The sequence below is a fragment of the Heptranchias perlo genome, chromosome 5, assembly GCF_035084215.1.
Source record: "Heptranchias perlo isolate sHepPer1 chromosome 5, sHepPer1.hap1, whole genome shotgun sequence".
NCBI classification, from domain to species: domain Eukaryota; kingdom Metazoa; phylum Chordata; class Chondrichthyes; order Hexanchiformes; family Hexanchidae; genus Heptranchias; species Heptranchias perlo.
Window position 1 is genome coordinate 41,733,674 of NC_090329.1, and position 72,089 is coordinate 41,805,762.

Sequence of the window (72,089 nt, forward strand, 5' to 3'; positions counted from 1 at the left end):
GGGGTGGCTATGTTAATAAAGGAAGGAATCACTGTAATACAGAGAAATGATATTGGGACAAAGCATCAAGATAATGAAACAGTTTGGGTGGAGATAAGGAATAATAAGGGAAAAAAAACATTAGTGGGCGTAGTATATAGGCCTCCTAATAGTTGCAACTCTGCTGGAAGAAGTATTAATCAGGAGATAGTCGGGGCATGTAATAAGGGAACAGCCATAATTATGGGGGATTTTAATTATCATATTAACTGGACAAATCAAATTGGGCAGAGCAGCCTTGAGGACGAGTTCATTGAGTGCATCAGGGATGGATTTCTTGAGCAGTATGTAACTGATCCTACAAGGGGGCAGGCAACCTTGGACCTGGTCCTGTGTAATGAGTCAGGATTAATTAATAATGTCCTAGTTAAGGATCCCCTTGGAACGAGTGACCACAACATGGTTGAATTCCATATCCAATTAGAGGGTGAGAAGGTTGATTCTCAAACAAGCGTACTGAGCTTGAATAAAGGAGACTATGATGGTATGAGAGCGGAATTGATTAAAGTGGACTGGGAAAATAGATTAAAGGGTAAGACGGTACATGAGCAGTGGTGTTCATTTAGGGAGTTATTTTACAACTTTCAAAATAAATATATTCCACTGAGGAAAAAAGGGTGTAAAAGAAATGACAGCCATCCGTGGCTAAGTAAAGAAATCAAGGATAGTATCCGACTAAAAACAAGGACATATAAGGTAGCCAAACTTAGTGGGAGGATAGAAGATTGGGAATTCTTCAAAAGACAGCAAAAAGTAACTAAAGGATTGATTAAGAAAGGGAAGTTAGATTATGAAAAGAAATTAGCAAAAAATATAAAAACAGATAGCAAGAGTTTCTATAGTTATATAAAAAGAAAAAGGGTGGCTAAGGCAAACATAGGTCCCTTAGAGGATGAGACCGGGAAATTAATGGTGGGAAACATGGAGATGGCAAAAATGCTGAACAAATATTTTGTTTCAGTCTTTACAGTAGAGGACACTAAGAATATCCCAACACTGGACAAACAGGGGACTCTCGGGGGGGAGGAGCTAAATACGATTAAAATCACTCAGGAGATGGTACTCAGTAAAATAATGGGACTCAAGGCGGATAAATCCCCTGGACCTGATGGCTTCCATCCTAGGGTCTTGAGGGAAGTGGCAGTAGGGATTGTGGATGCTTTGGTGATAGTTTTCCAAAATTCCCTGGACTCAGGAGAGGTCCCGGCAGATTGGAAAACTGCTAATGTAACATCGTTATTTAAAAAGGGTAGTAGGCAGAAGGCTGGAAATTATAGGCCAGTTAGCTTAACATCTGTGGTGGGTAAAATTTTGGAGTCTATTATTAAGGAGACAGTAACGGAACATTTAGATAAGCATAATTTAATAGGACAAAGTCAGCATGGCTTTATGAAGGGGAAGTCATGTCTGACAAATTTGCTTGAGTTCTTCGAGGATATAACGTATAGGGTGGATAAAGGGGAACCAGTGGACATAGTGTATTTAGACTTCCAGAAGGCATTCGACAAGGTGCCACATAAAAGATTATTACTTAAGATAAAAAATCACGGGATTGGGGGTAATATTCTGGCATGGGTGGAGGATTGGTTATCGAACAGGAAGCAGAGAGTTGGGATAAATGGTTCATTTTCGGACTGGCAACCAGTAACCAGTGGTGTTCCACAGGGGTCGGTGCTGGGTCCCCAACTCTTTACAATCTATATTAACGATTTGGAGGAGGGGACCGAGTGCAACATATCAAAATTTGCAGATGATACAAAGATGGGAGGGAAAGTAGAGAGTGAGGAGGACATAAAAAACCTGCAAGGGGATATAGACAGGCTGGGTGAGTGGGCGGAGATTTGGCAGATGCAATATAATATTGGAAAATGTGAGGTTATGCACTTTGGCAGGAAAAATCAGAGAGCAAGTTATTTTCTTAATGGCGAGAGACTGGAAAGTACTGCAGTACAAAGGGATCTGGGGGTCCTAGTGCAAGAAAATCAAAAAGTTGGTATGCAGGTGCAGCAGGTGATCAAGAAAGCCAACGGAATGTTGTCTTTTATTGCTAGGGGGATAGAATATAAAAACAAGGAGGTATTGCTGCAGTTATATAAGGTATTGGTGAGACCGCACCTGGAATACTGCATACAGTTTTGGTCTCCATACTTAAGAAAAGACATACTTGCTCTCGAGGCAGTACAAAGAAGGTTCACTCGGTTAATCCCGGGGATGAGGGGGCGGACATATGAGGAGAGGTTGAGTAGATTGGGACTCTACTCATTGGAGTTCAGAAGAATGAGAGGCGATCTTATTGAGACATATAAGATTGTGAAGGGTCTTGATCGGGTGGATGCAGTAAGGATGTTCCCAAAGATGGGTGAAACTAGAACTAGGGGGCATAATCTTAGAATAAGGGGCTGCTCTTTCAAAACTGAGATGAGGAGAAACTTCTTCACTCAGAGGGTGGTAGGTCTGTGGAATTTGCTGCCCCAGGAAGCTGTGGAAGCTACATCATTAGATAAATTTAAAACAGAAATAGACAGTTTCCTAGAAGTAAAGGGAATTAGGGGTTATGGGGAGCGGGCAGGAAATTGGACATGAAGCTGAGTTCGGATCGGTCAATGCCCTGTGGGTGGCGGAGAGGGCCCAGGGGCCATGTGGCCGGGTCCTGCTCCGACTTCTTGTGTTCTTTAGATTTGTGGTTGGGATCAGATCAGCCATGATCTTATTGAATGGCGGAGCAGGCTCGAGGGGCCGATTGGCCTACTCCTGCTCCAATTTCTTATGTTCTTATGTTCTTATGTTCTTATCGAATGCTTTTTCAAAAATCCAAATATACTACATCCACCAGTTCCCCTTTATCTATCCTGCTAGTTATATCCTCAAAAAACTTTAGTAAATTTGTCAATCATGATTCCCCTTTCATAAAACCATGTTGACTCTGCCTAATCATATTATGATTTTCTAAGTGCCCTGTTACCACTTCCTTAATAATGGATTCCAGCATTTTCACAACGACTGATGTCAGGCTAACTGACTTGTAGTTCCCTGTTTTTTTTATTCAAGTTCCAAGTGATTATCATGCTAGAAAAGGCCTCTAAAGAAATAAAAGTCCCTAACTCACAGCAAGTCCTATTCACCCATCACCCCTTTGCTCGCTAACCTACATTGGCTCCCGGTCCACCAACGCCTTGAATTTAAAATTCTCATCCTTATGTTCAAACCCCTCCATGGACTCAACCCTCCCTATCTCTGCAGCCTCTTTTAGCCCTACAACCCTGCCAAGTGCAGGCAATTGGGACTAGCTTAGTGGTATAAACTGGGCGACATGGACATGTTGGGCCGAAGGGCCTGTTTCCATGTTGTAAACTTCTATGATTCTATGAACCCTCTGAGTACTCTGCGTTCCTCCAATCCTGACCTCTTGTGCATCCATGACATCCTTTGCCCCACCATTGGTGGCCATGCCTTCAGCTGTCCATGTCCTAAGCTCTGGAATTCTCACCCTAAACCTCTCCACCTCTCCACCTCTACCTCCTCCTTTAAGACACTCCTGAAAACTTACCTCTGACCAAGCTTTTGGTCACCTGTCCTGATGCCTCCTTCTTTGGCTCGATGTCAACATTTGTCTGATAATGATCCTGTGAATCGCCTTGGGATGTTTTACTACATTAAAGGTACTATATAAATGCAAGTTGTTGTTGTTTTCAGTTCTACTACACAGCAATTCACCTTGATGAAGTTGCCAAGATCATATTCTTATTTGCGTTGCATGACCATCTCAAAGAAGCTAGTTTCACGGTTTCAACATTGGAATAGCTCCAGGTTGCCTGCAAATGCTGTGAAAGAAACATTAAAAATGCATCAGCTGGGAAACGTCTTCAAATGTTATTTTTAAGTATTTTTAATGTTAGCAAGAAGCTGACTGGCCCATGGGCTCTTTTTTACCATTAAAAAAGTGTCACTTGGATGCAGTGAGTGGAGCTTTGTGCACATGTGCTTGCGTACATGAATAGAGTTCTCTTTATCCTGATCAGTGAGTGATGTGGAGCTGGTAGTATAACTCAGATCTGACAACTCTACAGTGCTGTAAGCAGCTTCAGATCTGAAACTCGTATCTGCAGTATTACAACGGAAATACAAAACTTACAGATGTATCTTCCTGCATTTGACGTTTTGGCTGAAAATTTTCCTCTCATTCATAAACCATAAGCAATAATTTCCCCTTCATTTTTTTTTCAAATTCACATTTTAGTATTCGGGACATTTCTTCTAAATTTATGTACACCATCATTTTATTCAGCTAAATGACTTCCAGTAACACAATCATCGTCAAAATACATGTGTGTGGACAGTGGGTAAAGATCAGATATGATGCCCCTGTAGTTAAATGTCCTGCTGACATTGGCTATCTCAGCTCACGTAATAAAGATTAATGACTTGGATGAGCCACTGGCAAGCTGTAGTACCCATGTAGTAATGCAGCAAATTACACCAGTGTCAGGGGAGGCGGACAGAAAACTATATATTGGGGAGGGGAAAAAGTGAAAAATTATCCTAAATTGAACCACCTTCCCTTTAAAATTCCAAATACCTGATGTTGTATTAATAAACAGTGGGGGGAGGGGCAGATTTTGGATGTTCTTGTCCCATAACTATCAAACTGTAGACGTTGTTTTAAAGAATGATTAATTTAACAATAAAAGTTTTAAATTAACAATAAAAATGTAAAATACTGGACTCAGACAGCTGAGAAAAACGAGAAAAAAAAAGCCTGACGTTTTGGGTTTAGACCTCTCATCGGGGTTTAGGAACACCTGCTAAATATTATTTACAAGATCTGAAAGTATCTTCTATCTGTAAAGGATCTGGTCAGCATAAGATAAAATAAAACCTCCTGTACAAAGTCTCAGTGGTGTACCTTTCACTTTGTAAAATGATTCTGACACATATCTCTTAGGTAAGAGAATAAGAAGTGGGGTGGCATGTTAAAAAGCTAACACTACAATTAAGTGTGCCCTTTTTTTCTATTATTAAATGTCAAGCTAGCAGCAAGGGTTGTTTTCAAACTGTGAATAGCTTCTCCAATTCTTCCCTTCTCCTACTGTGTACAATAAAGAGCTTCAGTTTTATGATCTCTGTTTCCTCAGGTAAAGTTAAAGTACTAACTGGAAAACCTGGAAAGCTGAACATTCTCAGGCAGCATTTGAAAGAAGCCTGAAATACAAATTCAAGATGATGACTACCTGCGGAGTGATCAGGAGAAGGGGTGACCAGAGCGAGGCATCGTTACACAGGACAGGAAATGGAAAAAAACAAGCTCTAGGATGTGGGTTACCACTCTCAATCCTTCAGTGAACCCTAAATGACCAATCTCAGTCCTGCCAATAGGTGCATTTCTAAAGGAAGAGAGAAAAAAAGTAAATCAGAGGGAGTACCATCTCATACCACTCTCCTACAGCTCCTCACAACTCAGTTTTAGAGCAGCAGTAGCATAGGCCTGGGAGCAGATTGTCTGCCCTACCCTATTGGTTAGATATGGTAGCCTAGACTTTCCTGTAGCTTGTTGGTGTTAATTTGGCAAAGTGGGTTTTGCGCTTGCCACTGTCGTGCCACTGACCCAGCAAATTTCCGGCGATTAGCCTAATGGAAGTTTTTATTGGTGGGCTTCTGGCGGGATTTACGCCCGCACCGGTGAACCTTCCACGAGGAGACCGGAAAATTGATGCTGCTGCAGGACTATGGTACGTGCAGCAGTTAAAGGGGCCATCTGCCAACTGTGGCCTCTAAACATCCTGACAAAAACTGCCAGTTGGGGGAGAGAGTGCATAGAGAGCCCCTCAATTGATTATACTCTCTGTAGTGGATCTTTTAATTTTTAAATTGCCTCTGCTGACCCTAGCAATGCTGGGCGTCTGTTGTATACAGGCACTGTTGGAATCCAGCGCTGCTTGGGTATTGGTGACAGAAAAGGTGACAGATGATCATTGTCACTTAGTTTGAGTATGTGTGCCCATTTTTGGGTGGGTGCTCCCAGGGGCTGCCGTCACTTCTGGCGGGAAATACTTCTGACTTTAAAATGGTCAGGGATTCGGTGGTTCGGGTCCCTGTCTGATTTTCCCACCCCCACCTGCCTCATTACTGCTGCCAAACGGAGGTACTATTCTGCCTGGTTTAAATTTCACCAAGGGAGTTAAAAGCCGAAAAAAAGAATTTGAACTTCAGTAATAAATAACAGGATGAGTGACTCCAGGAAACTCTCAGACTCTGGTTACAGTGTTATTGGAAGAGACCTAGTGGCAGATATTAACAGAAAAAGATGTGTTATATTGAGGGGGCTGGGCAGCTGGAGGAAGTTAGAGTAAAAAGAGAAAAACAACCAAAAAAAAGGGACGATAAAATAAAATGAAGGGTTCAAAAATGCAAATATATATAAAAAAAACCTCCTTCATGCAACAGTTGTCATGACTACTACAACTCACAGAAGGTGTTCCTGTTTTAATGATCACCACTGAAAATCCGATAATAGCTCACGCACTACCACATGAGCTCTCCACTGGAGGCAGTTTTGTAAGAATATTTACTCAGAGAATAATTGAACATCATGAGTGTCCAGTACTTGTCAGCAGCACTCTGGACTCCTGTTATTGTGATAAGTTAAGCAAATGCTTCCAACCAGCTGCCACCAACTGAATCAATAACAGCTCATCAGGAATTGGTACAGGAGAGATTCCCATATTTAGGAATGTGCCGATGGTTCAGAACAGAATTACTGAGTGGGGGGTTGGTTTGACGAGACATTCTTCCCACTATACATCACCATGCTCAGAGCAGCAAGTTTAAGCAAATACTCATTTCAGGCCATTTATATAAATATATACACAGTTTGGTTACCGTAAGTATATTTTTTAAAAAGGGGACACCAACTGGTTAAGTAATTATGATGAATTATTTATAAATGGAGATTTCTACATATGAACACTGATGGAATTAAACATTTAATGATGGCAATGCTAATGACACTATGTTTGAGCATGTGCCGGTTAGGCTGTACTCGCATAACACCACACACTGTCACAGACACGTTACAGCTTACATGCCAGTAATATTGTGCTTTAGCACTATGTGGCAGTGATTGGAACAATCTTAGCAGATCCAATAAAAGGAAGACTATGCATAGTGAGTAACACAAGCACCATCAATATGTAGCGGTAAGAAGAAAACCTGTGATGCCGAGATAAATGTAAAATGATTTTCCCATAGATATGTAGGAACTAAAGAAGGCTTTAAAAATAAAATTTCCCAGCCCCAGAAGTTATACAGATACCAACACTCATGCAGCAAATGCCAGCAGAGGGAACAGGTGGTTTATGTACTTTCACTCCCAACTGTTGGCTCCTGCCAATCACGTCATTAGGACTCGGAGTTGAAGCCAGAGAGGTCACATGGACCTCGTTCTTGTGAAAACTTTAACATCACCATAAAGGATGGCACTGGGAAGAAAGCTTCTAATTAGCATACAGAATAATCCAGCAACAACTGTGGAGCACTGAATCTTTAAAAGTTTACAAAAAGACAAATTTTAGGGCTTTATATCAAACATTAAGTCTGACATCAGTACAAGGTGCTTTCGCAGTAAGCTTGGCAGGTTGCTGCAGTGAATCTTGTAGCACATACTGCAGCCACAGTGTGCCAATGGTGGAAGGGATGATGATCACAACAGACTTCTTTGTCCTGGATGGTGTCAGTCTCCTTGAGTTTTGTTGCAACTGCAGCCATCCAGGAATGTATTCCATCACCTCCTGATCTGTAATCTATCAAACTAACTTGAACTGTGGAGACAATTATTTCTAGCATATATATCCCAAGATTGATAAATGTTGTGTTGACTTACGTGTAAAATGGCTTCAATTTAATTTTCATTTTTGAAGTAATTACCAAGTCTCAATGATCAAGTAGTAATCCCCAATTCAGTGCTGCATCTCCCATTGCACGGAGAAAGAATTATAGTCAGAGTTATCAAGTGTGTTACACGTTCTACAAGAGTTATTCTTGAGACAATGCACATTAAAAGTTGCACTTTCAATGCAGTGGGCACGATTTTCAAATCAAATTGCGGGTGCGTTGGGGACGGGGGGGGCTGCGAAAATTGTGAAAATCCCAAGCAGGTGAGGAAGCCGGCCCCCAACCTGCCATCCTCTGGGTTTCCCACAGAGGCGTCAGTGTGCGCACGCGCTTCCTGAATGCTGAAGTCCCGCCGGCTTTAACTGCTGACGGGATGATAGTAAAAGAACCAAACGTACCTCATTGAGGTACTTAAGGTACTTTATTTCTGACATAGTAGATAGTTAAACCGATTTTAAACTTACTTGGGCGGCTTTCCCACAGCTTCCGATTTATGCCTGGAGTTGAAAATAGTTGTATTTTGGATCGCGACCGCAACCCGGCTTTATTTCCAGGTTTAAAGTTGATGTGTAAAAGTACAGGCTTCCCACTGGGAATGCAAAGTCCGAAAATTTTGCAGTTATTGTGTTCTTGGGGGTTTAAAATCACCCCCTCTGTGTGGGACACAAGTAAATGAGCACAGGGTCATCAAATAACCCAATTACACTGGAAATTAAATCTAGTTCAGATCACATTGCTCTGAACTCAATTAATTCCCCTTAGCATGGGAACAGTACCCTCTTCCTAAATTAAAATTATGGGACCACTGCAAACTACAGTTTGACCCCTGCACTGTATTACATAATGTAACAGAAAACAAATGTAAATTCGAATCATGCCCAAGCCTAATTTTAAAAAATTGATGTAAGGAGTCTTACAACACCAGGTTATAGTCCAACAGTTTTATTTGAAATCACAAGCTTTCGGAGGCTTCCTCCTTCGTCAGGTGAGTGTGGGATTCCATAAATGTACAGCATATATAGTCAGAGAACAATGCCTGGTGATTACAGATAATCTTTCCAACTGCCCATTATCAAAGCAATCAAAGGACTTGAATGGTGTTCAGACAGGGAAACATTACATACAAGACTACCGAATACACAAACGGTCACAACACAAAGACAGAGAGAGAGAGAGAGACACACAGACCCGAAAGGCAGAGAAAGAGATAGAATGACCAGTTGTATTAAAAACAACTAACTTTTTTTTTCAAAGCATCCTACGTGCTCTCATCCCACGTACTCCCCGCGTGGGAGACTTCTACTGCCTCCCAAAGAAACACAAATCCAACACACCAGGACGTCCTATCGTATCAGGCAACGGAACCCTGTGTGAGAACCTCTCTGGATACGTCGAGGGCATCCTGAAACCCAACGTACAGGGAACCCCCAGCTTCTGTCGCGACACTACAGACTTCCTACAAAAACTCAGCACCCATGGACCAGTTGAACCAGGAACACTTCTCACCACGATGGACGTCGCGGCACTCTACACCAGTATCCCCCACGATGACGGCATCACTGCGACAGCCTCAGTACTCAACACCAACAACAGCCAATCTCCAGACGCCATCCTACAACTCATCCGCTTCATCCTGGATCACAATGTCTTCAACTTCGATAACCAGTTCTTTACCCAAACACATGGAACAGCCATGGGGACCAAATTCGCACCCCAATACGCCAACATTTTCATGCACAAGTTCGAGCACGACTTCTTCACTGCACAGGACCTCCAACCAACACTATACACCAGATACATCGACGACATTTTCTTCCTATGAACCCACGGTGAAGAATCATTGAAGAGACTACACGATAACATCAACAAGTTCCATCCCACCATCAAGCTCACCATGGACTACTCCTCAGAATCGGTTTCATTCTTGGACACACGAATCTCCATCAAAGACGGGCACCTCAGCACCTCACTCTACCGCAAGCCCACGGACAACCTCACGATGCTCCACTTTTCCAGCTTCCACCCTAACCATGTCAAAGAGGCCATCCCCTATGGACAGGCCCTGCGAATACACAGGATTTGCTCAGACGAGGAGGAACGCGATGGACACCTACAGACGCGGAAAGACACCCTCATAAGAACGGGATATGACGCTCGACTCATCGATCGACAGTTCCGACGGGCTACAGCGAAAAATCGCATAGACATCCTCAAAAGACAAACACGGGACACAACCAACAGAGTACCCTTCATCGTCCAGTACTTCCCCAGAGCGGAGAAACTACACCATGTTCATCGCAGCCTTCAACATGTCATCGATGACAACGAACACCTCGCTAAGGCCATCCCCACGCCTCCACTACTCGCCTTCAAACAGCCACCTAACCTCAAACGGACCATCGTTCGCAGCAAATTGCCCAGCTTTCAGGGGAACAGCATCCACGACACCACACAACCCTGCCACAGCAACCACTGCAAGACATGCCAGATCATCGACACAGATACCACCATCAGCGGGTACGGTAGCATAGTGGTTATGTTACTGTGCTAGTAATCCAGAGGCCTGGACTAAAATCCAGAGTCATGAGTTCAAATCCCGCCGCGGCAGCTGGCAAATTTAAATTCAATTAATTAAATAAAATCTGGAATTAAAAATACTAGTATCAGTAATGATGGCCATGAAACTACCGGATTGTCGTAAAAACCCATCTGGTTCACTAATGTCCTTTAGGGAAGGAAACCTGCCATCCTTACCCGGTCTGGCCTATATGTGACTCCAGACCCACAGCAATGTGGTTGATTCTTAATTGCCCTCTGAAATGGCCCCACCACCACCTTCTCGAGGGCAATTAGGGATGGGCAATAAATGCTGGCTTTGCCAGAGACGCCCACATCCCATGAACGAATAAAAAAAAAAATCACACAAGAGGACACCAGGTGCATGGTTCATACTCCTGTGACTTGGCCAACGTTGTCTACCTCATACGTTGCAGGAAAGGATGCCCCAGAGCATGGTACATTGGCGAAACCATGCAGACGTTGTGACAACAGATGAACGGACACCACGCAACAATCGCCAGACAGGAGGGTTCCCTCCCAATCGGGGAACACTTCAGCAGTCAAGGACATTCAGCCTCCGATCTTCGGGTAAGCGTTCTCCAAGGCGGCCTTCGAGACACACGACAATGCAAAATCGTCGAGCAGAAATTGAAAGCCAAGTTCTGCACCCATGATGACAACCTCAACCGGGATCTTGGGTTCATGTCACGCTACATGTAACCCCACCAGCGAAAAAAAAAAAAAAGTTATCTGTTTTTAATACAACTGGTCATTCTATCTCTCTGCGTTTCGGGTGTGTGTGTGTGTGTCTCTCTCTCTCTTCTTTTTGTTGTGACCGTTTGTGTATTCGGTAGTCTTGTATGTAATGTTTCCCTGTCTGAACACCATTCAAGTCCTTTGATTGCTTTGATAACGGGCAGTTGGAAAGATTATCTGTAATCACCAGGCATTGTTCACTGATTATATATGCTGTACTTTTATGGAATCCCACACTCACCTGACGAAGGAGGAAGCCTCCGAAAGCTTGTGATTTCAAATAAAACTGTTGGACTATAACCTGGTGTTGTAAGACTCCTTACATTTGTCCACCCCAGTCCATCACCGGCATCTCCACATCATGGCTACTTAAAAAATTGAGCGCTGGAAATCTTTAAAAAAAAGCAGAAAATGCTGGAAATGTACTGTAATAGTAGGTCAATTAGTATCTGAAACATTAACCCACCTTTCTCTTTTGGATTCTGAGTAGCCTGCTGTACATTTTCAGGATTTTCTGTTTTTATTTGCAGAAGTCTAACTTTGCCTGGTAGCCAATTAAAATTATTCGTCGGTGGTGGACATTTAAAATTCAAAGTAATGGAGAAAAACTTCTGCTGTTTACACTCTGCAATTTGTAGCAGCTGTAATCCCTAACCTGAGACACAGATAGGAGTGGTTCTCTTATAGTCTTCATTTCTGAATAATAATTATTTGTTCATTTATTTTGAAACTCTTCATCTCTCTTACAATCGCCAGTTAAAAATATTAGGGGTAATTCGCCACAAAACTAAAGTCGGTTTAAGCAATAAGTAAATAGGAAACTAGGGAGCTCTGTATAAAGTTAACATTTAAAAAAATTAAACTGCCATTATAAACCACCCAATTTAGTAAAAGAATTTTACTTCAACATTATATATAGAGTAAAATATGCTTCTTTTCAATGTGCAAATCTTATACTTTACTTTGACAATTGCTCAGTGCATTTATTAAAAAATATCAAAAGTTTGTATTGATAAAAAAATTAAGACAGGAAGTAATTGCTGGTAGGCCATGGTTATGTATTAATTGAAGGTCAACACAATGCTATGAACTAGATTTTATTTGCGTCAGCAATTCTAATGACACAAAGCAGTTCCGTGTGACATAGGACAAAAATTCATTTTTTATTTGGTAGCACTGAGCAAGGGGTCATGTCACTCCATTAATATTAATAGCTTAATTTACATTCATTTCCAGCATGGTTTTGACTTGATGCCAGAATTCTGACTGAATGGTAGGGATAAACAGTATAGTATGAGGCCTTACATTTTAAAGGGACCTTTCCTGTCCAGGTTCAGAACAAGGCACAAAAAAAAAGTAGAAAAGCTGATGCTGTTAGGAACCCCGGGATGTGAGATCCAATTTTTAAAATTTCATTTAGATTTAGTTTTAATTACACCACCTCACTTTCCTGTCTCTGGTATGGTGATATCAATGGTACACAGATGAGGCCAGTGCATCACCACAAGCTATTTTCCATTATGTTACCACTGCTTCTCGAATAGGTCTGTGGTCTCCAGCACGACTTATTCCAGGGAAGCCCTGAATCCTTACCAATTTGAGTCAAAGGCCTGGAATTTCCTGAAACTTGCACCGAAACAACGTCATAAGTATGCTGAAATGCCAATTTTCGGTGCAAAAGATCAAGGAATTCGGGCTGAAGTGACTTTTGTCAATTTTACGCGATGCCTGAATTTCCTCCCTCTTTTGCGCCGATCCAGTGAAATCTCTGCCAAACATAGGATCTGTACCTCAGCCCCATTTATCCACATTTACTCCATATCTATCGGTACCCTTACCAAAGTAAAATCTATTGAGCTCAGTCTTGAAAACCTCAGCCGCTCATTAACCTAGCTCCACCCCCATGCAAAAGATCAGAGAATGCGAGTTTCCTGCCTTCATGCCACTTCTGAATTGGTGTAAATTTACACCGGTGCAGCAGAATCCTTAGTGATTGCGTTTTATGCCAATTTTTTAAGGTTTTTTTTTAATTTCTCCTCGCTGAGACTTACACTGTACTTTCTGGACCTTTGAATTAATTTTTACAACATCAGAATGAGTTGAGTTAAGTTAAAAATTGAAAATCTTTCTCAATTGCATTTTCTTAAACATGTGTGCCTAATGTGCACAAAAGATGGTTTGATGCATAAAAGACGGAATAGGGTATAGCTTCCATGTTTTCCTTGGGCCCTGAATATTTACGCTGATTTCTGCTTGTTTTATGCCAGTTTTTACATTCTGGTGCATACTAATAAGATTCTCAGGAAATTTTAGCCTAAGTTGCCGCAGCAAAGTTGCCGCAAATTTTGGTGTAACTTGTCGCTTGTGCCATTTGAGGAAATTCTGGGCCTTTGGAACTTTGGACACATTTGGATGAAACAAAAGCAGTTTAATGAGATACTAAAAATCATCTTGTTCTCACCTCCAGCCATATGACATGCTGGTATGATACACAAGCTTGACACAATGCATAATCAGAGCTGTTTCAGTAACCTTAACTCCATAAAGAATTAATCAAGGTAATTTAAATCAAATAAAGGCTATGTTACAGAAGTCACTCAAAAGCCCATGGTTATATTACATAGTGTTACATAGTATTACATAGTATTACATAGTATTTACAGCACAGAAACAGGCCAATCGGCTCAACAGGTCTGTGCTGGTGTTTATGCTCCACACGAGCCTCCTCCCACTTTACTTCATCTAACTCTATCAGCATACCCTTCTATTCCTATCTCTCTCATGTACTTATCTAGCTTCCCCTTAAATGCATCTATGATTATAGGGCAGCATTTTAGCACCCGCTATCGGGTGCGTTCCTGGCGGGGGGGTCCCGAAAATCGGGAAATCCCGGAGCAGGACAGGAGCCCGCCTCGAACCCGCGCACTTCCGGGTTCCCCGCTGACGCGCCGGCGTGCGCGCGCAGCCCCCGCTGGTGGGAATTCCGCAGGCAATTAAAGCCAGCGGGATGCCACTTGAAGACATTTATTTCGCTTGTTCAGGTCATTAACTGACCTGATTAAGGGATTATGTGAGGAGGGGTGGGATTTTAGACTGTTTCCCACACTGGGGGAAACACTCTCAGTTGAAATGGACGTGTTGCAGCTGTCAGCCTGTGGCAGCTGCAAAGGTCCATTTGACAGGTGGTGGGGGGAAACCCTCACTCATTGCAGGAGGCCACTCTGTCACTTGGGACAAAGTTTGGCCTCCACCACCCTCCTCCTGACAATCAAAGTCACCAACTTGCACACTTAACCCGGGGTCCAGAGACATGTACCTACCTTGCGGACCCCCTCAGATGTACATCTTCCGGATGGGGGCCGCCGTAGCTGCAGTCATGACCTCCTTGGAGGGCGAACAGCATCACCAGCCTCACCAGCCTCGCCATCCACGCCGTCCACCACTAACACGTGGAGCTCCACAACAGAGTGCTGTGACACATCCACCTGTACAGCAGGAGGGAGGGCAACCACAGAGAGAGATGCGTCTCAGAGGGCACTACCCTCGCCACAGGGTCCACAGACCGAGGCTCAGCTTCCTGGACCTCTCTGAGCAGCAGTGCACACGCAGGCTCAGAGTCCCTCGACATGTAGTCGTGGACATCTGCAGCCTCCTTCATGCCAAGCTGCTCCTGGCTGGCCCGAGCACCATCTTCTTACCTGTCGCTGTCAAAGTCATCACTGCCCTCAGCAACTTCTCCGCCGCATCCTTCCAGGGTGCAACCGGGGACATCGCCGACGTCTCTCAGCTGTCTGCACAAAAGAGCCCTGCAAATACACCTACACCCACTCTGCAGTGACACAATGGGTGGCATCAGTTGTGGGTCTTCATAGTGATCCTCAGGAAAGGGCATTATTGCACAGACCAGATAAGATTCGCGAAGACATGGCAGTAGTGGTGACAATATAATATGTGATGTGAGTTGGTCAGAAATTCAATATAAGTAACAACCATGACAAAACCTCAAACACCCTTGTGCGTCCCATTCATGCTCACGGCACGTTTGCCTTACGCTGCCCACTGCACATGTGTGATGCATGCCCTGTGGCTGCAGCACAGGTAATGGCAGGTTGAGTGAGGCTGACTGTGAAAGAGATGCACGAGAGGGTGAGTATGAGAGAGAGCCATGAGATTGTATGAGGATTGTGTTGAGTGGTAGTGGCGGGATGAGTACTGGCGAGGTGAGTAGGTGCAGGTAAGATGAGGATGAGGTTTGAGTGGGTATGAGGGGTGATGTGACAGAGTAGTGTTGGCAGTGCAGAAGGAGATGTGGGGTGGGGATGTGGGGTGGGGGCGGTGATGTGGCAGACGGAGTGTAGGGGAAAGATTAAGTGTACTCACTTTGGCTGACCTACTGAGGTCATTGGAGCGCCTCCTGCACTGTATGCAGGTGGGCGATATGTTGGTGGTGCTGGTGACCTCCTCTGCCACCTCGAGCCAGGCCTTCCTGGTGGCAGAGGCAGGCCGCTTCCTCCCATCCACTGGGGGGAGGATCTCTGTCCTCCCCCTCCTCCTCACCCCATGTATTGATACCTGGAGTGAGGCATCATTAAACTGGGAGCAGCCTTCCCCCTGGGCTGCTCCATGCTCTAATCTTTTCTGTTTGTTGCAGCATCTGTCAGTGGAGGACTGCCCCTTTAAATAGAGCTCCTCCAGCTGACAGATCAGCAGTGGGGAACCCGGAAGGCCAGGTAAGTGGATCCAATTATGCTACGATCGCGCGGGGAGCTGACTGATTTCGCCGGGCCCCCGCCGAGAACCCGCAGCGCTGGTAACATCGGGCCCATAGTAACTGAATTCCCTGATGCCATGGTCAAATTGCTAGACCTAAGTTATAGGCCGTAGAAAGCTGGGTCAGCAAAACTCTGGACTTGCTCCTGACTACAGCACAAAAGGGATTGAGTTTAAAAGTGTAGCCTCAATTGGACTTGGGTTTTGCCCATAACATGGCATTTGGATTCAGAGCCCTCTCTCTCTCTCACACTTGCTCTTCGGATGACCAATACCCTTTTTTTTCAGACTTTTCCCCAATGATCAGCCTTTTAGGTTTTCGGCAGTCTACTACTATAGCAATGGGGGTGGGCTCAGGAGCAGACAAGCTCTTTCAGACATTCACTGCCAAGAACAAAAAGTACCTGGTTGATTTCTAAGCTCACATTGTTAGATTCTGTATCTAAGCCATCAATTTAATTTTTAAAAAGACTTGCATTTGTATGGCGCCTTTCATGATCTCAGGACGTCCCAAGCGCTTTCATGTCAATGACGTATTTTTGTAGTGCAGTCACTGCTGTAATATAGTAATAGGCTTTTTAACAGTCTTTTGGAGCAAGCAATTAGTGATGTCCCCAATTAAGTACTCTATATCGAAATAACCTGCTTCACAAATTTTAAAAATTGATTGTTTTATATATTATTACACTTCTGTTCCCCATTTTAATGATGCCCCATCCTTGTATAGTGATATGTTGCAGAATTCCTGCACTGCTCTTGAACTGGGAATCAAGATATGACACCTGACTGGCATGCCGTTAAATACACAGCACTAATGTTATTTAGCAGCAGCAAAACACTAATAATATTTAGCACAGTGTGGCTTCAAATATTCCCTCAGAGGTTTCCCTTGTACCTAGAACTGCTTTTACATTGTTCTTCAGCTGCCAGCTTCCATAGCATGGGTCTCATGCAGCTGATAGCTAAATGCAGATAAACTTTTTTTAAGACTGGGAACCCAGAAGCCCGTTTTATAACTGGGACTTCCCAACTGCTGGCAGTCTTCCTGGAGCCAGTTAACACTATGGGTGTAATTTTAACCTAACTCGCTGGAGAATAAAATCGGGTGGGATGTAAAACCAGCGTTGCACCCGATCCCGTCAGTTTCCTACCGGGCAGGTTAGGTTAAAATTGCTCCCAATGTCATGACGCCAGGACTTTGCGCATGTATTCTGGCCAAACCGTCACAGCCAGTCTGCACATTTATGAAATAACAAACTCTTTAGCGCAGCTGGCTTACGGGAGGACAGACCGCACTATCTACTGTTTTTTTTGAGTGTTTCTTCCTGGGTCAGCTCATGAAGGATGTTGGGAAAAAACTTCCCGTTTGATCCATCTTTCATTAAATAATTTACAAATCAGCAGAGTGAAAAATGCTGCCTGTGTCGACAGGAAACGTGAACTCCAGGGAAACAGACACATCTTATCAGCTCACTGCATTGCAGTCCACCTGCACAAAGCATAACAAAGGCTGCAGAACGTGTACTCACAGGTGGCGAGGCAGCGATAGTCAGAGGCTTACAGAGAAGATTACATTCAATATTTTGTCACTAAATATCAAATAAATCAGAACTAACGCACAAAAAAAAGTGAAACTACTGGTACTTTTAGAGATTATTTACACTGAAAAACTCCATGTTTTTTTTATTATTTCACTCTCCAGAATAACATTAAATGGAAAAAACAATCCAGCTGCTGTTTTGACTGGTTGCTGAGATTATAGAACTGAGTGGTGATTGCTTTTCTGTAGTCAATCAGGAGGTGACATTAGAATCATGGGCTACTGGCAGACTGCATTCAGGGGTTGATTGACAGCTCTGTAGGTAAATAAATATAACAAACTCTACAATACTGCAGCTCAGAAAAAAGAGCTCTATTCTGTACTGGTCTAAATAAAGCTTTCAAGCTAAATAGATGGAATCACTATCATTAACTTTTTCCAGCTGTGGATCTTCCTTTATAAAGAAAATCCTTGAATGATTTTCTTTTCTCTATTTCTTCCGCTCTCTCTTGAATGGGCACAGTTCCACAGGGGCTCGGAAACCTCAGCTACTTCAGTGAGCCAGCCAAATCTTCATGTGTGAGCCTAGACAGTGAGTGTTGACAAGCTATTCTATCATGGGAGATATCACAACTGAGTTGGATAATGTCCTCTTTGATTCCCCCATGTGGAGTTTTCAGGTCTGGGTCAATGAATAGCAGTCAGGAAACCGGAAGTAGATTGTTTTCTCCATTTAATATTATTCTTGGATGCGCTACGGAGTGAAATAATAAAACATCTGGAGTTTTGCAGCTTAAATAATCCATAAAAGTGCCAGTAATTTGATCTTTTCAAAAATGTGTCAAAATATTGACTTTAATTTTCTTTGTAAGCCCCTGAATATCACTGCCTTACCACATGTTAATGTACATTCTGTAGCCTTGGTTATGTTTTGTGCAGAATGTTTGGTTGTGTCTAGCCCAGAAGCACCAGTGCCACTTGTGGTGCCCCTCCTATTGACCTGACTGAACCCAGATAGTAGATTTTCCAACCAGCAGAAATGGTCCCAGGAAATAGGTGAACGAGGAACAGGGAGCCAGGGCTTACGGAACTCACCGGGTCTGCACTCGGAACTGACGCTGCACTCATCGCATCGCTCTCAGAGAATGTGTGAGTTTCATGCCAGATGCATAATCTAGTTAATGAAAGCACTGCAATGCATTACTTCAGTTTCCACATTTCAGGCAGAGGTCCCAACCACTGATAGTGGGTATTAAAGGCCAGCAACATTATTGCATCTTGGGAAGGTAACTGTTCAAGGAGAAACTAGATAAGTACACGAGGTTGAAAGGATTAGAGGGATGTGCTGATAGGGTTAGATGAAGTTGGGTGGGAGGAGGCTTATGTGGAGCATAAACACTGGCATCGACCAATTGGGCCGAATGGCCTGTTTCTGTGCTGTCAATTCTATGTAATTCTATGTAAATGAATGTACTTGCACCAAGTCCTCAAGACATCTCAAAGAGCATCACATCACATTGATTACTTTTTGAACTGTAGTGTCATGTAGACAATTGCAGCATTTGGTTTGCATACAGCAGAGTCCCACAAACAGGAATGAGATAAGTGACCAGTTAATCTGTTTTTGGTGGTGTTGGTTGAGGAATGAATGTTGACCAGGACACCGAGAGAACTCCCTGCTCTTCTTCAAATAGTGCCATGCGATCTTTTAACATCCAACAGATTGGTCCTCAGTTTAATGTATCATCAATAAGATGGGACCTACAACAGTGCATCACGCCCTCAGTACTGTACTGAAGCAACAGCCTAAATTATATGTTCAAGTCCTTCATGGGGGTGTGACCTACAACCTTTGTCTCAGGGACATTATTACTACCAACTGAGCCAAGCTGACACAGAGCCATTTTTTAAAAATGCATATTTTTCTGCAAATACAGGGTTTGCTTTCTAAGCTTGAAGACAAAGAAGGTTAAAGAAGGTATGCCAGGGAGATCAGCTGACATTAAAGCCAGATTGGCACCTGCCATTATGTCACCAGCTTCATCTGCAGGTTCTGGCATGCCAACTAACAATGACCAATGAAAGTTGCCTCTGCAGACTCTGAATAGGCACAGAGGCAGTTGCAAAGCTGTGTCATCTGCAAATAAGGACACCTTGCAGCCAATCTCCACCATAGGGATGGCACTGCCAATTGCAGTTAAGGTCACCTCTTCCCTCAACTGTTATGCCTCCATTTCCTTCCAAGTTAGCATTGGGATCATATACTGTATAAATCAATTGCTGCCCATTGATATATCAAACAGGTGACTGATGCACTTTCATCTCCTTTCACATCGAATAGCAACAGCACCATGATACAACAGCTCAAATTGACCGCACTGTTGTATTTCACAATATGCAAGGAGTCATGGATGATAACAATATGTGGCCATCCTGCAATCCATCCTGCATATCAGTAACCGAACATGTAACAGGGAAGCCAGGGTATACAGGATTTGCTGTGTGAAACTCCGTTAACATTTCAGCATGACAACAGTTTCAGAAATAAGCTGCAGACAGTATTTGTACCATGCTGCTGTAGGCCATACATGCTAAGCATTCAAAGGGCTGTAAAATTGGATGACAGCTTTGGAGGAGCATGTCGTAAAAGAGTAACAGGTTCTGAAGACGCATTTTGTGGCATGCTTACTTGGAACAGATACTTGCAATAGGAAGCTGCTGTGTACCTTAGTACCTTTCCTCAGTTCTGTCAAATTCTTCTGCATTTGCAGCCAGGTCACCAGCTGTTGCAGAGTGTAAATGCCCTGCCTGCTATCTCCTGCAAGGCATTTTGTATGATTCTTCTCTGGGCGGGGTGCCCTTAGTGCCAATTACCACAACCCTCCTTTGTCTCACTGCATGTATTCGCATTGCAAGAGAACCATCCATAAATTTGGCCGTACGTTTTCATGGCACTTCACCTCTCATACACAATTGTAGGACAAATTGGAAGTCGCAGCAGGAATGCTGTGCCCAGTGTATCGGGCAAAACAGGAGATTAAACCTGGAATCTTCTTGGTCTGTATGACACAGTTGTACAGCAGGTGATGCACTGACTTATTTGGGGATCTAGTAAATTTCTATCTGAATGAAATAAATGCAAGTCTTACATAGTGATTTACATAGACAGGGGGCTGATCGTGACTGGGAAACCAATTAGATTGCTAAATTTTTATCATTTGTTGTGGGATGCAGCTCTTGGGGTTTGGATGGTGCTTTTTAAAGTTAGGATTATTTTTCAAATTAGGGTTAGCCTAAGAGAAACATCAGGATGATTCAATGTGAAAGTGATATGGGTTTGTGAATATAAAGGAGCTACCGTACAGATTTAGGTTGCGCACACCTCTTCCAGGTGGTCCTATACTGAACCAAAAGTGTCTGCATTTAAAATATTTAAAGAGTACTGATGTACCACACAGCTACATGCACCAGTGTTACGATTCTTCAAGAGTTAGGTGCGAAAATAGAACTAATGAGGAAAATCATCAATTCCCATTTCGACCATGCCAGTCATGTCAGCAGTGGAGAGCTTAAATGCACCATTTTGGGTGGATCATTCAAAGAAAAGAGAAGCAGATGTCTATTGAAGTCAATGTTTGACCAAATCAAGCAGTGACTTTATCAAAAGATTTCAACTTGTAAAGTTTAGGGGTAATTTTCAGTGCCATTCTCTAGGTGGGGAGCCTCATCGGTCGGGAACCACACATCAACATACAGGCATGATTTCCTGACCATTGGTCTGATGTTGTGCACAGTGTGTGCTCAAATTTCCAATATGTGCTCCTGGTGGGCAACGCTTCAAACAACATCTCTGGAACCCATGTCAAATGAGACTAAATACAATCTCATCCAGACCTGCATAGCTCCAGCTTCTAATTCTCCTCGCTGGAGGGTGGATTGACAGACAGAATGTGCTATGTGAACAAAGAAAAAAATGACTGTAGCGTGGATTGCCATGGTTTTTTGAAGGCTTTAGCAAAATCTTGGGATTCCATGATTCAATGCCACAAAATAAATTGCTTTTGTCTTTATCTATGCAGCACCCCACTGCTCTTTAGGAAAGAAAAAGAATGAAAGGACAAATGGTGGTTATTTTCTAATATCTATTAAAATTAATTCTACTAAAGTCAAAACAAGGCAGAATGAATTCACACGTTAGGTTTAAAAGGATTATCTTCTTGACAAATGGCAAGAAAAGTAGACACTCTTACTTTGGAGGATGTGGATATTTAATGATCTCCTCATAGTATTAATTTTGTTCTGTAAATCAGCATTGACATCTTTCAGAAACTTTTGACAGAATTTGTTATTAAAAATGAACAATTCAATTTAAACGAAGCTTGCAATGGTAAAAGGGTTTCATGGCTGCCGTCAAAGTTTAATGTTATTCTCTCCAAGCTGTAGCTGCTTTTTAAATTGACATTTAAAAAAACCTTGCATCTAATGCCATGAGTCTATGTACATGAACATGCCCATTGTAATTAGCCTCCTGTATGATACCATTGTGCATAATGTATTTTATTGCACTGTGAAATCAAAAGAAAATAACTTCAATGTTCTCATACTAGGAATCTGAAAGCAGTTGAAGGAAAGTGGTATTTAAATAAATCTAATTGTAATACACAAACATCACTCAGATGTCAAAAGTTGCACGAAAATACGTCTTGAGATGGTGTCATTTATTCAGATATATGTCGCACACATACTTGTTATTATATTACAACATGATCTGACTTCTGCTTTAAGAAACAATGGCAGGCTTTATTCAATGCAGATACAGTAAAAGATTCACCATTTTGAAGGTCAGCGTGAAAGGCTTTTTCAGTTGCTATCTCTAAGTGAGCATATATATTTTGGAAAGTTCCAAGATGAAACACAGACCCTGCAGGTTTAAATGTTCCCTAACCCAGAGTCTCAGACCCTGCTAGTACTAGTGCTGTCTAAGCTAGAGTCCCGCTGACTGGTAAAACTTTCCATTTGGGACTTCACACATTTTCCGGCACTATCTAAGTGTTGTTTCTTTAAAGAAAACTTAGAAGTGACAGGATGTCGGACTGGACCCATAACTCTCTACAGTGCTAATCTCAGCCAAGTTGCACAAAGGAAGCAGTCAGTGAAGGTGAGATCCTTCATTCTTCAACTGCTTCCACTCCATGAGGATAGGGAAACATGAGGCAATGTTGCAACCCTTGTGAAGGCCTTGCTGGGGCAGTATTGGCAGGAATTTTGGAGCAAATTGCCTGCTCCCTTCTCAGATCACAAACAGCGTGTAGAATCGACAACCTAAAAGCAAGTGGAAGAAGTAAGTATTAATGGACAGGGACAGGAAGATTACAAGTTAAAATTAACTCGGTGAGGTGCAATGGTACAATGATAATCATAAAAGGACCTTCAGCTCTTTACTTTTTTTTTGGTCATTAATTCTTGTCACATCTGTTCTGCTGAGTGAATGAACAGCTGTAATATTCACCCCAGGCAATGTTCCAATGAAAATTGAATCCATTCAGTAGCAACCAGCATTGTATCATCTTACTGTAGTTATTATGAGATTATAGAAAACACGTTCACATACTGTGGTCTGGTACTTCACAGGAACTTCCTCTCCTCCAGATATGATTTCAATTTTTAGGAACTATTGCTAGGCTGCATAAACAGATATTATCTCAATGGTGGCCATAAATCTTTGTGTAGGACTGTCACATCATATATTCCTATAATAGCATCCAGGATAAACATTAGTACCCTTTTCTATGCTGGTAATTACATTAGCAAAACAATAAGAATAAAATTGCAATTTCCCTTTGAAAATATAATTTGAAAATATAAGTGTGAAATACAATGCTCAAGACAATTTTTAAAAGGACCCAAAAGTTACTTTGTCACTCTCCCGCACCCAAACCCTACTCCACTTCCCCAGTGCACCCCATCCCATTTCATAGACACACTATAACCCATTCAACTCCCCACTTTTCACAAAGACATGCTCTACTTTAATTCTCTCAATTCATACTGGCACTCGTCTCCCTCTCCTCCCTCAATTCAGCATGGCATTATTATTGACCCCTCTCAATTCAATCTGGCACTCTTTTCCATCTCCTCCAACGGGGTTCAAGCTGGAACTCTTCTTCCACCCTCCCCATTTAAACTAGTACTCTTCTTCCTGCTGCAACCACCTCTGTTCACATTGGCATGTCCCCCCCCCCCCCAACCCCTGGCCTTCAGTTTGAGCTGGCACTCTTTCCCCTTCTCAGTTATTACTGGCACTCTCTTTCCCCCAGCCCAAAGCACCACACTTAGCTTCTTCCCTCTCCCGTCCACAAAGAAGCATTCCCATCATTTTCCCTTTTCCCTCTACCCTTCTTTACCATTTATTTCAACGATTCTCTACCCTTCAATGCCATCCATGTTGCCCTCCCCTTTCCTCCGTCATTGTCAGTGATTTCCTCATTCCTGTTCAACAACTTGCATTTAAACAATCTTTTCTCCTTCATTGCCGTCCATTTCAATTTCCCTTAGCGCCGCTCCTACCTGAGTGCTGCTGCTTGAAGGGATTTCGGTTGCTGCATACTGTAGCTAGGAACTCCTGGGAATTCCTACCTACAGTATGCAGCAATTGGAATTGCTTTGATTAGTGGATGGGTTCTTATAGGAGCAGCACTGAGAGGAGAGCAGCTTGGTGCATTCTTGATCTTTTCAGCAAATGCTGATAGACAGACTGGGCCCCCAGAAACACTGCTGGTCAGTGTGAAATACTAGTTGGCATGTATGCTCCCCTCTTGCACACACTCAGTCTTTCTCTCTAACCTTCACTCATACCAGTGAATTAACCCAGAATTTCAGCAACTAAATTGAACATTTTCTACTCTAGACTATAACTAAAGCTGGAAGTGAGCACCCCTTGCAACCTGATACCATTTCAATAATCATTCTTTTGCTTGGCTGGCATTTTAATACACACAGAAACCATACTTAAGTATCTCCAAACCAAGCTGCTGAGCAATTCACACAGGTTGGGATTCTGATTATCTGATACGGCATGTGTACTCTCCTGTAAGGACACAGCCCACTTAACTAACTGCAGAGAGTTTAGACGCAGGTTGGCAAGAATCAATGATTAAGTACTCTGGGGTATTGATGAAGTACAATTATCTCAAACTGTACAGATTGCCAGCACAGAACGCTGTTAAGCTTCCCATTGCTTATCCAGCTAGGACCACCCTACCTGCGGGCCATTGGCTTGCAGAGTTATCTGGAGCCAAGTGGAAAGAGTCCTAGACCCCCATGGCAAGTCTACCCCTCCAGGTCCTATTAATGAACCATGACGGCTGATTAATCATCAACTGTGCCAAGGAGTGCTGCAGGCAATGGGGTGCTTGCCAACAGCTGCTTAATCTAGACCCTCGTGTGAAGGGATTTGGCAAAGAAACATGCCCACCGTGAAGCTGACTCATTTCTATAACAACACTTAAGGGGCAATTTTCCAGAAGCACAGATCAAAAATTCCAACGTACACTGTTCACAATTTTTATACCATTTAAATGAATGCTCAGAAAATCATGCGCAATGTGTGCAATACGTGCTCTCTGCAGGCGAGACTCCCCGACCGGGATTGCAAAGTCAGAAATAATCCTGCAGTATAAAGAAAAAGCAAATATTTAAATCTCATCTGAAGGGATGTTTGCATTCCAGTGAATGATCCTGTTCAAGTTTAAATATTTTGCAGTGGATAGACATACATGAGTTAAATAAATTTTCTTAAATGGAAATAAACTTCAACTTATTTAAATATTTGCATAACTAATTTAATTAATATTTTATCCACAGTGAGTCACATTGAGCGTGTGTTTTTCACCTTTAAATGTTTTACATGAAACCTTAACACCTGTTAACTGAAAGAATGATGGGCAATTGTGCAGTGCTTGGTAACCATATATGGGACTGCTATTTATACAATAGATCTACATGTTATTTTGACAGTCCCCAGAGATACTATTTCACACCAGTGAAAATAATCCAGAAATGGCATAAGAAGTAGCAGTTGATAAGTGGATCTACATCAATAGAATAGATCATTGCAGCAAAGTAGAATGGATCAACGGTTATCTGTATTCCTATTATCCACTTTCTTGCCTATCTGTGAAAATATTTGTGGAAATCAGGAGACCAGTGGATGCTTCTGCTGGGCACTCTGTAGCCCTCTGGTCTTAACACAGATTTTAGTAACTTCAGACCTTAGCTGCACCTTCCATTTTATTCATTGTAGTTGGTGCGTTTGATGTGGGGAGTGTCTGGCAGTGACCGGAGGAGAAGACATGAGTTAACATTTGGGTTAGAGAACCTGTATCAAAGCATAGTATTGGCAGGGGTGGGGGGTGCGGCGGGGGTGTCTGAGCTTATGACGTTGGTCTGCTGCTTTTCCTATCTTGCAATTGGCAGATCCATAGTGTTTCAATTGCATTTTCTGTTTTAATTTCATATTTGCTGCATCTATAGCTTTATTTTTCTTTATTTTTAAAATTTAGTTCTCAAGATGTTCTGTACATGAACCTCTCCCGTGTCTTTTCACTGCCCTTCCTCCACCGTGTGCATATTCTTTTGTCCTTTCTATATGTTTACCTTTCTTTGCACTGATGCTCTTTTATATCACCTGTTTTCTATTAAGCATGCCTCTTGTGATTGGTGTATCTGTTGATTCTCTCCCCCTTTTCCCTCCCCCTTTTTTTTCTATTTTGCCAACCTTTTTAAAATTCCAGTTTATCTCTCATCCTTCAGTTCAGATGAAGGGTGCACACCCGAAATGTCATAACCTGTCCTTTCTCTTTACAGATGCTGACTGACCGGCCATGCATTTCCAGCATTTTCTGCTTTTAGACCAGCGAATCATGTTCTAGACACAAAAGGCATCAAGGGGTATGGGGAGAGAGTGGGAATATTGAGATAGAGGATCAGCCATGATCATATTGAATGGCGGAGCAGGCTCGAAGGGCCGAATGGCCTACTCCTGCTCCTATTTTCTATGTTTCTATGTGTGGAACAGCATTAACAGCTTGCCTGGTTACTTTTGATTCTTAAGTGATTCAGAGATATTACTTCACCTGTATGTATCATCTCTGCTAACATTAATCTACACATACTAGTCCTGGTCAATATTTACCCCTCAACCAACATCATTGAAACAAGGTTATCTGGTCATTATCGGATTGCTGTTTGTGGGAGCTTGCTGTGTGCAAATTGACTGCCGCATTTCCTACATTACAACAGCGACTGCACTTCAAAAGTACTTCATTGGCTGTAAAGAGCTTTGGGACGTCCTGAGGTCGTGAAAGATTCAATATACATACAAGTCTTTCTTCTTTCTTTCTACTAGCTTGAGTGAAACAATGCTGTGCCACTGGGAGCAGTGAAATTTCTCACCCAGCTGAGAAAGTGAGTGTCAGCTGGCTATTTTTACCGTGGGGGGCATCACACCTACGCCCAATCCTATACTCACTAACAGGTCGCACCCATGAGGACGGCCTCAACCGGGATCTTGGGTTCATGTCACGCTACACGTAACCCCACCAGCGAATAAAAGTTATATGTTTTTAATACAACAGGTCATTTTCTGTCTTTCTCTTCCTTTAGAATATTTCTCCCTCTCTCTCTCTGTTTTGTGTTCTGGCCGTTTGTATATTCGGTGGTCCTGTAAGTAACACCTCTCTGTCTGAACACTTTGATTGCCTTGACAACGGGCAGTTGGAAAAATTATCTGTAATCACCAGGTATTGTTCTCTGAATATAAATGTGAAACGTTCAAGGATTTCATTTCCACATTCACCTGACGAAGGAGAAAGCCTCCGAAAGCTTGTGATTTTCAAATAAATTTGTTGGACTATAACCTGGTGTTGTAAGATTCTTTACATTCACTAACAGGTGACATGGTCACTAGTTTGCCAACCTGTTCTCCATATTTGAGCTTACACAGTGAGAACTATTCTACCATGAGACACCCACTCTCTAGCTCCCCCCTTCCCCGACTTAAGGAGTTGGGGGTTCTGGTAGGCTTCTTATTAGGTGCTTTTAAAGTTTGGCTCAGACTCTTTAATCTGTAATCCATCCACAGAAATCCCAGAGAAATGGCAGATGATAGGGAGAGTCCTTGCGGAAATATTAGGCGTTTTTAGTTTAGGTTTTAGAAAGGCTGTATGTCTGAGCAATTTCCAATCAATCTGTATAGATATCAATTTGCAGTAGCATTGAAATTGGATAGATGTTCAACTCTCTTCCTCAAAATGAAGAATAATATGCACTTTTATTCTGATAAGGACAGTAAAAACTGAGCTCCAAGCAGATAATGATCAGGGTGACTAATAGACGGTCAGATGCATGACATTTCAATGTATATCAAAACCGAGGAGGACGTTCAGTTCTCAAAGTCAAATTCATTGTCCTTATCAGGTATGATATGACCAAAGGAAATTAGCTAAAAGCATATTTAGAAGAGATATCAGGAAAAAACGCTTTATGCAAAAAAATGATAAATGTCTGGAACAATCTACCAAGTAAGATAATAGAGGCAAAAACACATTGGGGCTATTCAAAATTCAACTAAATGACACAATGGGACAGTTAATGCACCAGAGCAATGAGCTTCAAAACGCTGAATGGCCTTTCCTCATTCCTGACTTTTCATATGCTGTTATGTTCTTGTGACAGAAAATAGATGAACTCTGTAATATATAACAGTACAAGCCAACATTGACTTTTGTACTGAGTGCCCTATTCACTTTTCAGCAGGAGACTAATGTCACTCCAGTTCAATACTATCAACTGTGAATAGGAGGCAGAATGTATGGAAGTGTCAGCAGTCTGGGATTGCCCCTAACTTGTGAGATAAACACTGGCTTCAAAACAAACAGGCTAACTTTTCTTTTATATATTCATTCATGGGATGTGGGTGTCTCTGGCAAGGCCAGCATTTATTGCCCATCCCTAATTGCCCTGGAGAAGGTGGTGGTGAGCTGCCTTCTTGAACCCCGGCAGTCTGTGTGGTGAAGGTTCTCCCACAGTGCTGTTAGGTAGGGAGTTCCAGGATTTTGACCCAGCGACAATGAAGGAACGGTGATATATTTCCAAGTTGGGATGGTGTGTGACTTGAAGGGGAACGTGCAGGTGGTGTTGTTCCCATGCGCCTGTGGCCCTTGTCCTTCTAGGTGGTAGAGGTCGCGGGTTTGGGAGGTGCTGTCCCATATGCTTTTTTAACAGCCTTTAGTTTCTGCGAAATAGTTCTGCATTCATTACATTAAACCCATGCAAAAGACAAAAATTGACTGCGGCTACTAGCACTAAATTGATTAAAACTCTAGAAAAATTCAAAATCTGTTTCCAACTGAAATTGCATGTTCAATCCAAAAATTATGAACTGTAATTAAACATCAATAATTGAATAATGGAGGTAAAAATGGCAACTATCTAGTCATAATTTATTTCTTGTTAAACCCAGCTATCTTTAAATAGCTTGCACTAATATTTGCATCAATATATTTTCATAGTACTCCATGAAATAAGTATCTAAAATAATCAGTGGGATACCCCAATCAAACTCCCATAAGATCTTAACGGTATTCAAAACCACAATATCTGTTTAACATACCAGTGAGTTTAAAGCTGTTGCAGCATCTTTCATCCAATAGTTTGGTCCCTAATTGTCTGAACTATTCCAAATCATATGCAGGTGTTGCAGAGGATACAGTTGTTTAGAGTACATATTATATTATCATAGTAGGTACAGCACAGGAGGAGGCCATTCGGCCCATCGTGCCTATGCCAGCTCTTTAAAAGAGCTATCCAATTAATCCCATTCCTCTGCTCTTTCCACATAGTCCTGTAAATTTTTCCCCTTCAAGTATTTATCTAATTACCTTTTGAAAATTATTATTGAATCTGCTTCCACCACCCTTTCAGGCTGTGCTGGAATGCACAGTTAAGGGGAGATTTGATAAAGGTGTTCAAAATCATGAATGGTTTTGATAGAGTAAATAAGGAGAAACTGTTTCCAGTGGCACAAGGATCGGTAACCAGAGGACACAGATTTAAGGTGATCGGCAAAAGAGCCAGAGGCAACATGAGGAAACATTTTTTCACTCAGCGAGTTGTAATGATCTGGAATGATCATTACAACTCGCTGAGTGAAAAAATGTTTCCTCATGTTGCCTCTGGCTCTTTTGCCGATCACCTTAAATCTGTGTCCTCTGGTTACCGATCCTTGTGCCACTGGAAACAGTTTCTCCTTATTTACTCTATCAAAACCATTCATGATTTTGAACACCTTTATCAAATCTCCCCTTAACTTTCTCTGTTCTAAGGAGAACAACCCCAGCTTTCTCAACTTGTCCTGCCACCTTCAAAGATTTGTAGCCTTTTAGTGGGATACGTGTAACATTCTTTGCCTTTTTGTGGGATATGTGGAACATTCTTTGTTCCAGTCCTACTCAGGTCCCCTCCCTCACCTCTTTTTCCAGTACATTGATGACTGTATCGGTGCCATTTCCTGCTCTCACCCCGAATTGGAAAATGTTCTCAACTTTGCTCACAATCTCAATCCTTCCCGCACCTTCACATGGTCCACCTCCAACTCCTTCTTTCCCTTCCTCGACTTCCCTATCTTCATTTCTGGGGAGAGACTGTCAATCAATATTTATTATAAGCCCACCGACTCCCACAGCTACCTTGATTACACTTCCTCCCACCCTGCATCCTGTAAGGACTCTATTCCCTTCTGCCAGTTTCTCCTTCTCCATCACATCTGTTCTGATGATGCCACCTTCCACACCAGTGCTTCCAATATGTCTTCCTTTTTCCTCAACCGAGGATTCCCCTCCACTGTAGTTGACAGGGCCCTTGACCGTGTCCGTCCCATTTCCTGCACTTCTGCCCTCACCCCTTCCCTTCCCTCCCAGAACCATGATAGGGTCCCCATTGTCCTCACCTTCCACCCCACCAACCTCCACATTCAAAATATCATTCTCCACTATTTCTGCCACCTCCAGCGCGATCCCACCACCAAACACTTCTTCTCCTTGCGTTCCCTTTCAGCATTCTGAAGGGACCGTTCCCTCCGTGATACCCTGATCCACTCTTCCATCACCCCCAACACCCGCTCTCCTCCTCACGGCACCTTACCGTGCGAGCACAGGAGATGCAACACCTGCCCCTTCACCTCCTCCCTTCCCTCCGTCCAGGGCCCCAAACATTCCTTCCAGGTGAAACAGTGATTTACCTGTACTTCTTTCAATTTAGTATACTGTATCCGCTGCACACAATGCGGTCGCCTCGAAATTGGGAGACCAAACGCAAATTAGGTGATCGCTTTGCTGAACACCTCCGCTCAGTCCGCAAGTGTGACCCTGACCTGTTGGTCACTTGCCATTTTAATTCTCCATCCCACTCCCACTCTGACCTCTGTCCTCGGCCTCTTACTCTGTTCCGATGAAGCTCAACGGAAGCTCAGGGAACAGCACCTCATCTTTCAATTAGGCACTTTATAACCTTCTGGACTCAACATTGATTTCAATAACTTCAGATCATAAACACTGTTCCCATTTTTTTCGGACAGCGGGTGCTGGTAATGATTCTGATGTTACCATTTACAGCTCCTCTAGACCCATCTTTTGTTTCATTACTTGTCCCATTACCACCTTCCTTGCTTTGCACCATCATCCCTTTTGTCATTTAATCACTCCTGCCCTCCATCCTATCACAGACCTTCCCTTTTGTTATTTCCTTCCCTCCCCTTCCTCCCCTACTTTCCCTGGCTGTGTATTTGCTTTAAAACTGTTTAATCTTCAAATTCTTCCAGTTCTGACAAAATCATTGACCTGAAAAGTTAACTCCGTTTCTTTCTCCACAGATGCTGCTTGACTTGCTGAGTATTTCCAGCATTTTCTGTTTTTCTTTCAGCTTTCCAGCATCTGCAGTATTTTGCTTTTGTTTCAAAGATTCGTGTATGTACACCTCCAGGTCTCTCTCTTCCTGCAACCCCTTTAAAATTATATAATTTAGTTTATATTGCCTCTCCTCATTCTTCATACCAAAATGTATCACTTCACATTTCTCTGCATTAAGTTTCATCTGCCATTAGTCTGGTCATTGCACCAGTCTGTCTATGACCTTCTGAACTCTGTTACTATTCTCCACATTGTTTACTACATTTCTGAGTTTTGTGTCATCTGCAAACTTTGAAATTATACCCTCTATGCAACCATCTTCAGCCGGAAGTGCCGAGTGGATGATTCATCTCGGCCTCCTCCCGATATCCCCACCATCACAGAAGCCAGTCTTTAGCCAATTCGATTCACTCCACGTGACATCAAGAAACGGCTGACTGCACTGGATACAGCAAAGGCTATGGGCCCCAAAAACATCCCGGCTGTAGTGCTGAAGACTTGTGCTCCAGAACTAGCTGCGCCTCTAGCCAAGCTGTTCCAGTACAGCTACAACATTGGCATCTACCCGACAATGTGGAAAATTGTCCAGGTATGTCCTGTCCACAAAAAGCAGGACAAATCCAATCCGGCCAATTACCGCCCCATTAGTCTGCTCTCAATCATCAGCAAAGTAATGGAAGGTGACGTTGACAGTGCTATCAAGCAGCACTTACTCACCAATAACCTGCTCACCGATGCTCAGTTTGGGTTCCGCCAGGACCACTCGGCTCCAAACCTCATTACAGCCTTGGCCCAAACATGGACAAAAGAGCTGAATTCCAGAGGTGAGGTGAGAGTGACTGCCCTTGACATCAAGGCAGCGTTTGACCGAGTGTGGCACCAAGGAGCCCTAGTAAAATTGAAGTCAATGGGAATCAGGGGGAAAACTCTCCAGTGGCTGGAGTCATACCTAGCACAAAGGAAGATGGTAGTGGTTGTTGGAGGCCAATCATCTCAGCCCCAGGGCATTGTTGCAGGAGTTCCTCAGGGCAGTGTCCTAGGCCCAACCATCTTCAGCTGCTTCATCAATGACCTTCCCTCCATCATAAGGTCAGAAATGGGGATGTTCGCTGATGATTGCACAGTGTTCAGTTCCATTTGCAACCCCAAAAATAATGAAGCAGTCCAAGCCCGCATGCAGCAAGACCTGGACAACATCCAAGCTTGGGCTGATAAGTGGCAAGTAACATTCGCGCCAGACAAGTGCCAGGCAATGACCATCTCCAATAAGAGAGAGTCTAACCACCTCCCCTTGACATTCAACGGCATTACCATCGCCGAATCCCCCACCATCAACATCCTGGGGGTCACCATTGACCAGAAACTTAACTGGACCAGCCATATAAATACTGTGGCTACAAGAGCAGGTCAGAGGCTGGGTATTCTGCGGCGAGTGACTCACCTCCTGACTCCCCAAAGTCTTTCCACCATCTACAAGGCACAAGTCAGGAGTGTGATGGAATACTCTCCACTTGCCTGGATGAGTGCAGCTCCAACAACACTCAAGAAGCTTGACACCCACTTGATTGGCACCCCATTCACCATCCTAAACATTCACTCCCTTCACCACCGGTGCACTGTGGCTGCAGTGTGTACCATCCACAGGATGCGCTACAGCAACTCGCCAAGGCTTCTTCGACAGCACCTCCCAAACCCACGACCTCTATCACCTAGAAGGACAAGAGCAGCAGGTTCATGGGAACAACATCACCTGCACGTTCCCCTCCGAGTCACACATCATCCCGACTTGGAAATATATCGCCGTTCCTTCATCGTCGCTGGGTCAAAATCCTGGAACTCCCTTCCTAACAGGACTGTGGGAGAACCTTCACCACACAGACTGCAGCGGTTCAAGAAGGCGGCTCACCACCACCTTCTCAAGGGCAATTAGGGATGGGCAATAAATGCTGGCCTCGCCAGCGATGCCCACATCCCATGAACGAATAAAAAAAAAGTCCAGGTCCTTAATATATATGAAAAAGAGCAGTGGCCCTCATACCGACCCCTGGGGAACACCACTGTATACTTCCATCCAATCTGAAAATCAATCGTTCACCACTACTCTCTGCTTTCTGTCCCCTAGCCAATTTTCTAGCCATGCTGCCACTGTCCCTTTAATTCCATGGGCTTCAATTTTGCTAACGTCTATTATGTGGTACTTTATCAAGTGCCTTTTGAAAGTCCATATACACAACATCAACCAAACTACCCTCATCAACCCTCTCCGTTACTTCATCAAAGAACTCAATCAAGTTAGTCAAACACGATTTTCCTTTAACAATTCCGTGCTGACTTTCATTTATTAGCCCATATTTTTCCAATTGCCAATTTATTTTGTCCCGAATTATCGTCTCTAAAAGTTTCCCACCACTGACATTAGGCTGACTGGCCTGTAATTGCTGTTTTTTTCCCACTCCCCTTTTTTGAACAGAGGTGTAACATTTGCAATCCTCCAGTCCTCCGGCACAATCCCTGTATTTAAGGAGGATTAGAAAACTGTGGCTAAACGCTCTGCAATTTCCACCCTTATTTCTCTCAGTATCCTAGGATGTATCCCATCTGGACTGGGTGACTTTTCTACTTTGAGTACTGCCAATCTTTTAAATACCTCCTCTTTATCTATTTTTACCCCATCCAATATCGGTACTACCTCCTTCTTTACTGCTACAATGGCAGCATCCTCTTCTCTAGTGAAGACGGATGTGAAGTATTCATTTAGTGCCTTAGCCATATCCTCTGCCTCCACAAGAAGATCTCCTTTTTTGTCCCTAATCGGTCCCACACTTCCTCCGACTTCCCTTTTACTATTTATATGTTTATAAAAGACTTTTGGCTTCCCTTTTATGTTAGCCGATAATCTATTCTCATACTTTTTCTTCGCTCCACTTATTCCTTTTTTTAGATCTTCTCTGTACTTTCTGAATTCAGTCTGGTTCTCTCCTGTATTATGAATCTTCTAATGTATATTTTTGGGTTCCCTTTTATGTTAGCCGCTAATCTATTCTCATGCCCTCTTTTTGCCCCTCTTTTTTTAGATCTCCTCTGTGCTTTCTGTGTTCAGCCTGTATTATGAACCTTACACTCGTTATAAGCCTCCTTTTTCCATTTCATTTTAATCTCTATATCTTTAGTCATCCAGGGATCGCTAGCTTTGGATGCCCTTCCTTTCCCCCTCGTAGGGATGTGTCTACTCTGTACCCGAACCAACTCCTCCTTGAAGGCCTCCCATTGCTCAATTACTGTTTTGCCTACCAATGTTTGATTCCAATCCACCTGGGCAAGATCCCTTTTTAACTCACTGAAGTTATCCTTCCTCCAGTTAAGTATTTCTATGCTTGATTGTTCCTTGTCCTTTTCCATAACTATTCTAAACCTAATGATATTATGATCACTGTTCCCCAAATGCTCCCCCACTGAAACATGCTCCACCTGCCCCACTTCAATTCCAAGAACTAGGCCAACACTGTTTCCTTCCTGGTTGGGTTGGAAATATACTGTTCCAGAAAGTTCTCTTGAACACATTTCAGGAATTCCTCCCCCTCTTTGCCCTTTACGCTGTTACTGTTCCAGTCCATATTGGGATAACTGAAGTTCCCCATTATCACTACTCTAAAGTTCTTGCACCTTTCTGTAATTTGCCTGCAAATGTTCTCCTCTATCTCCTTCCCATTATTTGGTGACCTATAGTATACACCCAGTAGCATAATAGCTCCTCTATTGTTCCTTAATTCTAACCAACTAGATTCTGTTTTTGACCCTTGAATTGCATCATCCCTTTCCAGTGCTATTATAGTTTCTTTGATCAATACTGCCACCCCCCCTCCTTTCTTTCCCTCCCTATCTTTCCTGAATACCTTGTAGCCAGGAATATTAAGTACCCAATACTCCCCTTCTTTGAGCCAGGTCTCTGTTACTGCCACTATATCATAGTCCCATGTGGTCATTTGAGCCTGTAGCTCACTTTATTTGTCACGCTAAGAGCATTTATGCGCATGCACTCCAATCTCATCTTAGACTGCCTCGCATTTGCCCCCTGTCTGATCCCTCCTATTTCTGAACTATTCTTTACTCTCATGCTACTTGTCCCTCCCAGTCCTCTGTGCACCTTGTTTCTCCTCTCTAATGTTTCATCCTGGTGCCCACCCCCCTGCAAAATTAGTTTAAACCCTCCCCCACAGCACTAGTTAACCACCCCACAAGGACATTGGTCCCAGATTTGTTGAGGCGCAACCCGTCCATCTTGAACAGATTCTTCCTGTCCCAGAACTGGTCCCAATGCCCCAGGAATCTGAAGCCCTCCCTCCTGCACCATTTCTCCAGCCATACGTTAACCTGTCCTATCCTACTATTCCTACACTTACTAACGCGAGGCATTGGGAGTAATTCAGAGATTACTACCTTTGAGGTCCTGCTTTTTAACTTCCTCCCTAGCTCCTGAAACTCTGACTGCAGGACCTTGACTCTTTTTTTTCCTATGTCATTGGTTCACACATGGACCATGACTTCTGGCTGTTCCCTATGGATTTGCTCCTGACTGCACTCCCCTGAGATGTCTACACCCTCACTGTATTCAACACCGAGTACCGGTTTGTGAGTGCCACACTCCCAGGGGACTCCTGCACTGCCTGCCTGTTCCTCCTAGTCTGTCTGTTAGTCACCCACTCCTCCCCCTAAACTCTCTGTAGCTGCGGGTGATCACCTCCTGAAACGTGCTATCCACGAAACTCTCAGCTTCCCATATGCACTGTAGCGGTGTCAGCTGCAGCTCAAGCTCAGAAACTCTGAGCTCGAACTCGAGCAGTTGGCGGCACTTCCTGCACATGTGGTTTTCCAGGACACATGAAGTGTTCTGCAGTTCTCACACGGCACAAGATGTGCATGCGATGGGCCCCAGCTGTCCTGCCACTTTAGCTAACAGTTATTTAAACTGTTTGTTTAGCTTTAAGGCACTTCACTGTTTATCTGACACTAAAACACTAACCACTAAAAAACCAATGATTTAAATATTTACTGACTTACCCTCCGTATTTCTCCTTGTTTGACTCCGTGTGTGGCTCACTTTATGCTCTGCTCAGACTTAGTCTATAGTTCTTTGGTTTAGATCACTTTGCATCTCCTTCCCCACTCTGCACCTAATTTCCACACTCATCTAATTCCCTGATGAATGTCCTCACTCTGTTAGCAATTTACTCTGTTAGTGGTGCACACTCTGTCTTTCCCAACCTCTGTGCTCAAGCTCTGTCAATTACATAAAAACAGTCTGCACAATTACATATAAGGAGAACATTTTCACTGTGCCCTGTGTGTAGTAAAATTGTAAATGCAAGCATGAAGAATGTTTAATGATTTTGCTATAACAAACAGAGGATACGACCCCACAGTGTGGTATCAAGAAATCCAGACTGTGCTCTCACAAAAAGACTGTTAGGTGAAAAATGTCGCATAACTAACTATTAGGCTTTGTCAATTCTATTGGTTATTTGTTAAACCAGTTGCACATACACAGCAGAAACTGGGAGTCATAGGTTAAGTCTGTTAAAGTTGTTAGTTTCTTAAATTGATGCCAATTAAAGGCGATATTATGTCGTAAAGGTGTTATATATATGTATGTGTGTGTGCTTTTTTCCATAAAATTGCTTTTAATCAAGATGGTCATGTTTAGATCTACCACTTTTAAATGTTCCACAGGAGTCAGTAATTTTATGGAAGTAGATTCAACGTAATGCACTTTGTTCATTGAGTTTTGTGGTGTTCTTGTTTATTATACATGTCGATCGGGAGCTGTTATTTTATATTTGAACCTGCCTGCTGAAATTTACTGTGGTTATTGCTAATAAACAATAAAAACTCAGCAGGGTCAGATTTAAAAATAGGTAGCAGTTCTCACATAAATGTACAAATAAGAACACTACAGAACTCAATGCTGTATTACAGAATGCTCCCTGGATATCTCTTGTTCTACATCATCAGGACACGTGGAAAGAAAGGGAGTCTGCAATCAGTAGGGTAGCTTTTCAACTGCCAATCATTTTAAAAAAAACAGTTGATCTTGTTTGAAAATTCCCATTGGAACACACAACTCCTTCCCCTTACACTATAGTTAAATTTGAATAAACGCTTTACTGAAAAATATTTTGGGAGCACATTCTATGGTGTTGTATAGAAATTACTCTGCATTTTAAAGAAAAGGCTCAACAATTGTACAATCAAAAGGAGACGAAAGGGAAACCAAACACTATGATGTGATTGGATCGAACAATATTGTACATCCACCTTAGAACAATCCTGTCAGATTCTTCATCGTTTTATCAACAATCCTCCATTTTTTTCATCAATCTCCCTTTTTCCCTCTTTTCTGGTATAATCATGTTTAGATTATGGCTCCATGGAGAATGGCGGACCTTCAGCACTTTTCCCAAGTCGCCCTTCTTCATGTCCGATCCTAGACATGAAACACTGCCGGGTCATTCAATCACAGTGGAGGCCCGATTTCCACACTCGTACTTTTCAGAATACAAGTCAGAAATAGGACTCTGGCTGATTCCACACCCTCCACTCCCTAGCCCAAGTCCTCAGGCCAATTTAGTGCCACTATTGACACTCCGGCTGAAATTCGATAATTCAGTATAGACCAGGGATTGAACCGTGGCCGTTTCTGATATATACGGCTTAGTACAGCACTAGGGCTGATTTTACGAATGCACATTCCCACTGAGGAGACTCGTCCACTGGGAGCACACATCAGGAAATTGTGGATGTGCTCTCCACGACCCACGGTCCATTAATGACGATTTCCCAGTACGTGCCTCCAGCAGGCAAGGCTCCTTGTTGAGAGCACGATTTTATAATATCAGCCCTACCATGTCTTGCATTTTCCCGCTGAGCTGTCAGAGAAGTTTGGCTGCTCATATTGAAGCTCTACGCGATTAATTTCAAATGTCATCACTTTTACATGTTGCTCCAGTGATCTCCAGTGATGTTGCTCAGATACAAACATTTTTTAAAATGTCTCTCCTTTCTTGTAAATGTATGATTGCTGTATTTTTTATGATGATATCAGTACTGGAGCTTCATTCTATGCTCATAAGATGCAGTTGAAATTTTGCCATCACCTCCCAGTGACAGGCTCTCTGTTTGCTCCTGCAGTGGTAGCAAAGCCCGGCATTGAGAGGTGGTGGCGACAAAATTCAAGGCAAGGAGCTGGCCGTGGTAAAGTCCAGGTCTTGGAGCTGGTGGCAATCAGGTTTGAGGCCAGTAGCCAGCAACAACTGGGCCCCGGAGTTGAGGAATGGTGGTACAGTACTAGGTCACAGAGCCATGGGATCTGAAGCTGGGATATTATTGGCGGTAGTTTTGCGATGTGACTGGCTGAAGGATAATACAATCATACACTCTTATATTCTTATGGATACAAAACTTCTAATAATATCAATAGATTGTCAAAATCTATTTTTTACATTAAAAAAAATTAATTAGGTGTCAGCCATGGTTCAGTGGTAGCACTTTCGCCTCTGAGTCAGAAGGTTGTGGGTTCAAGCCCCATTCCGGAGACTTGAGCACAAGATCTAGACTGACACTTCAGTGCAATGCTGAGGGAGTGCTGCATTGTTGGAGGTGCCATCTTTCAGATGAGAAGTTAAACCGAGGGTGGACGTAAAAGATCCCTTGGCACTATTTTGAAGATGACCAGGGGAGTTCTCCCGGTGTCCTGGCCAATATTTATCTCTCAACTAACATCACTAAAACAGAAGCAAAATACTGCAGAAGCTGGAAATCTGAAATAAAACCAGAAGATGCTGGAAGCACTCAGCAGGTCAGGCCGCATCTACGGAGAAAGAAATAGAGTTAACGTTTCAGGTCGATGCTGACCTAAAATATTAACGCTGTTTCTCTCTCCACAGATGCGGCCTGACCTGCTGAGTGTTTCCAGTATTTTCTGTTTTTATATCACAAAAAGAGAATCTGGTCATCATCACATTGCTGCGAACTTGCTGCTTCGTTTCCTAGATTATATAACAGTGACTACACTTCAAAAGTATTTCATTGGGTCATCCTGAGGTTGTGAAAAGCACTATATAAATGCAAGTGCTTTCTTTTTAATTTGATGACAATAATGACATTAAAGACCAGCGGGATCTCTTCTTTTAAAGATCTTGGTAATCTTTTCATTGTGTGGGAAACAATAAAACAATGAGAAACACAGTTAAAAAAATACATCTCAATACCTTTAAGTTCTATTTTCGTGTGATCGCTGATGGGAACCTCATGAGCTCAGCAAATTCAGAACAGCAAATTTGGAACCAATACTTGTTGAACATTCCATATTTGAATCTTTAATACTGTAATAATCCATCAAGTGAAAGGAACGTCTTCAGCCGACCTTAAGACCGCACCTGGTGTAATCATGGTCTCTGCAGATGTCAAAGCTATTGACCCTCTTATGAAATACACTTCTGGAGATGTGACAGTTAGCTGAGGTTGTATTGATATTCTGAGGGAGCGCCAGTGTGTGCTGCGTCACATATCCATTTCCACTTTTATGGTACTAATATAATAAATTTATAGTGTGGTTAAAAGAGTCGTATATCCAGACTATTTAGCAGACAGAAGTCAGCAGTGTCTGGAACTTACACTTCCTGTAGAAGCGGTTAAAGAACTTTGACTTCCCTTCTACCCCAGCTCATCCTGCTTGGATGCAAAGTGCTATGACAGGAACATTTGATTGGTGGTGTGTAATTTAAACATGTGGAAACTACAAGCCCAGAAGTGGAAACCGACAAAGAACAACTGTGCACCGTACAGATATGTGATCTATGGAATGAACACAAATTTCATTTCCTCCAATTTCTAATTTTACTGCCTTGCTTTGCATGGACTGGAAGCATCTTGAAAAGTCAAGAATGGATTTAAACAAATGATTTACATTAGCAGAGCAGCACAGATACAGTTCCGATGTGGCCTTCCCTTTAATGAAAGACACTTGTGCGCTTATGTAGGTGCTCTATTGTGCTCAGAACTTACTCTGTTTTAAACCCTTATCATCATTACAAAATTAAGCACTGTGCCTACCCAAAATAGCATTTTTGCAATTCACATAGAATGGAATGCTATATCTGTTTTGCAGACTTATGGCCGGTGGGGGGGGGGGATTTTCCGCCACAATCGCGCCCTAAATTGAGCAATATTGTGGTGGAAATGGCTGGAAAATGGGGTGGTAAGCTTCACTATGGGATTCTCCTCTTTTGTATAGGCAGGCTCCTTCTTGATGGTGAGAATCCTGCATATTTAATGAACCTTAAAACAAATAAAGGATGAAAGAACTTGCATCTACATAGGCAAATGATGGGCAGGGGCAGGTCCAGTCATTCCCTAAGCCAAGGGTTCCCACTCCTATTCCACTGTCGGAGCCCGCCTTTGCAGTGATGGCCAGTATATTGAGTGAGAGGAGGTGTATCGGCCTCCACAAGGGCGCCTGTGGGCCGCAATGGTGGGGTCCAGGCAGGCAGGTGTCCTGGACCTCCAAAGAAGTACTATTTTTCCTTCTAAAAGAATTTCAGGGATCGGCCCCTTGCTCAGGGCTGATCAGACCATTGCCAAGGCTTGAGGGGGCTGGGTAACTCCCTCCAAACCAGGCTGAAGTTTCTATTGGCATGAGGCAGGCAGGTGCCAGTGATGCTCCCAAAATGGCAGTTCTCCCTGCCTGCTCTATGTTAATAAAATACAAACTCCATGGGGACAGTGAAGGAGGACACTGTCAGGCATGATCCAAGCATAACCGAGCATCTTTGGGGCCTTTTGTGCTTCCATCTGCTGATGAGGTGCGATGTGGTTTGTGAGTGTTACTATTTTACTGCTAAGAATTTGAAGAATTTCCATTATTTTGAATGGGAATTGGCCAGCTGGTTTTGGCTGATTCTTCAGGAAAAGGATTGTGTTTAACTTTCTTCAAAGCAAAGCAAGTCCTTCAGAAATAACAATTTGACAGTTCTCAGTGAAGTATTCAGTGCTGTACTTCAAACTTGACTTATAAAGATCCAAAGGAAAAGTGGATGTAGAGAACCTAAAAGACGATGTTAGTCAATGTCATCAGCAATTACCAATATCTGACAAGTTTGATCGTAAGCATTCCACGGTAAAAGGGCCTCTTAAGAGGGCAGAGTCATTAAATAAACCAAGTGCAGCACAGTTTTGCAGGAGAAATACAGACATCAGCAGTAAGTGCCTGGATGAAAATATTATGTTCATAAAATCTGAGACGGAAGCAAGGACCCACCGTGGGACCTCTATGTGATTTGGGAGCACAGGAAAATCAATCAAGTTTCTTATGTTCTCAAAACTGATGTTTTCACGATCATGGAGGGAATTTAAAAGTTGATCCAGGAAAATTGCCTATTATGGCAAAGACTTAAAGTTAGAGGACAAAAGTTAAAAATTAAGAAGTCGGAAGTTAGGAGGGAACTCAGGCAGAATGTTTCCACTGTGGTCAGTGACTCACCCCATGTTCCCTCCTCAAACCCAAGTGCATATATTTGGACTGGTGCCTGCTTCAAGTGATGTGAGTGATGCAAATTACTGGATAAATGTGATTTAACATTATACTTGTGTGAAATTATTCAAGCAAACATGTCTTACTCATGCAATCTGTTTGGATAGCCATTTCTACCAACAGTTGGCAGTCATGTATGGCAGTTTGAACAGCAACAATAACTTGCATTTATATAGTGCCTTTAACGTAGAAACACCTCCCAAGGTGTTTCACAGGAGTGTAATCAGACAAAAATGAACACTGAGCCAAAGAAGGAGGCATTAGGACAGGCCACCAAAGCTTGGTCAAAGAGGTAGATTTTAAGGAGCGTCTTAAAGGAGAGAGAGGTGGAGAGGTGAAGAGGATTAGGGAGAGAATTACAGAGCTTGGGGCCTAGGCAGCTGCAGGCACAGCTGCCAATGGAGAGGCAAAGGAAGTCAGGGATGCACAAGAGGCCAAAATTGGAGATATGCAGAATTCATGGAGGGCTGTAGGGCTGGAGTACATTACAGAGATAGGGAGGGACGAGGCCAAGCAGGGATGCTACGACCAGGGAACTGTTGCAGATGTTTTCACACAAAGTACATGACTCCCACTCTTCCTGATATGCTGCAGCGCACACCAGTGATTGACTTGACAGCCTTAGTTTTATATTTTCAATTCACTAAGACAGAACACACTAGGCCAGATGATCAGTCAAAATCTAGAAACTCCCAAAATGATCTATCGTAGGAAGTTCCTTTAAGACAAATTATTTGTTACTCCCTTGATGGGAGCAACAGACCATAACTAAGTGTTTAATTTACAACTGCAATTAAGATAGGAACTGTGGTAAGTAGGCAGCCAAGCAAGTCAATGTATGGTTATCTAAAAGTCACCCAGATTTTCATCACTTCACCAATTCAAATTGTTCAGACTATTTAAATGTATGGTAGGAATTAACTCATTCCATGTATTTAATACAATTCAGTTGTAAAATCCTTTCTCTTGCTAAATTTTATTTGAAATTTTAGAAACTTTGTTATTACAAAGTAAACTAAGCTAAGTTCATAGGTGCAACTACTGGGAGGTATAAGAGGAACATATCTTACATCTATTCCTTCTGCTCCAAAACCCAAAATTTCCCCTGATTTTCCCCACAATTCTTTGTATGTGGTTGAGTTAAGTTATTTTTTAAAGTTTCTTCCCCACTCGCGGAGAAGGCATCAATTCAGTTGTGTTTTCCAGACGACACAGCTGGGATCAGGAACTCACCCAATGTGAAAATCATCAAGAGAAAAATTGCAGCTTACAACCCTTGTTTTCATTCCCCTGACATTTAACAATCTGTTTTTGCTTTTGTTGAAATGTTCCTAATTTTGATCTTGCATATTCCTCTTAATAATCCCTCCTAATGAAACTTAGCTCATTAGGTTTATCTGAGTTCACTGAGAATAAATTAAGGAGGGTTAATTTTTACTCCCATTTTTGCTCATTGCACTGATAGATTTGTGCAACTTTACTCTATTGTTTCTGCAAAGTCAGATGGTTACAACAAATACACAAGTGAGAACCCAATCAGAGCACACCAGTAATAATGCTATTGAGCCACTTGTTAAAATGCTAATCATGCATTTCATGAGCTCAAACCTGCAAAAGATGGTTAATTCTCCTAAGTCGTGCATAGGCCTCCATTGCGTTTTGCTCTGTTTGACTTAGGTAAAAATATGGGAAACCCAATGTACCCAGAACACCCTTACATTAACTTATGTCTACAATTGAAATTATTCTGCTTTTATCTTATATATATATATATATATATATATAAAAATACAAACCTCTATCAAAATAATTATTTTTGAGAATGCTCCTTGCTTTTTTTGTCATACAACTAAAAAATACTCAAGAAACAGGTTAGTAATTTTCAAAACTGAGAGGATGAAATCATATAATGTGCCTGAATAGAACTAATGTGCTACAAGTGAAAAAAATGTCACTCCATCATGCATAAGAAATGCAGTAAAGTATTTATAAGGAAAAAGCATCAAATACTGGAATTCTGAATAAAAACAGAAAATGCCAGAAACGCATCTCAGGTCCATCAGCATCTGAAAATAGAATACATAGGTTAGCAATTCAGATACATAGGAACATAGGAACAGGAGTAGGCCATTTAGTCCCTCGAGCCTGTTCTGCAATTCAACGAGATCATTGCTGATCTGTGACCTAACTCTATATACCTGCCTTAGCCCCATAGCCCTTAATACCTTTGGTTGACAAAAATCTATTAATCTCAGGTTTAAAATTAACAATTGAGCTGGCATAACTGCTGTTTGTGGAAGAGAGTTCCAAACATTTACCACCCTTTGCTTGTAGAAGTGTTTCCTAACTTCACTCCTGAAAGTCCTGACTCTAATTTTTAGACTGTTCCCCCGGCCCTAGACTCCCCAACCATTGGAAATAGTTTCTCTCTATCTACCCTATCAGTTCCTCTTAATATCTTGAAAACTTCGATCAAATCACCCCATTATCTTTTAAATTCCAGGGAATATAACCCTAGTTTGTGTGATCTCTCCTCGTAATTTAACCCTTGGAGTCCAGGTATCATTCTAGTAAATCTACGCTGGACTCCCTCCAAGGCCAATATATCCTTTCTAAGGTGCGGTGCCCAGAACTGAACACAATACTCCAGGTGTGGTCAAACCAGGGCTTTGTATAGCTGTAGCATAACTTCTGCCCCCTTGTATTCTAGTCCTCTAGATATAAAGGCCAGCATTCCATTAGGTAGAGGCCCTTTATCGATTTTAACAAATGCTCTATACCCAAAACAGTAACCTATCAATCTATCATTTCTCTTTTCAGATGCTAATGGGCCTCTTGTGTATTTACAGCATTTTCTGCTTTTATTGCCACTGCAATTAAATAGTGCCTGTCAAACTGGGGATGTCTTATAAGCTCAAGTGTGTTTTCATGATATTTGTAAACTTGTTATTATTTTATATTGTAACTATTGGAAAAATAGCAAACTGTGCAAGTATTTCCGAATTGGCAATGACAATAACCAAGTGTTCAGCTCAGAAAGAGTCCGTTTGACACATCACAACCTGTAAATGTTTTAGACAACCTGTAAATGCTGCTAAAATATCCTGTTTAGGTGCCCAATTAGAATGTCTATATATTAATGGAAAAGTCAAATTCAATCATTTCTGCGAGTGTAATAGATGTCAATAGTCCTGTTACTAACATGCTGATCCTGAGTACGTAACCGATCACTATGCAAAATTCACATTCTAACAGAATGTTTCTCTACTACTCCTGAACTCTACCTTCTGAAGTGCAGATATGCTATATCAGAGCAACATAACTGATAACTTGATATCATTGGTAACATATGTATTTAGCACCTACATGGGGATGGGTGTGACATGTGGAACACTCTCCCATCAGGACAGTCTAGGGTTTTCTTCAGTCTCCTTGTCACTCTAAGGATTTGTCTCAGCTCAGGTGCTGGTTCTGTCTGTTTCGGGTCACCTACCAGACCTTCCCATTCTTTCCACTTTATTGTGCTGGCTCTGAATGGGCAACAATAATGCCTTTTGTGTTCAAAGTTGAATCTTAAGAATTTAGGGAGAAATCTTTCAATTGCTCCTTAATGGGGGAAAAATGTTGCTAATTCAGCATCTGTGTCTTAAGATATGTTGTATCTATTAATTCCCTGGAGCAAGGTTAGAAGCACGGACAAAAGTTAGAACCCATTTCCTTAATGTTAATGCACAAAATTACTGTAGCTTAATGCAAAAGTAGTGCATGTACTAGCTATAATGCTCAGAGCAACTAAAACTCACTACAGTCCCCATTGCTTATAGCGGGCGCATTCGTGCGAATTCAATTTGTCCGCTATACCCAATGGCCGTTATAATGTGGTAGCGCTATTACAGTACTCTACTATATAACAAAAATGTTCCTTCTGCGTAGTGACCTTTTGCCCAGTTGTTTCCAGCTCCATTTTGACCTGCAGCTTTATTTAAATTGCAATCAGTGCTTAGAACAAACTGTAACCCCACACCACTTTGTAGGTATTTTCTCTTAAAGGGAATGTTCACGTTGGTTTGAAATCTATACCAAGTGATCAGTGTGGAAGGTCCCATTACACTTAGTGGGATGGAACATTGTAGCATTTGTTGTGAGATCTATTAATGTACTGTTAAAGCCATGTCAGCTGCACAGGGAGTCCTGTGCTACAATACAACACTGCTTCCGGATCCATGGTATTGTCAGAAATACACCATCATTCTGCACTCTTGTACACAGCTTGTGAAATGCTGTTTAAATGTTGAAGACATTTTGAAATACTAAAAAAAACTCTGTAAGTGAAGGGGGCAAATTCTTAGCATTGCACCATTGATAAGTTTATTAGCGCCACAGTATCTTGTGCTAATCTAATTTAACAGCAGCCAAACCATGCACCATACTCAGCAGTGACTCAGAATGTTTATAGTCTGTTTCTGCAGAGGCAGTGTGTAGAATACTTAGGAAACGCTTCAGGACAAAAGCTTCATAATGGCTTATCATCAAGTATTCCTTCTAAAAATGCACTATGTTTAAATTATTTAATTTATGGTTAAAACATACATAAAATGTATACTTGCTGATGGCTAGCTTCACAATTGATCAATTGTTTTTTTCTGTTTCCAAGACTGTGCATTGAGACATGACAATGTCATTGCCTAATTGTGGGCTCCCTGGAGCAATTTTTGAAGCATGGGCAAAAGTTAGCACCAGTTCCTGCTCTTCTCATCGAAAGCAGTGGTGTCTCTCAGCCATTGAGAGATACTCGTAGCAGCAGAGCTCCTAGAGTGGGCCTGACTATTCTCTAAGTGGTGCCAGAGATAGACTTCTGAAGGAATTCTTTTGGAACTGGTGCTATTTTTAAACACACATTCTGCAATCCAGTAGTTAGAAAGTAATGAAGCACACTCTGATTTGAATACTTAATTATTTTACAACTACTAGAATGATGAATGCATGATTAGAAGAGTCACAATCTGGTTTAGAAATAATCAAAAGGTCAGCCATCAGCAGGTACAAAGTTTGTGCATATTATAACCATAAAAAGTAAAAAGTTTGTTTAAAAGAAAGCTCAAGAATAAGCCATTGTTCATTAGCATTCTTCTAATTTGCTATTGGAGTCAGTGCCACTGCTTATGATTCAGATTAGAGTGATGTTCCAGCATTGACCAACTGCTGCCAATACTGCACTTAGACACAACGTAGCAATGAGATCATGCTATTACTTTTATTAAAGATGTAAAACAAAAGCAAAAAATTGACTTAGAGACCATCAAGTCCAATCAGTCCTGAGCAGCATCTTGCCAGAGTTTTTGATGCTCTATCCCAGGTCTTGGGAGGAATTGGCTATTTACGTTTCTGCTGCAATGTGAGGTCATAATTCTGGCACACTGATACAAAAACACACACCAATTCAGCTGTATGAGCCTGTGCTTTGCATCAACCAACTGAGTTAATTTTTGTACAATCTAGAGCTCCAATGCAAAATAAAATTCACCTCATAGTACTGCATGTTTTGACATAGTCAAAGCATCCAAGGAGTGATGTGCTGTAATTAAGTCAACATTAACAGGTAAGCGGTGAAGGTAATATCCCGAGCTACAATGCTCATTTCGCAAGTCTATGGCCAGTCACATGGTCATGAATTCATTTACTGAAGGCAACTATTCTGCCCATTGGTTCAGTGGCACAAAACAAAAGGACTCTTTTGACTGGATGAGATTTTGAAGTCTTACTTAAAGAAGGCCCCAACGGTGTTGATGTTCACAAAATATAAACATGGAAATATTTGAGTGGGTTACAAGCCTATCTATATTAGCATCCCCCCTCCCCCAACATACTGTGAATGAACATGAACACAGACACTTGTCGAGGGAACATGAAGGATCATCGACAAAAAGTGATGATCTAGATTACTGGGAATGAAATGCCCCATACTGGACCAGAATGGTTTCTATTCATTAAAAAAGCTTACTTCTGTTACTATTGCGCTAACTGTGCACAGCAGTTTCTTGTCCACAAATTACCAGGGCACCTGCAAACTTGCGATGAGGCACAAAATAAACTAACTAATTTTGTTAGTGAACAAATTGGCATATCGTCATAAGCCAATTTGTTCACTAAGCAACGTGCCAGCATTTTTGAACAAAAATGTGGTGTGAATGGAGCTACCTTCAGGTATTCACAAATAAACCCAAACTGGCACGTTCTTGTTCATTTCTGATTTCAGTTTGATTTCTGTGCTTGCTCCTAATATATACTGGACTGATATTGCAGCCTAGGTGCAGCAGCATTGTCATTGTTGTTATTTAGGTGCTGTGTTCACCTGCCCTGCACTGCCCTCATGCCATATTGCGAGATCATCTAATTTGTGGAAAATTGCCCAGGTATGTCCTATCTACAAAAAGCAGGACAAATCCAATCCGGCCAATTACCGCCCCATCAGTCTACTCTCAATCATCAGCAAAGTGATGGAAGGTGTCGTCGACAGTGCTATCAAGCGGCACTTACTCACCAATAACCTGCTCACCGATGCTCAGTTTGGGTTCCACCAGGACCACTCGGCTCCAGACCTCATTACAGCCTTGGTCCAAACATGGACAAAAGAGCTGAATTCCAGAGGTGAGGTGAGAGTGACTGCCCTTGACATCAAGGCAGCATTTGACCGAGTGTGGCACCAAGGATCCCTAGCAAAATTGAAGTCAATGGGAATTAGGGGGAAAACTCTCCAGTGGCTGGAGTCATACCTAGCACAAAGGAAGATGGTAGTGGTTGTTGGAGGCCAATCATCCAGCCCCAGGGCATTGCTGCAGGAGTTCCTCAGGGCAGTGTCCTAGGCCCAACCATCTTCAGCTGCTTCATCAATGGCCTTCCCTCCATCATAAGGTCAGAATGGGGATGTTCACAGATGATTGCACAGTGTTCAGTTCCATTCGCAATCCCTCAAATAATGAAGCAGTCCGAGCCCGCATGCAGCAAGATCTGGACAACATCCAAGCTTGGGCTGATAAGTGGCAAGTAACATTCGTGCCAGACAAGTGCCAGGCAATGACCATCTCCAACAAGAGAGAGTCTAACCATTTCCCTTTGACATTCAATGGCATTACCATCGCCGAATTCCCCACCATCAACATCCTGGGGGTCACCATTGACCAGAAACTTAACTGGACCAGCCATATAAATACTGTGGCTACAAAAGCAGATCAGAGGCTGGGTATTCTGTGGCGAGTGACTCACCTCCTGACTCCCCAAAGCCTTTCCACCATCTACAAGGCATAAGTCAGGAGTGTGATGGAATACTCTCCACTTGCCTGGATGAGTGCAGCTCCAACAAACTCAAGAAGCTCAACACCATCCAGGACAAAGCAGCCAGCTTGATTGGTACCCCATCCTCCACCCTAAACATTCACTCCCTTCACCACCGGCGCACAGTGGTTGCAGTGTGTACCATCCACAGGATGCACTGCAGCAACTCACCAAGGCTTCTTCGACAGCACCTCCCAAACCCGCGACCTCTACCACCTAGAAGGACAAGAGCAGCAGGTACGTGGGAACAGCACCACCTGCACGTTCCCCTCCAAGTCACACACCATCCCGACTTGGAAATATATCACCGTTCCTTCATTGTCGCTGGGTCAAAATCCTGGAACTCCCTTCCTAATAGCACTGTGGGAGAACCTTCACCACACGGACTGCAGCGGTTCAAGAAGGCGGCTCACCACCACCTTCTCAAGGGCAATTAGGGATGGGCAATAAATGCCGGCCTCACCAGCGATACCCACATCCCATGAACGAATAAAAAAAAAGTGTATAAAAAAAAATACACAATCTTGCAGTGCACCTGGTGCACAATGCATAATGTGGTGAGAACATGCAGGAGTCAGGGTGCAGGATATGGAGCGCAGTGGTCCTTTAAGGGCTGCTGTTCACCTTAAAGCTGCCCTGGAAGAGAAGTGGCTGGAGAAAGTCATTGAGGTTGAACTATCCCCTTCAATGATGCTGTTATGGAGTTGCTGCTGTAGGAAGTCCTAAAAACAAAGGTGGTTCTTTTTGGTGTTAACCCTGCAGTCAAGATTAACACCAAAGTAGCCTGGAATGAAGGTGGCTGAAGAAATCAATGCCATGTCACCTGTGCACCGCACCTGGAAGCAGGCGACGATAAACAATGCTGGTCTTAGGAAGGTTGCCAAGATAAGTACTGCTCACATTTCACTTAATTTTACACTGTGGCTTTACAATGGATCTGAACAGCACTTCAAGGGGGCATTTTAACTGGGAGCAGGTTTTGGGTGAGTTGGGGGGGGGGGGGGGGGGGCATGGGTTGAGTGTCAAACCCCCTCGATGACATCAATTTGAGGCCCAGGCTTTTTCAACTGCCAGGCCTCGTGTACATCCCGCCAGCCAACTGCCCGCCCAAAATGGGTATAAAGAGGCAGCTGGCCAGCTATCACCAGATAGAGGTCAGGCAGCCTGGAAGCCACCCGCTGGCACTCAAGTAAGTCACGGGGAGGGGGGGTCTTTCATCAGGGTCTCTTGGGTGGGAAAAGCGGGGGAGCCCAGGGCAGCAGCAGCCCAGACATTCCATGTCGGGCCCAAAGGAGAACTCAATGGTTTCCTGGATTTATGACTGGAAAATTAGATTTGACCAATTTAACTGCTACCTACTGGTCAAGTATTTAAATACACATCGGACAATGGCCTAATCATAGTAGTACTTAGTAAAGCAGATGTAAGAGCTGAGACAATACAAATTTAGCTAGTTGGGATATATCTACTATATCATTGTTACAGGACTTGCCTTTTATCTATGATGTCCAAACTAAGGATTGAATGGTTAAGGTGTAAGTTTCCCTTTTATAAGATTGCTGTCGTAAGCTAATCAAGAGCGTATGGGTTCTGAATAAAGTTGCTGCCTATGAATTTAGCCAACTTGGTCAATCCTCTGTGTAATTAATTAATATTAATTAATTAATAATTAATATGTTCATTCACACAATTTAGAATAAAGTTCTTTAAAACGTATTGAAAATCTATAGCTAAAATGTTGCTGGTAAATTTTACTGTTACATACTTTTAACCCTTGTGTTTAACTTAGTGTGCTATAGAACATAAAGGCCTATAAATTCTGCCATGCAGCGCCCGATTTTTAGGCGCTAACTAACTTTCTAAGCCCCAGTATGAAGGACTGGAAGCACATGCATATTTCCAGCAGGAAGCGCACCGTCTACAATATTAGTGAAAGAAAAAAATAGGCACACCTAAAACAGACAATAGGCCCTTTGCATATGCAAATAAGAGGTCTAGCGTCTGCTTGAGGCCCCCCCAATACAAAATTGGTTTGCCCAGTGGTAGCCGTGCCAATGCTGGCTACACTCAGTAAAACCAGACCTTGGGACCGCCTGCTACCAAAAAGGAATGTTTTTGAAATTTACTTACCTGAATGTGGACATGGAGGAGAAGGAGTGCTCCTCCCGACCCCACATTTAAAGAACGTGGGCTGCCACTCACTCCCACCCCGATTGCTGCCACTCTCCCCGACCCAGCTTCTGGCATCCGGTCTCCAATCCTTCCCCGGCCTCTTATCTCCCGACCCCCCAGCCTCCCCTACTCCCCGCTCCCCGGCCTACTATCTCCTGAATCCCTGCTTCTGATCCGCCCCATGGTCTCCTAGCTCCCGACCCCTGGCTTCACTCACCTGAGGGTCACTGCGACACTAGCAGCGGCCTGATCTTAGTTTCCTCTTTGCCAGTTGGCTGTTCGTGCCACGTCGGCACCATTGAAATGAGGCTGAGACCTAATAAGAGGGCGCCTCGAGCCTCACCATTCAGGTGCAGGGAATTTACCCTCCCCCCGGCATGGTCAAAAAATAGGTGCACCCGAGTTTCTACCCCAATAATTTAAAATCGCAGCTTTCTGCGAAATATATTTTGGACGAGGACGGGAGAGAAACAAGTGGAAAAAGACATTTGCAAAAAAGAAAAATGGTTGCTTGGGACTATAAAGAATTCCAAAATATATAATTAGAACTCTGCTGCAAGTTCCATTCTGTTCGCAAGAAAAACTGAAAATAGGATTTGACTGGAGACTAACTCAAGCAGCAACACTACTTCATCAGCTTTGTGGTTATTGTGTCAGAATGCAGGCCACAGACTGTGCACACATGTGTGCTCTTGTTGCCGTAGCAGCTGTAACTAAGATATATTGCAGCAGTCCAGCTCTCACAGATAAATAAATGGCTGAATAACTAAATCACTACCTCATATGTAATTTCCGGCACTGATGTACATTCTTTCCCTTTCGGCAAAAACGCAGCGATAAGCACTGTTTTGGAATGCAGAATGTTCTGCTTCTTAAACAAACTACAGAATCACGTATGGCTCTTGAAAAATATTCTTAGCGTCAACTCCTGTTAAAGTGAATGTCTCGCTTTCTTTTAGCAGAACGATTTTAAGAAGCTAATCAAAATAACTCACTAAATTCCCTTCACTTGTTTCAACTCTAACAGCTAAGCTTATGTGATGCAAGGCAGTAGTAATAAACTCTCTACCACAACACCAAAATGGAAGTTCCAGGGAATTAGGACAGTACCAACTCAGAATTTTCTTTATAAAAGAGGTATAACTTTATTATGAAATTCAGAAGCACTTACCTCCACGCTGAGAGTATTTTCACAAGACTTTTCTAGAACTACAAGGTTTCACTGAAAATAGGCTTTTAAACTGTGGTCTCCAGATTCTACAGGTTCTGGGAGTTGAGACAGGGAGGTTCCCTGAGAGTGTGTCAATATTTGCAGGGGGTCCCCACACAGAAAACCACTGTTCTAGTGGATAGGTAGACGTTGAGCAAAGGCACATTCAAAGTAAAGTTATGCGACTCAGAGTGCCAATTTAACATTTTTTTGATTTATGGTTAATTTGCTGTTTTGACACAGTAGTGTTGATTTTCCTCCCTCTCCTGTGCCCGAGCTGGCCAAAATATGCCTGAGTCCAATGGACCTGAACCCACCCAAATTTCGAGGTTCAGGTCATTTTCATTTTATGGGTGGACGCCAGTCAAGTGCAGCGCCTGGAATTGGATGCGTTCCCAACAGGGGGAGGAGGTTAATACATGTCGTTCATACATGCCAACCTGTAAAACTCGAAAAAGCTGATGAAACACCTTCAACAAAGCTGGCACAGCCCCAAAAAAGCTGAGAACTCTTTAAACAATGTACAACTGAAGAACAGTCTTGATTAAAGGCCTATGACCAAGGCCACTGCTTCAAGGTGAATGAATAAGTTAAATTCCTTTTTATTACATTGGATTTCAGGATTTCCATTAGTATTTTGGATTCAGAATCTGCACTTCAGTTGGTTCTCTGAGAAAGCTGAAACCCAACAATCTCACAAATGTACATGAAAATACATAGTTACAGTGGAAACACAGTGGGACCTGTCATAACTTCAGCTGCATTTATACCCCAAATTCTATCAATTATATTATATAGGGGGGGAAAGGAATCTAAAGTACAACTTTTGCTGAGGCAATTTTTGAAGAAGCAAATGAGTTATGATAATGCAAAATTTATTTCCTAGAAAGCCTGCCCCCCCCCAAGGAAATTTTGATTTCTGACACTATTTTAGTACATTTTCCAGCATTTTGAAGTGCACTGTGATTCGTAATTTGAATCTAAATCTGAAATAAATTAGTTTGTTAAAATAAAACTATTTGTTATGAGTGAGAATTGACTTGATTTTTGCAGCATTGTAAGGTAATACTCGGTGATTTGATCATTGGAGGCCTACATGCATACAGATGCCATGGCTGAATAAGATAATGTGCATAATAAAGGTTTATAGACTTACTTACAGTATCATAACATTATTGAAACAGACATAAATAATAGAACATTTTAATGCCAATAAACATTGATGCGAAGGACACAACAACAATGTGTACTTCCTTAGCACTCCTCAAGCCAGGAAGTTGTCTCCTTGGACTTTTAATTAAGGAGGAAAAATATAACAACTAGTCAACAAGTTCTAGTATCAGAGCACCAAGTAAGCTTTATACATTTTCAACAGTTACTCTTTCGCATCCAACCTCCCACTGTCCCAGTTCACAAAGGCACTCTACACCCTCCAAACCCAGTTCACAGGGACACTGTGCCCCCTCCACTTCCTCTTATTTAACTGCCATCCACTCCCCCCTTTTTCACTCCTAACCACACCTGCCCTCCCCATCCATTTCCCCTCTCCACTCCCCCCCCCCCAACACCCTCCCCCCACCCTCCGCCCATTTCCCTTCTCTTTCCCTCAGCACAGACTGGGAGTCCAAACTAGGATTTCCAGATCTGCATTGAGATAACTGACATAGCCTACACTTTTTAATGAAAATGAATGGTTTGGCTGATCGAAGTTGCTGGCTGTAATTTGTGAAGAAATCACTTCTAGATTTTTGTTACCAATGATGATAGAAGACCTGTACCAATAGAAAATAAAAGTTTCGCAGATATAATAATGAGATGAATGTGTTTGCTGAGCAATAAAAATAAAGATATATAAAAAAAACCCTAAATATGAAATGGCTACTTTTTGTGATATATCAAATGAACCAAGATCACAGGATTTCAGGCTGATTGACAAACGGTGAAAAATTTTGTGCAAACTCCTTATGATGTTTTAGAAAGATTGCAAAGAGTGTGAACCAATCACTGTGCTTATTGATTGTTACTAGTGGGTCTTTCCATGAGAATGCTTGTGATGATTTAGAGAATATAATGTTATATGGAGACAGCAACATTATAGTTATCTTCCTGGTGAAAGTGAAAAACTCCCAAAACAAATTCTTAATTTTAAACTTTTTGTTTCTCCTGAGGTGGAGTGATTGCAGGGAGGGTTCCAGATATAAAACAGTAAAAAGATTAACATATTATATTCTTTCTTTTCTATTTTCTGTCATAATCAGCACCAATTTAAACCCCCTCTTTTGTGAAAAGGAGTAATATGGAGCCTTTTTCCTTCCTCCATCAGGTCATTATCAAATCCCCTGAACCCTCTCAAAAAATAAACTATTTCAACCAGCAAGCTATCGAAGGCACAGTTCCTGAATGGCAAGGAAAATTACCTGATTCTCACTAATGAATGCTGCATACTGTTCAGTTTATTGTACAATAATTGATTGTCAGGTTTTTGTCCCTTTGGGTAGTATGCTTTGACAAGAAACTTCAGCATTTGAACTTCAGTCCGGTGCGTGCTGTGTTAACTCTGATCCATTTGGTGCTGTGCCTTCGAATCTAGCCCAGAGTAATCAACCGAACCATTTAGCTATAGTCGACATTTCATGCCCTGAGAAGCAGCCATGAAAGTTTCAAGCACAGTCCCTCCTTTGCTCAACTGTGGTACGGAGGCATGAAAACTCATGCATGCCCAGGGCACAGCAGGAGACGGAGAAGTGGTGATGGGTAGTCAGGTGGCACATACCATGGTGAATTATAGGATGACTTTAGCCCCCTGGATATCAGCTGGCATCCAGGCCCTGTACGAGGACCAGGAAAGCTGATGTCTGCGCAAAAAGCAGAAGGGTGGTCATTACTCTATTTATGGATCTCTAGGCTTGGTAAATTAAAGCCAGTAGAGATGTTGCAATCCTGACACCAGAAGATGCTCAGCTTGTTTAATATTCCACATCTTTTCATGCCCAGCTATCTGCAGAAAGGATCCTGAAATTTAAGGTTCATTATTTTTTTTCAGAATCGGCTGTACAATATAGCTAAATGCATATGATAAATAAATGCTTGCGGTCATGTTTTGGGACCTTTTGACTATTTTTCCACAGAAAGGATTTAGAAAGAGAGTTACTTAAATGTTGTGTTTTAAAGCATAGCGTATTCATGCAAGTTAAAAAAGGGTGTCTGAAACAATATTAAGATGCTAATGAGCTAGCTTTAAAGGTGTTTCCTCATTGACTGTAAGTAAGCAATTCATTAGCCTGTCCCAGCAGCCAAAAAAATCTCAGTTTTGATCCCTTTATATGGCTTTGAAGAGCAAGTGTGTTACAACACAGAGAAAGGTACGAAGACAGGCATTTAGGTTTTGGAAAAGGATGCTGGGTAGATAGTTAGGTTTTTAAAGAGAAAGCTATGAAGCAGTTATGCCCAGCAAATGGATATGAGAAGGGACAATGCAGGAAATAGTTAGAAATTAGTTTGTTTAAGTTAAGCAAGATGACCCACTGATGTGGAGGAGCATAGCACATTCATTACTTTTTGTAATAGGACATAAAGACAAGTTGTACCAATTGAAATAAATGAATCTGATCATAACTTTTACTCTGTTTCTATGTTCACACTTTGTAAAATAAAGATTCATATCATAGCCATGTCTCATCAAATGTTTACTCAGTCTGCGTTTGCAGAAAATTGAAGAAATCCATGTGCGATCAACACCAATATCTGGTTCAGTCATAAGGAAATTCTATTGTTGTACCCCTGGTATCCGGTTCAGTCATAGGGGAGTTATTCCCTGGTATACAGTTCAGTCCTAAGAGGGCACTCTTATTATTCCCTCGGAAGTAGATGCACAGTAGTCTGGATTAACTTCCATAAAAGAAAGATACTCATACAATTTACAGGAGTGACTGACATCAGTGAATTCCAGATGGTATCTATAGCGGACCTGAATTTGTAACACTTACCAACACAGCACTCATAAGGGCCTCAAGAACACAAATTGAACTGCAGTGGTCAGAGTTAATACCTGTTGTCAGTATTTAGCATTGTAAAAATGCAGAAAGCATAAAGGTGGAAGCAGTTAAAAAAACATACACCCAATCACATTCAAATGTGATTGAAATCTATCTTCCTCCTGCTGATCAAAAATGTCACTCCCAACTCCCCATAATTTTAGCTCTGGAATGTTTTTTTTGTTGGGAATAGGTGGCCAGGCAGGTGGAGCAAGGGGTGTCAGCACGTGAGAAGAGCAGGTCCCAGAGAAGAAAAAGAAAATTACATTTGGGGATGGATCATAATGGAAGGGAATCAAAATATTAATTAAAATAGCAAAAGAAAAAAAATTCTAAGCAAAGAAAAAATGCAAATAAGCAACAGAACAATTAAAAAGATAAAGGGGTAGATCTTGACTTTGTGCAATAGTGTAAAAAGGGTGATAGCGAGTCGGCAGCCCATGTTATTTCTCTCCCCATTTTTATTTCCATTGAAGTCAATCAAATTAAAAATCGGGAGAGATGTAAAACAGGCTGCTGACTTGCTGCTGCCCATTTTACACTTGCACAAAGTCAAGATCTACCCCAAAGAAAGCTGAATAGTAAGAAATGGAAGAGTGGGTTTGGCATTAGCCGCACTTTGCTCTGAGTCGTTTTCCTGGTACTGGCTCAATTATTGCCTCCTTCAGGTAATAGCAAAACAGCTCACCTATTCCCTCTCTCTTCTGGACCACGGCCCATTGGCCTTGTCAAAACACCTTCTCCCAGTACACTGATAGAAGAAGCCGAAATAAGAGACAAAGCTGATTTTGCATGAAAAGCAGACAATTGGGAACTATACATTCAGACCATTTAGTTTGCCCCTTCACGGTCAAGACTATTGGGTCAATCGTTAGCCTCTATTCATACTATTGTAATCTCTGTTTATGTAATTGTAATGTTTTTTATTGTATCAGTTATCTCTTGTGCAGCACATACTTGTCCAGCTTTTCTTCATGAGCCAATGGCTACTTTCCTAGTTGTATCTTTTTTCTTCAGTTGTTAGCCATGCCCTCGTGTTACAAGATCATCCACTTTCTCTTCTCCTTGTCCAACTCTCTCCCCCTCCCTTTACAACAAAAGAAGAGCCGAAATAACAGGTGTTCACTGTAACCATCAAAAAAAGGACTTCGGCCACATCCCAAAACAACTGATTTTACAGCTCATGAGTTAGAAAAGTTATTTGTCTGCACAAATTCTCAAGGGGGAGGGTGAGCAGGCAGAGGTCATGGTCCACATTGGGACCAACGACATAGGTAGGAAGGGAGATGAGGTCCTGCATCAAGAATTTAGGGAGCTAGGTAGCAGATTAAAGAGCAGGACCTCAAAGGTTGTAATCTCTGGATTACTCCCAGTGCCACGGGCTAGTGAGTATAGAAATAGGAGGATAGAACAGATGAATGCGTGGCTAAAGAGTTGGTGCAGGAGGGAGGGTTTCAGTTTCCTGGATCACTGGGCCTGCTTCTGGGGAAGGTGGGACTTGTACAAGTCGGACGGGTTGCACCTGAACCAGAGCGGGACAAATATCCTTGCGGGGAGGTTTGCTAGCACTGTTGGGGGGGGTTTAAACTAACTTGGCAGGGGGATGGGATACAGAGTGGAGCTACAATAGGGGGTGATGTGCAGCCAAATATAGAGAAAAAAACAAGTCAGCTTGGAAGACAGGGAAAATATGTAAGGGCAAGGCTGGATGGCATCTATTTTAATGCAAGGAGTCTTGCGAATAAGGTGGATGAACTGAAGGTGTTGATAAACACATGGGAGTATGATATTGTTGCTGTCACAGAGACATGGTTGAGGGAGGGGCAAGACTGGCAGCTCAATATTCCGGGGTACAGAATCTTCAGGCGAGACAGAGGGGGAGGTATAAGAGGAGGGGGGGTCGCAATATTAATTAAAGAATCAATTACTGCCATAAGGAGGGATGATATATTAGCAGGTTCCTCTAATGAGGCCATATGGGTGGAGCTTAAAAACAAAAAGGGGGCAAGCACTTTGATGGGAGTGTACTATAGGCCCCCAAACAGTCAGGGGGAGATCGAGGAACAGATATGTAGGCAAATCTCAGAAAATTGTGCAAATAATAGGGTAATAATCGTGGGGGATTTCAACTTCCCCAATATTAACTGGGATACTCAGAGTGTAAAAGGCTTAGAGGGTACAAAATTCTTAACGTGCATCCAGGAGAGCTTTTTGAGCCAGCATGTAGAAAGTCCTACAAGAGAGGGGGCGGTACTGGACCTAATTCTAGGGAATGTGGCCGGCCAAGTGGAAGAAGTGCTAGTAGGTGAACACTTTGGTGACAGTGACCATAATTCGGTGAGATTTAAGGTGGTCATGGAAAAGGACAGGGAGGGGCCGGAAATAAAGGTTCTAAATTGGGGGAAGGCCGATTTTAATAGGATAAGGCAGGATCTGGCCAAAATGGACTGGGATCAGCTGCTTGTAGGAAAATCCGCACCGGAGCAATGGGAGTCTTTCAGAAGGGAGATTGAGACCATACAATGGCAACATGTTCCCGTAAAGGTCAAGGGTGGTTCCAAGAACTCCAGGGAACCTTGGATGGCAGGGGATATACGAGAATGGATTAGGAAAAAAAGGAGGGCTTTTGGCAGATACAAAAGGCTAAAGACGGAGGAAGCCCTAGAGGAGTACAAAAAGTGCAGGGGGGTACTTAAAAAAGAAATTAGGAGATCAAGGAGGGGCCATGAAATAACACTGGCGAGCAAAATAAAGGAAAATCCTAAGATGTTTTATAAGTATATTAAGGGTAAGAGGATGACTAGGGAAAAAATAGGGCCCATTAGGGACAAAAATGGCAATCTGTGTGTGGAGCCGGCAGATGTAGGAGGGGTTCTAAATGAATTTTTTGCATCTGTTTTCACTATGGAGAAGGACGATGTAGACATAGAAATACGGCAGGTGGACTGTGATATACTCGAACATATTAACATCGAGCGGGAGGAGGTATTGGCGGTTTTAGCAGGCCTAAAAATGGATAAATCCCCAGGCCCGGACGAAATGTATCCCAGGCTACTGTGTGAGGCAAAGGAGGAGATTGCGGGGGCTCTGACACATATATTCAGAACCTCTCTGGCCACAGGGGATGTGCCAGAGGACTGGAGAACCGCTAATGTAATACCATTATTCAAGAAGGGGAGTAGGGAAAAACCGGGGAACTACAGGCCAGTGAGCCTAACATCAATGGTAGGAAAATTATTGGAAAAAATTCTGAAGGACAAAATTAGTCTCCACTTGGAGAAGCAAGGATTAATCAGGGATAGTCAACATGGCTTTGTCAAGGGAAGATCATGTCTGACTAATTTGATTGAATTTTTTGAGGGGGTGACTAGGCGTGTGGATGAGGGTAACGCAGTGGATGTGGTATACATGGATTTCAGTAAGGCCTTCGATAAAGTCCCCCACAGGAGACTGGTCAAGAAGGTACGAGCCCATGGAATCCAGGGTGCCTTGGCACTTTGGATACAAAACTGGCTTAGTGGCAGAAGGCAGAGGGTGATGGTCGAAGGTTGTTTTTGTGACTGGAAGCCTGTGGCCAGTGGGGTACCACAGGGATCGGTGCTGGGTCCCTTGCTGTTTGTGGTCTACATTAATGACTTGGATATGAATGTAAAAGGTATGATCAGTAAGTTCGCTGATGATACAAAAATTGGTAGGGTGGTAAATAGCGAGGAGGATAGCCTCAGTCTGCAGGACGATATAGATGGGTTGGTCAGATGGGCGGAACAGTGGCAAATGGAATTTAACCCGGAAAAGTGCGAGGTGATGCACTTTGGAGGGACTAACAAGGCAAGGGAATACACAATGAATGGGAGGACCCTAGGCAAGACAGAGGGTCAGAGGGATCTTGGTGTGCAAGTTCACAGATCCCTGAAGGCGGCGGAACAGGTAGATAAGGTGGTAAAGAAGGCATATGGGATACTTGCCTTTATTAGCCGATTGTAAACAATTTTACAACACCAAGTTATAGTCCAGCAATTTTATTTTAAATTCACAAGCTTTCGGAGACTTCCTCCTTCCTCAGGTAAATGTTTTTACATATTAGCCGAGGCATAGAATATAAGAGCAAGGAGGTTATGATGGAGCTGTATAAAACACTGGTTAGGCCACAGCTGGAGTACTGTGTGCAGTTCTGGTCGCCACACTACAGGAGGGATGTGATCGCTTTGGAGAGGGTGCAGAGGAGATTCACCAGGATGTTACCAGGGCTGGAGCGCTTCAGCTATGAAGAGAGACTGGGAAGATTGGGTTTGTTTTCCTTGGAGCAGAGGAGGCTGAGGGGGGACATGATTGAGGTGTACAAAATTATGAGGGGCACAGATAGGATGGATACTAAGGAACTTTTTCCCTTCGTTGAGGGTTCTATAACAAGGGGACATAGATTCAAGGTAAAAGGCGGGAGGTTTAGAGGGGATTTGAGAAAGAACTTTTTCACCCAGAGGGTGGTTGGAGTCTGGAACTCACTGCCTGAAAGGGTTGTGGAGGCAGGAACCCTCACAACATTCAAGAAGCATTTGGATGAGCACTTGAAATGCCATAGCATACAAGGCTACGGACCAAATGCTGGAATATGGGATTAGAGTAGACAGGGCTGATGGCCGGCGCGGACACGATGGGCCGAAGGGCCTCTATCCGTGCTGTATGACTCTATGACTCTCTATGACTCTGTGACTCTCTAAAAAATGGACGTTTGGCAACGGTACAGACTTTGCAACTCTCCTGAATGCTCAGATTGTTGCCATATAGGCCTTGGGCTTCAACCTCACCTCCTCCTTGGACACCGGAAATATACGTGAAGCTTAAATAAGGAGGAGTTCAGTCACAGTGGGGATTTGCCCCTTTATTCTCGTCATTATGTTCCAGAAATAGGTGCTCAAGGGCATATTGCAAAGGGAATTCAGCCCTAGTATGACCATTATTTACGTATATTGTGTGACTTCATACTATAAATTAGTTTACATATTTGTAATCGATTCCTCTGATTTTCATTTGCTGAAATGCTGAAATAAAGAGCTGCTAAATTATTCTGAATTTGAAAGCTCAAACAACTAACTTACAGATGCAAAAAAATAAGAAACCCACACATTTTAGGCAATACACATTGCACAGCTACTGACTTAATGTATGTCTGACTGAGCCCACTCAGTTTTCTGCAGCAACTTCTGGACAGAGACAGTGCTTCTGAGTTTATTTTTATCCTATCTAGATGCCATACCAATCTACAGTGCAACTTACACTTATCAAATGAAAGCCAAACTGCTACTGGAACAAAAAACACCAACGGTTAAATCAGATGTGCTTAAAATACAATGCATGACAGTTGCCATGGGAACAGACCACCCTCTGCTTAGTAGTGCATGTTCTAGACATCTTTGAGTTGTTTAGAGAGTGTCATTTGAGATTGGCAACCGGACATCTTGATTGACTAAGAGCACCAGGGCAATTTATAATACATTAAAAAGGTGACAGCACAGAATTTCTATTGCTGGTGAAGATAGTTATCTTCTCCAGTTCTTTTCTCTCAATCTGTATTTCTTGCTATTGCTAAACTATCTGTCCTTCCCTTTGCCCCTAACATATATAATTGATCTGGATTAAAAGCAGGGAAATGGGATTAGCAATATTAAGAGGAAATCCTCCGGCATATAATGACTTTTCATCGTTCATTTTGTTCTGTCTGTTTGTCTATTTATCATCTGATGTTTGGCAGCAACCTTTTTTGGGTGCCTGCCAAACAGGATGATCTTTCACTGTGGGTTTCAGACTGTGAAGCAATAGGATTCATTATAAAAAAAAATCTACTCATGCCAGGGGACACTGGGCTGATTTTCGGGTTTGGTGCACATTGAGCGGGCGATGGATGGAGCGATCGTGCCACCAGCTTGACGGTGCCAGCAGGAGGCCTGAACCATTTTCATGGTCGAGACTCATTTGTGTAATGCCAGTGAGCTGTGAGCGCTAAACCAGTGTTCACAGGCATTTTGTCGGACGGAGGGGGGGATGCGGTGGAAATCCAAGGGCTCCTCCATGAAGCCAAGCCAGAAGTTGTTCGTTAAAAGGGGAGGAAACAATCACAGGGGGGTGGGGAGGGGGTGGACTGTCTGGCAGTGGGTGTGAAGATTCATTTATGCTCCTCCTGGCCCCACAAAAAGTATTTAGAAAGTGAAGATTGATCTGGTTTAGGAGCGTCCTGCAGTGGTCCCTTTAAGTACCGCTGGTTAGGCCACTCTATGCCTAGTACCAATGGACGATGCGGACGTGGTGCATGCTCTGCCCATTGGCACCTGATAATTGCCTCGGGGTCCGACAACCAGCCTAGGAGCCATATTTGCACAATTAAGTAGGTCCCCGCCTACTCACCTGTTTTCCGGCCCACTCCAGAATGGCGGCGAGCCAGTCGTCAGTGGGAGCGGGGCAGTCAGTACTGTTATTTTTGGCCCGTGAATGCCCTGTTCCCACCCTCTGAGTGTGGTACAATTTATTTTAACACTTCAAATTGGAATGAGTTTGGTTGCAATCCATGTTTAATTATACAACATAAATATGTCTACGAGCTACCCCTTCGATGAATTATACATAACATAATGCACTCACTAGTTACAGATTCTGGTAAGATGTAAATGGCCATGTTCTTATCTCCTAATTATCTGTTGAGTCAGGACCATTGGATCGGGCTGCAGTGTCACTGACTGCCTCATTACGTGTCTCTCAGACCTGCAGTCCTGCCATACCGAACATAACGCAGAACATTATTCTCAATTGCCTGCCATCTGGATGGTACTCGCTCAACCCTTCATTTCAGCCCCTTTGGCCCTGAACCTACTTATCATGCAACTCAACTATGCTCCTTAGTGGCTCAATACTTTGTTTCAGGACATTTTACAATTTTCTCTACTACCATACAGGAGTACATGTCGGTCCTGACTTGTAGCTACTCTCTGGTTCACACCTAAAGTGTTAGCCATGGCTCAGTGGTAGTGCTCTCGCCTCTGAGTCAGAAGGTTGCGGGTATCGAGTCCCATTCCAGGAAATCTAGGCTGACACCGCAGTGGGGTACTGTACTGTCAGAGGCATCGTCTTTCAGATGACACATTAAACCGAGACCCTATCTGCCCTTTTAGGTGGACGTAACAGAACACACAGCGCTATTCAAAAAAGAGTAGGGGAATTCTCCCTGTGTCCTGGCCAACATATATTCCTCAACCAACACCTAAAATAAGAGATTATTTGGTCATTGTTGCATTGCTGTTTGTGGGACCTTGCTGTGCACAAATTGGCTGTGATGTTTCCTACATTACAATAGTGACTACACTTCAAAAGCACTTCATTGGCTATAAAGCACTTTGGGATGTTGTGAAAGGCACTATATAAATGCAAGTCTTTCTACTATTCTACAGCACACAATGAACCTGGGTCTTGTACTTCTTGTCCATATTATTACCTTGGGACTCACACAGTCCCTTTGCCTGGTGCTCTCCTGAAACCTTTCATTACCTTGAGCATTGCCCAGTTTCTGCACCCAGAGTGCTTCTGGCACCCTTGTGCTTTTTCATACATTCCTGATGTTCACTTGGCACTGTGGTGTGGACGACACCCTGCCGTGTGCTTTCCCACTTCTGTGCTTACATGGCACTTACCATATTTCAACCCTTGACTGATACCTGGCTTTTGTGTTCATCCAGGACTTTTCCTCACCTTAGTGCTCTACCAAATCAACATTTATTGCTCACCTTACAAGTCAGCTCCTTAACTTAATTACCCACTCCTTCTGGGTTGAACTAAGTGAGCTCTAGGATAAATGAGTTGGCCTCATCTCTATGCTTTCTTCACTGAAATTAACAACAAAATGAATTCCTGCCAATTAATTAGTCAATGACTCCTCCCATAGGAACTAATTCAGCTTGATCAACTTAATAAAATAGACAAATATCTCTGGACATACGAAAATGACAGACAGGAAAAGACCCACTGGTCCATTCAGCCTGTCCCATATGGTTGTGATGCGCTGTGCATCATGATACAGACACTCCCTACCCACCTGCAGCCAGGCATAAAAACAGTTAAAATTCATGCAATTACTGAAAAGAAATCTGGAAAATTCTTCTCCGACCTCCTTTAGGTGATCGAAACTAGTCTAGGAGATCACATTGGCCCTGATTTATATTACAGGGTACCTACTCTTGTACGCAGTGATTGCCACCCAGCCAAAAACAGGTCTAGCTCTCCCTTGAAGAAAAACAACAAATCAGTGTTCATCGCACAAGCTGCAACCTGTTCCACATTTCTATTCTGCTCCTATTCTCTGGGAAAAGAAGAACCATCTAACATCCAAACCAGTTCTGCCCTAATATAACTTGTAGGCCTCGATCTTGGTCCTCCCTAACCTATCCAATTGAAATAATTGGTCCATATAAACACAATCTAGTTCCTAAATTATTTTATAAATCTTGATCAAATCACTCACAAGTCTACGCAGATAGACTCAAAGAGCAGGGTCTGTATAATTATACACATTCATCTCTTTGAGCCTATCTGAGTAACTAAAGTTTTTTAAACTGGGAATTAATCTTGTGGCCCTCCTCTGCACCCTTTCCAAAGCCTCAATATTCCCTGCCATGTGAAGAGACCAAAACTGGACCCAATATCCTAACTGAGGCTTAACCAAGGTCTTGTACAAATACAAAATGGTATGCTTTGTTTTATAGTAAACTGTCTTGTGAATACAACCGAGAACCCTGCTTGCTTTAAGTATAGCTTCACAGCATTGCCCATGAACCTTTAGAGGGTGATGTACTATAACCCCCCAGATCTCTTTCTTTCACCATTGGCTTCAATTCTGTTAACAGTGGGGCGTATGTATATTTAGCATTAGATCTGCCCATGTGCATAACACTGCACTTTTCTAGGTTACATAGAATTTACAGCACAGAAACAGGCCATTCCGCCCAACTGGTCTCTGCCAACGTTTATATGCTCTACACGAGCCAGGTGAAAGATCATTTGCCAAACACTGGCCCATTCTCCCAACGCTGCTTGCTGTAGTTGAGCATCCTCTAAAGTCCTAACATTCGCACATATGTTGGTATCGTCGGCAAAATCTGATCACTTAAATTCAACCACAACCCCTTCCTACAATGTTCAAGACAAAAAGCAGTTATTTGAAAAAGTCAGTACAGAAAGGATTAGTAACATAAGAGATGGAGAGATGAAGTTGCAGACTGCACCCTGCGACAAAGTGAGGCTGGATGTTGTAGCGGTATCACGATTTCTTCAATAGCCACGCACAGAAAAACTTGGCTTTATTCATCGGAACTCCCGAGCAACTGTTGAACCATATCATTAATATGAGATTGGCAACACACTCAGCATATTCCAACATTAATAAATTATATAGTACCAGCAGTTCTGTTGTTGATTCCTGGCAATGCTATTGACTGAAAGAGGAAGCATTAGTCTGTAGTAAAGGGCTGCACTTTGAGAATGAGCTCAGCATCACAGCTCAGTAGTTACATCACAATCTACTATAGTCAATGATCAAGTGTGTTTGATTCTGAATTAGAGGATGGGGAGCCAATTAAATGACTTAGCTATGCTTTAATCAGAAATCTGTCCCTTATCCTAGCATAAACCACAAACTGGAATGTTCATTAAAACCATATTATACAATCTGCTTAGAAGTTCCTGAAGTGGTTTACAGCCAGCATGTGCCGGAACTGTTATATGCACAAAAGGATTACAAAAAATAAACCACCTAATCACGTTGCCAAACATGACTCATATGGTCCAAAGCCATTCATGGTTTATATATTGGAATGCTCTGGTGACCACTATGCTAACCTCTATATGAAGTGCAGGATGCTATTTGAAGTATAGGCAACAATGAGGTAACTGAGACACACAGAAAAAACTGAGACATGCAGACATATGGTTACTATTAAATATGATAGTTTCAGAAACAGGGCATAAATTTACAGGTCACCAATAACATCTCAGTCAAATACTCCAACGGACAAAGCTGCTGCAGATCAACAAACAAACGTTTCCCGTAACTTTTAATTCCACAAAAGAAATATTGCCATTTGCAAGAAAAAACAAAGTAAACATGCAAAAGCTGTGTGAGTACGCACCTACCATACAAGTAAAGACTGTGTGTAGGCACCTTTTTCTTATTTATTCACGGGATGTGAGCGTCGCTGGCAAGGCCAGCATTTATTGCCCATCATTAATTGCCCTTGAGAAGGTGGTGGTGAGCCGCCTTCTTGAACCGCTGCAGTCCGTGTGGTGAAGGTTCTCCCACAGTGCTGTTAGGAAGAGAGTTCCAGGATTTTGAACCAGCGACGATGAAGGAACGGTGATATATTTCCAAGTCGGGATGGTATGTGACTTGGAGGGGGACGTGCAGGTGGTGTTGTTCCCATGTGCCTGCTGCCCTTATCCTTCTAGGTGGTAGAGGTCGTGGGTTTGGGAGGTGCTGTCGATGAAGGCTTGGTGAGTTGATGCAGGAGGTGAGTCACTCGTCACAGAATACCCAGCCTCTGACCTGCTCTTGTAGCCACAGTATTTATGTGGCTGGTCCAATTAAGTTTCTGGTCAATGGTGACCCCCAGGATGTTGAAGGTGGGGGATTCCGCGATGGTAATGCCATTGAATGTCAAGGGGAGGTGGTTAGAATCTCTCTTGTTGGAGGTGGTCATTGCCTGGCACTTGTCTGGCACGAATGTTACTTGCCACTTATCAGCCCAAGCCTGGATGTTGTCCAGGTCTTGCTGCATGCGGGCACAGACTGCTTCATTATCTGAGGGGTTGTGAATGGAACGGAACACTGTGCAATCATCAGCAAACATCCCTATTTCTGATCTTATGATGGAGGGAAGGTCATTGATGAAGCAGCTGAAGACGGTTGGGCCAAGGACACAGCCCTGAGGAACTCCTGCAGCAATGTCCTGGGGCTGAGATGATTGGCCTCCAACAACCACTACCATCTTTCTTTGTGCTAGGCATGACTCCAGCCACTGGAGAGTTTCCCCCTGATTCCCATTGACTTCAATTTTACTAGGGCTCCTTGGTGCCACACTCGGTCAAATGCTGCCTTGATGTCGAGGGCATTTACACTCACCTCACCTCTGGAATTCATCTCTTTTGTCCATGTTTGGGCCAAGGCCTGGAGGTCTGGAGCCGAGTGGTTCTGGTGGAACCCAAACTGAGCATCAGTGAGGAGGTTATTGGTGAGTAAGTGTCACTTGATAGCACTGTCGATGACACCTTCCATCACTTTGCTGATGATTGAGAGTAGATTGATGGGGCGGTAATTGGCAGGATTGGATTTGTCCTGCTTTTTGTGGACAGGACATACCTGGGCAATTTTCCACATTGTCAGGTATATGTCAGTGTTGTAGCTGTATTGGAACAGTTTGCTAGAGGCGCGGCTAGTTCTGGAGCACAAGTCTTTAGCACTACAGCGGGGGCGTTTTCGGGGCCCATAGCCTTTGTTGTATCCAGTGCACTTAGCCGTTTCTTGATATCACGTGGAGTGAATCGAATTGGCTGAAGGCTGGATTCTGTGGTGGTGGGGATATCGGGAGGAGGCCGAGATGGATCATCCACTCGGCACATCTGGCTGAAGATGGTTGCCATCATTGAGGATGAGGATGTTTACAGAGCCTCCTCCTCCTACTGATGGCCCACAGCACCTCATTGGATGCCCAGTTTTGAGCTGCTAGATCTGTTCTGAATCTATCCCATTTAGCATGGTGGTAGTGCCACACAAGGCGTTGGATGGTGTCCTCAGTGCGAATACGGGACTTCATCTCCACGAGGACTGTGCCGTGGTCACTCCTACCAATACTGTCATGGACAGATGCATCTGTGACAGGTAGTTTGGTGAGGACAAGGTCAAGTAGGTTTTTCCCTCATGTTGGTTCGCTCACCACCTGCTGCAGGCCCAGTCTGGCAGCCACGTCCTTCCGGACTTGGCCAGCTCGGTCAGTTGTGGTGCTACCGAGCCACTCTTGGTGATGGACATTGAAGTCCCCCACCCAGAGTACATTCTGTGCCCTTGCTACCCTCAGTGCTTCCCAACATGGAGGAGGACTGATTCATCAGCTGAGGGAGGATGGTTGGTGGTAATCAGCAGGAGGTTTCCTTGCCCATGTTTGACCTGATGCCATGAGATTTCATGGGGTCCAGAGACAAAGTTGAGGACTCCTAGGGCCACTCCCTCCTGACTGTATATCACAGTACCGCCACCTCTGGTGGGTCTGATCCTGCTGGTGGGACAGGACATACCCAGGGACAGTGATGAAAGAGTCTGGGACGTTGGCTGAAAGGTATGATTCTGTGAGTATGGCTATGTCAGGCTGTTGCTTGACTAGTCTGTGGGACAGCTCTCCCAATTTTGGCACAAGTCCACAGATGTTAGTGAGGAGGACTTTGCAGGGTCGACTGGGCTTGGTTTGCCTTTGTCGCGTCTGATGCTAGTGGTCTGTCCGGTTTTAATCTTATTAGGACTTTTACTCGCGAGATTTTACAACTGTGTGGCTTGCTAGGCCATTTCAGAGGGCGATTAAGAATCAACCACATTTCTGTGGGTCTGGAGTCACATATAGGCCAGACCGGGTAAGGACGGCAGGTTTCCTTCCCTAAAGGGCATTAGTGAACCAGATGGGTTTTTACAACAATCCGGTAGTTTCATGGCCACCATTACTGATACTAGTTTTTTTTATTCCAGATTTTTATTTAATTAATTGAATTTAAATCCCCCAGCTGCTGTGATTTGAACTCATGACTCCAGATTATTAGTCCAGGCCTCTGGATTACTAGTCCAGTAACAAAACCGCTATGCTACCGTACCAACACCATACAACTAAAGACTGTGTGTGTCGGCAGCGACCATACAAGTAAATTCTGTGGGGGAAAAATTGGATAAGGGTCTGTTCTGAGTGATGGTAGCGCCCCGAACGGACCCTCCGCAGGCAGCATGTGAAACTCGTGCTGCCTGCTACTTACCCTGAAATCTCCGTGCAGCAAGCGCAGCCCTCGCTGCGGAGAAGCTGCACGGGGAACGAGGAAGTTGGAAATGGGGCGTGGCCAGCGCACGTCATCAGCTGCCTGCACTACTTAAAGGTGCAGGCACATTTCTAATGGAGGAGAAGGGAGAATGGCATCACGAGTAGCTGCACCAGCAAGAGAGCGGGCACCAACATTCTCGAATGATGCTCTGGAGGCCCTGGTGGAAGGGGTGGACCAGAGGAGGGTAGCATTGTACCCGCAGGGTGGCCGGAGACCGTCAAGGCTACAGCTGTGTAGGCATTGGCAGGCTGTGGCACAGGAGGTAAATGCGAGGAGCATTGCAACACGCACGTGGGTGCAGTGCCGCAAGAAATTTAATGACTTGACATGAGTGGTCAAGTTGAGTGAATGCAAGTGTCAAATGGCACATCCTACCAACTGCACCAATACTCCATGCACGACACCTCCCGTCACCCACCCACCCACCAACAAACATTGCCCATCATTACACAATGCTGCATCTCACATGCACATAATACCATACTTGCACGCCACACAACCACCACTCACTAGTCACACAAACTGGCAGCTATTCAACTATGACAGGCACATCACTTGCAGGACACTCACCGACACACTGTCCTCTGTCTTACAGGAGAAGGTGGCATGTAACACCCGGCAGCAGGAGGGACCTGAGGCTGGACGAGCAATTCCGCACGTCCTCACCCCCCTAGAGGAGACGGTGCTGCGGATTATTGGGCGGGCCGTCGCTGCAGCCATTACAATGTGCCGCGCCGGAGGTTCCGGTCAAGGGGGTCTCTGCATATCTAATGCTCCTTCTCCTTTTCCACATCTCCCTCCTCCCATAATCGTTTCTGACTCATGTGCTGTACACACCTCTTATTTGCTCCTCACCCCACTCCACAACTCAACCTGTTTCCCTTTGTCATTGCAGATACCCAAGAACACGTGGTGGCACTCGAGGAGGAGGAGGAGGAGGAGGGGAAGGAGGAGGACACTGAAGTCACACCGTCACTCAATCTCACACTTGCTTCCACCAGCTCAGAGACTGACACTGCGCGTCCTTTAGAGGTTAGGTTAGAGGAGGGATCTGCACATGGCGAGACACCGAGCACAAGTGTGCAGGAGCCGGGGCGGAGGGGTCGGATACCACAGGAGCCAAGGCGAGATCGCTCACTAGTTCTGCTGCAGAGGAGTCAGATGAGGACTTCGATGTGCCAGGCTACAGAAGATGGCTGATGGGCGTACACCAACAAATGCTTGGGGCACTGGAAAGCCTGCCAGAAATCCTGCGCATAATGAGAAGGGGCATGGAGGAGTCCAGCTCCAACTTGGCGCAGGGCTTTGCGCAGAGCTTGGAGATCATCCTTTCCCACATGGAATGGGTGGTCACCTCCATCAGCGCACCTGTGGAACCCACCGTGATGCAGCACAATGATGACTGAAGTCACAGCTTCCATTGCAGCACAAACATCTGCCATCCAAGGTCAGACTGCTGCATTGGAAGCTCAGACTGCTGCTATCGTGGCTCTGGGGACCACTGTGGAACGGGGCTTCCAGGGCATCACAGCATTCCAGCAATCTGTTTTCCAGCCGATCACCAGGAGTGCTGAGGCGCTGCCCCGGGAGAGTGGCAGTGGCGCCATGGCAGTCAGACCTGCTGTCCTCTCTCAGGATGACAGCATTCCTGCTCCCACCCCTGCCACTCCGCCAGTGCCCCTGTTATTGCCTGTCAGCCAGCCAGGCCAGACTGCTGCAGCCCATGCTGAGATGGTACAGTCTGAAGCCGGGCCCTCCAGGCCCAGAGCTGCTCGAGGTCGTCCTCCAAGGCCATCTGGGCATTCCTCCATTGAAAGCCAGCAGCCTCCCACCACCCATGCTCCAACCACTGGGGAAGCACCTCGTAGGAGCACTAGGATAGGTAAAGGCACAGGGACAACAGGAACTAAGGGAATGCACAAGGGTGAATAGTTCTGTTATGTTTGCATATTTTCATTTATTAATCCATCAATGAGAGTTTGATTTTGCAATTGGTGGTGGTTTTTATTTATGCAATGAGCTGAGAGGGACACCAATGTGTAATCTGATGGAGGGCGATTCGATTGACTTGTGGGAGGGGAAAGGTGAGGAATGTGGGACTGTTGGTGAGTTGGGAAATGCAGTTCCAATTATT

General features: G+C 43.2%; 1 long non-coding RNA gene across 1 annotated transcript; it reads right to left on the reverse strand.

Annotated features, from left to right (window-relative positions):
• Positions 1 to 21,913: 21,913 nt before the first annotated feature.
• LOC137321361 (uncharacterized) lies at positions 21,914 to 53,122 on the reverse strand. The gene is made up of 3 exons (XR_010962791.1): positions 52,776 to 53,122; positions 25,122 to 25,219; positions 21,914 to 22,873 (listed from the first exon to the last, which is right to left on the reverse strand). It is a non-coding gene; the product is annotated as an uncharacterized lncRNA (long non-coding RNA).
• Between the last annotated feature and the right edge of the window lie 18,967 nt (positions 53,123 to 72,089).